Source organism: Danio aesculapii, chromosome 7 (genome assembly GCF_903798145.1).
Source record: "Danio aesculapii chromosome 7, fDanAes4.1, whole genome shotgun sequence".
Lineage (NCBI taxonomy): Eukaryota > Metazoa > Chordata > Actinopteri > Cypriniformes > Danionidae > Danio > Danio aesculapii.
In genome coordinates, this window is record NC_079441.1 from 11,509,651 (window position 1) to 11,581,739 (window position 72,089).

Below are 72,089 nucleotides of genomic sequence, written 5' to 3' on the forward strand. Positions count from 1 at the left end.
CTGGCTTTCCCTGTTGGGAAGAGGTCAAATGTGTCATTTTTACTGTAGATCATCAGTTGCAGTGCAAAAAAAGTCTTAGTTTCTGCCTGCTATATGGAGTATAGTGTGCATGTGTGTGTAAGAGAGACCTTTGCACACTTATCTTGATATGTCTGAGAAAATCAAAAGTAGCTCAGCTGTCAGAAAATAGTAAGGGTATTTATGCACAAACACTATAGTATGCTGTTCTACTCCATAGAACTCCATATAAAAGCCAGAAAACGTTTGTTGCACAGGCTTATCTAAAGGGCTAATTTTGGTAACTGATGATCAACAGTAAAAATGACAAATTGTGCCTCTTCCCAACAGGGAAAACCACCAATCAAGAATGTTAAAAAGGTGGGTTAAAAATAAACTAGCTCTGTAAAGTTATGATATGAGATCATAATACTACTGAATGTTCACCATATTTATATACTAGGGTATGTAGATCAGTGCTGTTCAACGATTAATCTAGGCTTGTTGCATACGAAAAATGTTTGTGTGTAGTTTTGTGTGTACAGTGTATACTGTGTTTTCAATACATGTATAGAACATTTTTAGTTACATTTATATATAAACTGTTTATATACAACACGTAATTTTATGCATGTATGTGTGCACATTTATATATATATATATATATATAGTTAAAGACAGAATTATTATCCCCCTTTTGAATTTTTTTTCTTTTTTTAAATATTTCCCAAATTATGTTTAACAGAGCAAGGAAATTTTCACAGTATGTCTGATAATATTTTTTCTTCTGGAGAAAGTCTTATTTGTTTTATTTCGGCTAGAATAAACTCAGTTTTTAATTTTTAAAACCATTTTAAGGTCAAAATTATTAGCCCCTTTAAACTTTTTTTTTGCGATAGTCTACAGAACAAACCATCATTAATCAAAATCCAACTTGCCTAATTACCTTAACTTGCCTAATTAACCCAGTTAAGCCTTTAAAATGTCACTTTAAGCTGTATAGAAGTGTCTTGAAAAATATCTACTCATATTATTTACTGTCATCATGGCAAAGATAAAATAAATCAGTTATTAGAAATGAGTTATTAAAACTAATGTTCAGAAATGTGTTGAAAAAATCTTTGTTAAACAGAAATTGGGGGAAAAAAAATCAACAGAGGGGCTAATAATTCCGACTTCAACTGTACATAAAAAAAAACATTCATATTACATAAACTTTTATTTTGTATGCAGTAAGTCATGATTAATTGTTAATAATTCAAATGATACTTTAAGTTATTAATGATACTTCTTGTGTATTGGTATTATGGTATAATATATATATATATTTTTTTTTTTTTAAGAAAGGTGGTATTTTATATTTGATTTAAATCAGGCCTTCTGTAGCACATACTTGAATTTGTTTACATGCCATAAACTTTTAACGGTCAGCTCATTTGGTCTTTTTATGTTAACAGTTAGACAAATAATTGATACTGTACAGCTGTAAAACTGATTTATACACAAATACCCTTGTGTATTTGTTTCTCCATAGGGAAAGCAAATCCTAATAAATATTTATGTTAGATATAAAGTTAGATTTGTGGCCGATGCTGAATTATATGCTAAATTAAAGGATGTAATTGTTGTAAATGAGTATTAATGATGTTTACCTGGCTTTTCAGGTTAAACAGCTTTAAGTAAATAATGACACGTTATTTTTCTTTATATTTGTCTCCAAATAGGACAGCATGGTGGTTCAGTGGTTAGCACAGTCACCTCACAGCAAGAAGGTCGCTGATTTGAGTCCCGGCTGGCTCAGTTGGCGTTTTTGTGTGGAATTTGCATGTTCTCCCTGTGTTGGCGTGGGTTTCCTCCGGGTGCTCTGGTTTCCCCCACAGTCCAAACAAGTAAATGAATTGGATGAACTAAATTGCCCGTAGTGTATGAGTGTGTGTGTGAATGTCAGGGTGTATGGGTGTTTCCCAGTACTGGGTTGCGGCTGGAAGAGCATCAACTGCATAAAACATATGCTGGAATAGTTGGTGGTTCATTCCGCTGTGGCGACCTCTAAAATAGAGACTAAGCTGAAGAAAAATGAATGAATGTTTGCAATTGTAGATCATTTGAGAGAAAAAAATAAATAAATAATCACATTCTGGCATTGAAACGAATTTCATTTTATATCAGTGCATGACTCCAAACAAACAACCGCAAAATAACAATCGACAAACGCTCATAAAAACACACCCAATACACAACAGAATAATAACACCAACATACAAAAAGGCAGAAGATTAAGTAGGAGGAGTAAAAAGTGCTGAATTCAACAAAGACGTGCGTTTTTATATTGTGTAATAAGGCAACCGGGTCAAAATATGGCATTTATGAAAACCCTATTATCTATGTAATCAATTTCACTTATTTACAGTCGGTCGTAATACTTATCAAAATATTGTTGCTTGGTTTTTTTTTTCCGTAAAAGTAAAAATAGGCTCTTTCAAAGTCCGTTCACATTTAACAGAGTACATATGGTAGAAAAACAGAATACCAAAACGTGATCTCTGAATGCTGTGTCTGAATCCGATCATTCACAGGATGTGTCTCTACGATTCGTCTTCGCTCTCGCTGTTATTACTCAGATTTGTCCTCTGCACTTCCAGCTCCTCCGCGCTCACCATCTCCGGACTGATAGCTGCGTAACGTGTACCGTGAAACTGACGCAGATGTATCTAGTGAAAACAGAAAACCGTAAATATATTTGAAGGTCAAATCTTCTTCATTTTGCGCAGAAGAAAATCAGACATTTATTTGGAACAATACAAGTAAGTAAATAAATGACAGTATTATAATTTTATTTGGTTGACAGTGTTCGATTTAATGTTGAACTTACTTGTATGTACAGGTTGACTTCTGCGCTTCTGCACAGATACGGGAAGTTTCCGCCAGTTTTGAGGTGAGCTCTTCTAGCATTGGGGTACAGCTTATACATCTCTTCCTTTGCCTCCTGTGACAGGGCACTCTGATCAAACACCTGAGAGAGAAGTGTTTAACAGTTCACTTTATATTGTTTTTGTTACACTTAGGCTGAGTGATGTGTTCTAAATCTAGTTATTTGGTTAAAGTTATGCATGACTATATGTACATTTGAAGTCAGAATTATTAGCCCCCCTGTATATGTTTTCCCCAATTTCTGTTTAATGGAGAGAAGCTTTTTTTCAACACATTTCTAAACATAATAGTTATAATAACTCATTTCTAATAACAAATTTTAATTTATCTTTTAACTGGACTTAACTAGGTTATTTAGGCAAGTCATTGTATAACTGTAGTTCGTTCGTCAGACCAGGGGTTCTCTAACTTTTCAGCCTGCAACCCCTAAAATAACAACACCAGTGACCCGCGACCCCCTCTATGCTCGGAGGTGGTTAGAAGCATACAAATATTGCACAAAACGGTGCACACACACACACCAATAGTAACTATATAAACAAGCTTAATGAAGACACAAAAAAAGTGAAACAGTATATTTTTTATCATCATTATTCTTTTGTTTAATTTAATATTAATCTCACTTAATGAGAATGGTGAGCGCAATGTTTATAGTACAAGACTATTCTTGGTTTAATTTTGGAGACTTGGAGCCACTTGGAGATCGTGCTCCTTGTTCAGTCATGGCCTTTATTTTTAATGTATGTGAGTGCCATAAAGGTGTCAAAGTTTAACATTGTACCATAAAATCAATCTGCTGCAGCTAACGCCATTGCTGTGATGTTAATCTAGCATAATCACACAGCGGTCGCAATCCAATGAAAAAAAAATTTTAAAGGCTGATGACTTTATTATGTAACTATGAAATATTTTATAAGTTAAAAACTATTTTTATATCTGCAGATTATAGATAAAATATGATCATTTTAATAGTTTAATAATGTATATGAGATTTTTGGGAATCACTAAGCGACCCCCCCCCCCCCCCACAGATAGTCTGGAAAAAATTGCTTAAAGGGGCTAATAATTTTGACCTTAATGTTTTTTTTTTTAATTAAAACAGTTTTTATTCTAGCCAAAATAAAACAAATCAGACTTTCTCCAGAAGAAAAAAATATTATAGGAAATACTGTGAAAAATTCCTTGCTCTGTTAAACATAATTTGTGAAATATTTTAGAAATAAATAAAATCACAGGAGGGCGAATTATTTTATTTAGTTTGTTTATTAATATTTATTTTAACATTTATTTAATCTATAAGGGTTTGATAATATTTCTTCCTAATTTCAATTCAAATTATTGTCATTTTGAGTGTAAAACTAATTTTAGTATGATTTATTTATTTAACAATTTATGATGATTTGAAAACTAGTAATTCCACCAAATACTGATTTCTTAACTCTTCTGAGGGTAAAACAGTAGCTATGTTTCCATCCAAAGATACGAATTAAATTCATGCGCAAAATTGTAATATCACATAAAAGACGTGTGAATAAAGCAGCGTTTCCATCCAATGAGTCAAAGAGAATAAAATCGTCACTTCCTGATTTTCAGGAGCCAAATATCAACAGAAAAATTGGAATTTACTGTGGCATGAGAAGCTGAGTCAATCTTTTCTTTATTTAATAAATGACTTGCACCTCAGAACACAATGCCGACATGCAATGAACACATGGTGGCATTTGAAGGCATAAGAGACGGAGCACAGATGCTCTTGACTATTCTGGAGGTCATTAATTATACAATAACACTAATACTGAAACTGTTAAGGCATTTTAGAATGACCAATACAACATTTCAGATGTTTTACAGTGTACTCAGCCTGCTGGTTTATCTATTCAGTCACATTTTTATCATCACATGATCTCTTATAACAAATGCACATGACTTTTTTTTTCATGCACATACTGGAATTTGTTCAGTAAAAGTGTTTCCATTATAGTTTATGCACATCATTTCTTATCGAATAAGAAGTTCATCCTACTCAGTTATGCGCATGTGTTTTTTGAAAAATACATATGTATTCTTTATTTGAAAGAAATGTCATCAATAGTTTACAGAATAAAACCAATCATTTTTTTACTCAAACATAGTAAAAATATTAAAATATTTATTTAATATTTTAATTTTTATTCTTAATAAAGTATAATCGATTAAAATAAGAATAGTTTTAGTAGATTGTTTATTTTAAATATTAATTAAAATGTATTACTAATTAATATAAAATTAATATTAATTTATAATTTAAAATATTATATAAAATATTCATTTACAAATACATCTTTTTCAAACTCTTTTTTTTTTCTTAATTATAAAAAAAAAAAACTAAATTTTGCACACAAAAAAAGACTCTTATTCAACCCCCCCACCAAAAAACTGTAATATTAAAAAAAGTTTAAAAAATACTTTATATCTAACTCTTGTAATAATTTGGCTTAATATTTATTAGTATTTTATTTCCGTGTTGAGATTTGTAAAGAGTATTTGTTTATAAATCACAGTTTTACAGCTATGAAGTAAAAAAAAAAAAGTAATATTGTGAAATACTGTTCAACTATAAAATAACTTCTCTATTTTTAATACATATTTCCAGCAATGACACAGCTGATTTATCAGCATCATAACTCCCATCTTCAGTGTCACATGATCCTTGAGAAATCATTTGACAGTATTGTGCTGATTTGGAAAAAAGATCATGATTTACTTTTATTCAGCACTAATGCGTGTATTAAAAAGAGTAATGCATTCAAAACTTCCCATTTAAAAATAAATACTTCATCAAATTTCACAATATTCCAATCGAACAAATGCAATATTAGTGCGCATAACTGAATTACAAATACAAGACCACCTACATCCATTATGGTGACTGCGATGTCCTTTATCTTGTGTGGTTCCACGTAGGAGTTTTGGCAGTTTAGCGTCAGTCGAGAGGCAAGTTCACTCTGGTTCAAGCTTTCCAGCTAAAACGCAAAGGAACAGAGCGCAGTTTGTTGATAAATGAGGAAAGAGTGAGACCGATTTACTTTCCCACATCAGTATGAAATCTACGTCTAACTATATCAGCTCAGCTCAGGCACAAGCACTACATTCAGCTTGATTTATGTGTGCCCAATAAACTTTAGAGAGTTAGCATGTTTATACATTTTAGCAGATTCTGGGTCATTTTGTCATGCTCTTATAAAGCTCTATTCAGATGGTTACTGTTTCTCAGGTGTGACGTGAGGGATTTGTAATATTTACAGGGGATAGTTGGTGACTTTATAGCCATCAAATCCAAAATAATCAGGTTTTACTCTCAGGACTCACGTGAAAATAAATTACCAAAATATCTAGTCTTGTGTTTTTTTTTTGACAAACATTGAGGTTGTGTGGGGATTTATTGGCGTATTAATCTACATGTCTGAGTTTGTAATTGAGATCAATCCAAAAGTCATTTTGGTAAAGAATATATTTGATATACTTTTAAAGATATTTTAACACATTTATTATATGTAATTTAAATAAAATCTTTTTTTTTATCTTTTTTTTTTCCATAATTAAAAAAAAGATTGTGAGTTTATTATACTAATTTTTCCCCCCACAAATTAAACATTAAAGCAAAAAGTAAAATTGCAAGCAAAAGTGATTTTAGACTTTAGATTCTGTGAATAATTTATTGTATTCAGTTAATTCTATATTTTTTAAAACTTTTATTATGTAGAATTTAAATAAAATCCTTTTTTATTTTAAATATCAAATATTCTTTTTTTTTTTTTTTCTTTTTTTTCAGGCCGTTTCTTATTTTTTTCCTTAATTTAAAAAAAATGTTTGTGAAAGTTTCTTATACTCATTTTTCCCCCACAAAGAAAACATTAAAGAGATCAATCAAAAGTGATTTTGGACTTGAATTCTGTGAAGAATTTCTTGTATTCAGTTCATTCTTTTGAAGATACTTTCAAAACATTTAAACCAAATACAGTTTTAGCAGCCGGTACCCATTGACTTCCATAGTATGTTCATCGTCATCCATACAAGGAGATTAAAAAAATACTATGGAAGTCAATGGTTACCAGTTTCCAACATTCTTCAAAATATCTTCTTTTGTGTTCAACAGAAGAAAGAGACTAATATAGGTTTAGAACAAGTTGCGGGTGAGTAAATCTGAATTTCTTTATCTTTACACTTTGATTTCATTTCTCTGTCAACATTTTTAGACTTTTAAAAATGACATAAGTTAAAGAAGTTAAAAATACTTACTCTGTCAACCATAAAGTCAATTGCGTCTGCCATTTTTGGGTCCACAGGTCCTTTGGCAAAGTTACCAAGCACAATCTTTTTGAGCATAAATGAAGGCATCAACCAGAAGCTAGAAAAGAAGCATCAGAGATGAGTGAAAAATTCAACAAAGATGGAGATGAGCATTCGGTTTGAGTCTCCACCTGTTTGCGGTCCATGTCTGGTTGAAGATGGATGTGTCACTAAATGAATTGCACAGGATCAGAGAGTGAACTCGAGGCGATTTGTACGTGACTTCGGCAAATTTCTGAGCCAGGAATCCACCCAGAGAGGCACCAAACAAATGCACCTGCACAGAAACCAACAGAACGAGAGAGAAACTTCAAAAATAGGTAGTGAGAAGAGACTGATTTGTCAAAGACTCTCAGTTTCTCCATACCTTGTCCAGTTGTAAATGATCTAAAAGCTTTCTAAATCCATCGCAAAATTCCAGCAGGTCCCAATAGACTGGATACTGGAGCTGGAAAACAAGATTGCAAATCATTGGGATAAACCAAAAGTCTCAGAGGAGAAAGCACATAATAGGTAAAGAAACCAAATCAAGCTTTAAATTGTTAAAGAAACACTCCATTATTTTAAAATAGACATATTTACTTACAAGTCCCCTAGAGGTAGATGGTTGAGTTTTACCATTTTTAATCCATTCAGCTGATTTTTCGATTCACTTTTAGCTTAGCTTAGCATAAATCATTGAATCGGATTAGACCATTAGCATCTCAAATACGACGAAGAGTTTTAGTAATTTTTCTATTTGAAGCTTGACTCTTCTGTAGCCACTTTGTGTAATAAGACTGACAGAATGTGAAATGTTGCTATTTTCTAGGTCGATATGGCTAGGAACTATACTCTGGAGTGATATTACTTATTCTGATGGAATAATTAAGGCACTTTGTTGCTGTACTATGGCTAATAATGATGCACAATGCTGTTACTTATCTGGGGACTATTTTCAGGCACTGCATAATATCATGATGTACTGTAACTACAATAGAGTCAAGCATTAAACAGAAAAATTATCAACTCTTATTTTTGAATGAGATGCTAATGGTCTGATCCGATTCAATGATTTATGCTAAGCTAGGTGTTTGTGTAATATTATTAGTCATGGTATCGTAACAGTTCCTTGATCATAACTCCAGAATGAGAGTATAGTTCCTAGTCATATCAACCTAGAAAATAGTCACGTTTCATATTCTGTCGGTCTTATAACACAATGTAACTACAGAAGGGTCAAGCTACAGGAAATTTACTAAAACTCTTTGGTCATATTTGAGATGCTAATGGTCTAATCCCATTCAATGATTTATCCTAAGCTAAGCTAAAAGTGTTCCCACCAGAACAAGAGATCAACTGAATTGATTGAAAAATGATAAAACTCAACTGTTTACCTCTAGGGGAGTTGAAAATTTCATTCATTCATTTTCTTTTCGGCTTAGTCCCTTTATGGATCTGGGGCTTCAACAGTGGAATGAACCGCCAACTTATCCAGCATATGTTTTAAGCAGCAGATGCCCTTCCAGCTGCAACCCATCACTGGGAAACACATACACTCTTATTCATACTCATACACTACAGACAATTTAGCTTACCCAATTCACCTATAGTACATGTCTTTGGACTGTGGGGGAAACCAAAGCACCCGGAGGGAACCCACCCAAACACGGGAAGAACATGCAAACTCCACACAGAAAAGCCAACTGACCCACTAATAAAGGTTCGAACCAGCGACCTTCTTGCTGTGAGGCGACAGCGCTACCCACTGCGCCACTGCACCATTGAAAAATTAGCATTATTAAAGAGGAGTGTTTCTTTACGGAGACACTAATAATGTTATTTAGTATTATTATTATTATTATGGGGTATGTGTGTGCGCTCGGTTATTCACCATTTATTTACACTCAAGTGGTTCGAAACAGTTATGAATTTCTTCTGTTGAACACAAAATAAGATATTTTAAAGTAGGAACAAAAAATGCTGCTTTTGTTTTTTTTTGGAACATTCTTCAAAATATCTTCCTTTATGTTCAACAGAAGAAAGAAGCTCAAATAGCGTTAGAAGAAGTGGAGAATGAGTAAATGGTGGCAGAATGTTAATTTAATTTCTTTAAGAGATATCCATTCCAGCAGGTCTCTGTTTCTAATTGAAATGTAAAAGAAACATACGGAGATGACGCGGTAGCCCCATCCGGACAGAGCCAACACTTGCTGGAAGAAAACCTCTGCAGTGCCGCTCACAGGAGGCAGGAAGATGATGGGACACCTGATACTTTTGGGCCCGGCATCATACAGCGACCAGACTTTACTGTCATCATCATCCACTATTATCTGGAGAATACAAACATAGGCAAGAATTCTCACAAATGTGCTAGATTAAAAAAAATTGTGTATATATATATATATATATATATATATATATATATATATATATATATATATATATATATATATACACACATAGTAATTTACACTTTGAACAGCCTGTTTTCTACCTCAATGGACACTATAACAGTAAGTTTGTAATAAGTGATAGATAGATAGATAGATAGATAGATAGATAGATAGATAGATAGATAGATAGATAGATAGATAGATAGATAGATAGATAGATAGATAGATAGATAGACATTCAATGTACGTGATGGATAGAAAGATAGATATACATATTCAATATATGTGATGGATGGGTGGGTGGCTGGATGGATAGATATTCAATGTACGTGATAGAAAGATAGACAGATATAGATATTTAATATATGCGATGGACGGATAGATAGTTGGATAGCCAATATACTAGATAGATAGATAAACATTCAGTATACATATTATATACTAGATATTCAGTATACAAAATATATACTAGATAGATATACAATATACATAATATATACTATAGATATTCAATATGCATAGGCAATATATAGGCTACTAGATAGATGGATATATTCAATACACATAATATAGATAGATAGACAGAAACAACATACATATATATACTGCTAAACAGACTAATAACTTACTCTTTTCAGAGGTACGGTGCTTCTGAACCAGTTGTAGTCAGGAGACACTCTTATCTCCTCCATTGCTGAAATACAAATGAACTATCAATTAAAATAGGTGCTCGCCTCACAATACGACATAAAAAACTTGGTACTTGCGGTTTAGAGATGAAAATATTTTGGTGAATTTCGTCTGTGTAAAAGCTTGACTGTCAAAATGTGTTGATTTAACACCCCCTTCATGCAAAACATGTGACTGAAGCGCAACATGATTCAGTTAATGAATAACCGAGCGCACACACATATCCCATAATAATAATAATACTAAATAACATTATTAGTGTCTCCGTAAATCATCCAAATACTCTTTTAAACGGGTATAAGCCTGCTCGAGATGCTTAAAAACACAACATCTAATGTTACCGCTAAACTATCGCTTGTTTACGCCACATAGCGACTTAAGTCACGGTATCATTTCGAGCATTACTTGAGTAAATGTTACCCCGCTAATCAATTAAATAAATCACCTTTTAATGACTTTCATCCATAGATTTGAAAAACATCGTATCCTTTCGCTGAATCACATGACAGCGACTTCCGCATCCAACAATCGATTCACTGCACACGATCACAGCAGCCAATCAGCGACCGCTAAATCTTCTCGCCGACGGGCACTTTTAAAGGGACAGTACACCCAAAATCGAATACAACTCTTCTGTGCAACACACAAAAAGAAATGGATCAGTTTCGGTCACCGTAAAGATTCTCTCAGCATTTAAAATTTGTTTAACATTTTATTTAAATCCATAACACAGTAGAGACGAAAAGTGCCTTAAAGTTTTCTTTTGTGAACTTTTTAAAATGTATTTTCAATTGTATTCGTATGATTTAATGTTTTAGTTATGTTATTGTTATTATTTTGCACTTTTTTGTTTACTATATGCTGCCTCAATATAATGTTATATATGTTTAACATTTGAAAATAGACACTTGTTATTTGAAGGTCAAATAAAGAGAGAGTAAATAATAATACTTTTAGACTGGCAATAAATGCAAGTAAGTAAATATTATGCTATACATTGACTTGGCTGAAATTGTATTCGCTGCATAAAACATATGCCAGAGTAACTGGTGGTTCATTCCGCTGTGGAGATCCCTGATTAATCAGGGACTAAGCTGATAGATAGATAGATAGATAGATAGATAGAAAGATAGATAGATAGATAGATAGATAGATAGATAGATAGATAGATAGATAGATAGATAGACTATCTATCTGCTATACATCATTTTACTCATATATATATATATATATATATATATATATATATATATATATATATATATATATATATATATATATATATATGTAATATATGTATATAAATTTGGTTGATTTTATGTGCAGCTAAAATGATATCCGCTGCATAATTATGATTTTATATGCTAATTGTCATGGTGTAATTTTTGGGGGGTTGTTTATTTAGTAACCGCATTATTCTTTAATCAATAAATAAATTATATAGTTCACCCAAAAATGTACTTTATTCTGTTGAACACAAAAGGAATATATACTGAAAAATGTTGGAGAAAAAAGCCATTTACTTCAAAAGTGTCATTGTTCCTACTAGTGCTGCGCGATATTGGAAAATACTGACATTGCGATTTTTTTTTTTATCTGCAATATATATTGCGATCTGAATATGATTTCACAAGATATCTATTTTGAACTCACACTTTTACATTGATTGTGATGATTTGCATGAGAGTGCATCTGCATAAAATATACAAAATTATATCATTTAAGGCAAAGTCTAACAGTATTGAGATATACACTGTAAAACCCAACAGTTAATTAAATACCTCATTACTTCAACTTAAATGGAGTAAGTTCACAGTACTCATATAGATTAGTTTTGATCTGAAATGGTTTGTTGCAATCGGTTTCCTCAAATGGTTTGTGTTACCTTAACATATTGGGTTTTACAGTGTAGGAATTTAATAATCAAATGTAAAATAACAGCATCTTCTTTTTATAAATATATAATTAATACATTTTTGTTCAATGCTATAAAATTATTACACTTTTTCTTTTATTTATAATTATATAAACCCAATCAACTTAATCTAATCGAATAGTTAAAGCAGAAAACGTTATAATGTCATCTGTCCAAAAGGTTTAATTTAACTTGAAATCTTTTGAGATCCTGCGATGTGACTTGCAGATTCACACATTGTGATGCTGAAACGATATATTGTGCAGCCCTAGTTCTTACTATGGATTTCAATGGCTGCTTTTCCAACATTCTTCAAACTATCTTGTTTTGAGTTGAACAGAAGATAGACATTCATAAAAGTTTCAAACCACTTGAGTGTGAGTAAATGATATGGGGCATTTTCAATTTAAGTAAACTAGACCTGTAATAAACAATAGCAAGTGTGCTATAACAGTCAGGCGCACATATTGTACACTGCTTTGTAGAGTTTCAGAACAGTTATTCATTTGTTTTTAGACTTCAATAGCGTATTGATTCATTCGATAAACGATTCTTTTGAATCTTCCCAGAATGATTCACCAATTCAAATGGTTCCGTGTCAGAATGATTCAGTGAGTCAAGAGTGTCATCGGTTGTTTACTTGTATCACAGTGTCTAGTTGAGACAGCAGTGTGTGTGTGACACAGCTGTGCAAAGCAGCTCCCCGAACAACGTGTTTTGTATATTCAGGTGTACGATTGATTTTTGTTTAATTTTAATAGTCGGTTAAAGATTGTTTATTATTGACGGGCCTGTGTTGAATGGCTTTCAGCGGGTTAGCTCTCAGCTAGCGCTAACCTTCTAGCGCTCCTCAAATTCAAACGGTTCAGTTCGTTAAAAAGCACACAACAGCTCTGAAAATGTCGTGTACGTGTGCAATAGCAGCGAGAAAACTCATAAATTCAGCTCATAAAGGTAAGAAGAGATTTATATTTTGAGTAATATTGACGTTGGTTTATTTCTTAGCCTAGTTAGTTTAGCTAGCGCTGCTGCTAGTGCGCTCAACAATCTATAAACAAAACACAAAACATGTATGTACAGTTATTTAAACATTACAAATGAGCTTTTATTATAGACAGTGTGTTTTTTAAGGTAAAGATATACATAACATCGGATGATTGATAAGTAATTTTATCATGTGTGCAAATGTGAGTTGTTTATGTAACCAGACTGTTGGTTAAAATGACAACCTTCGAGGTGTTCACGAGTAACGTTATATTAAACGTATTAAAATGACAACCTACGATATATTAATGAAAATATGAAACGTACTAAGCTTTTTTGGGCTAAGTTGTTATTTTTAAATGTGAAAAACAGCAAAATTTTGTAAGACATGATTATTGATAATTGTATATGCGCACATATGTGAGTTGTTTATATAACCAGACTGTTTATTAAAACGACAACAATATATACATTTAATAATGCATATATCAAACCTATTAAAATGACAACCTACAAAATATGAATGAATATATAAAACATACTAATTATTTTGTGCCAGATTGCTATTTTTAAATCTTAAAAAAAGCTCAAATTTGATGATTTTTTTACTCAAATATTTTATTTATTTTTGGATTGAATTTCTTATTGAGTAAAATGTATTATTTTCATGCCACTGTCATTATTTTAGACAGTGTGTTTTTTTAACAGTAAAAATATACATAACATCGAATGATTGATAAGTAATTGTATCTTGTTGTTTATGTAACCAGACTGTTAAAATGACAACCTTTGAGGTGTTTATGAATACCGTTATATTAAACGTATTAAATTGACAACCTACGATATATTAATGAATATATGAAACATACTAAGCTTTTTTTTGGCTAAATAGTTTTTTTTTACATTTGAAAAAACAGCAAAATTTTGTAAAACATTATTATTGATAATTGTAGATGCGCACAAATGTGAGTTGTTTATGTAACTAGACTGTTTATTAAAATGACCACCTTCGAGGTGTTAATGAATATATTAAACATATTTAAATGACAACCTACAAAATATAAATGAATATATAAAACATATTAACTTTTGTTGGCTAGATTTCTATTTTTAAATCTTAAAAAAAGCTATAATTTCGTAAGACATGATTCTTGTACTTTCAAATATTTTAGTTTATTCTTGCTGTGTTGTATTTCTTGTTGAGTAAAATGTATTTTTTTTTCATGCCAATATCCTTCACATGCTCTCCAAACAATGATGCATTCATGTGATCAGGTTATTGTAATTTTTGAGGGAATTTCCTCTTGAAGCTTTAATATTTTTTGTGTTTGTGCCTCAGGAATATCCGGCTCCAGGGTTCAGTTACTGTCACTGAGCCGTCCAGGGACCCGTGAGGTTCGTCTGGCACGCCGCGTCCCTGTGAGATCCTTCTCAGAGACGGCTGTGTATTATGCTTCGAAAGATGGGGTAAAAGACGGAGATGGTGGGAAGGTGAGATGAGATCTAGATCTAGAATTATGCAGTTGAAGGCACAACTTTTAGCTCTCCAATCAAAATGATCATTACTATTATTTATTTTATTTCGCTAATATTTCCCATATGATGTTTAATGAAGCATGTACAGGGTATCCGCGGAGTCTTAAATCTCAAAAACTAAATTTTAGGCCTTAAACTCTGCGTACCCGGTACAAGGTTTGTAATGTCATTTACTTTACATTCTTTTAAGTTTTAAAGGTCATTTCTGGCCCAAAAGTGGTTTCATTCTCTCATCAGTTGGAATAGAATAACTTTTGCATAGATTATGAGGGACATTTTTCTTTTTTCCTGTGATTACTGACATGTGCAGGAACTAATAAAATTAATTACAGCAACCTAGACCACACAGAACCTAAAAGGTACACTTTCAAATTTAGTTTACAAAAAAGTGCCTCTTTTTTTGGAGGAGTTTATTACAACAGACAACATATAGAATTATTTTAATCACTTTCAACAGTGTTTTATGACAATCATAGGCTTTTCTTTAAAACGATACCAAACTTTGCATTTACACCTCTGCATGTGGATTTGGGGAGTTTTTGAAATTGGGTAGGCACAATCCAGGCGGAAACCCTAAAATAGCACTTGACCTTGAGGTTAAAAAGTCTTAAATTGACTGAAATATTGTCTTGTAGGTCTAAAATTATTTTAAGTGGGTCTAAATTTTCATTTATTTAAAGTTACCCAATCAATCTAACACATTCAATCACCAACAAGTAAAATAAACTGAATAAACAGTCTGTTGTGCATACATTTAGTTTATTTTTTTATGTTGTTTATTATGTTTAATAGTTCTGTTGCAAAAAATATATGTATGTAACTTGGGTCTGCTTGTTTTGACACTTTATTCAAAATATGTGGCTAAGAAATAACTAATTAGAATTACAGACAAATCATATTAGATAGGGCAAGTACATTTTTTTTCTTATAGACCATTGAAAGATCTTAAGCGTTTAGCCCTATATAAGTCTGAAATTTCATTCTTCGTGGTCTTAAAAAGTCTAAAAAAAAAAATCCTGACGTACAATTTTCCTAATATTTTCCTATTATATTTTTTTCATCTGGAGAAAGTTTTAGTCATTTTAGTTTGACTGGAATAAAACAAATATTTTTTTAAGGTAGAAATTATTAGACCTTTATAAGAAGTTGTTTTTTTTTAGATTGGCTACAGCAGGACAAACCACTGTTGTCCAGTGACATAACCTAATTTGTCTACTTAACCTAATTAACCTAGTTAAGTCTTTAAAGTGGACTTGGAGCTGAATTCTAGTATCATTCTAGTATGAATTCTATTGTCTATTATGCAAAAATAAATGAAAATAAAACAATATATACTGTCATCAGAGCAAAGACAAAATAAATTAGTCATTAGAAATTAGCTAAAACATTTAAAAATTAATAATTAGTTTAAAAATGCGTTAAAAGCTCCATTAAACAGCACTTGGGAAATATTTGAAAATTAAATTTAATAAATATTACATTTCTATAATTAAAATTAAATACATTTTGCCTTCAACTGTAATACAGCTTTACTTCTTATACAACAGTACGTTTCCTCCCAGACCTCAAGGGCCTGAGGAGGAAATAAAAATGTCATCCTCTTTCTGGAAATTCTTCCTCTTCCTTTTTAATCTGGGTCATTCTTTTTAAGAAATCTGTTGGTGAAGGAAGTGGAAAGAGAACCAGCTCTGGTAACTCTGGCAAAGGAGGAAGTCAGCTGAGGTGCCCCAAATGTGGAGATCCCTGCACACATGTAGAAACATTTGTTTGTAAGTGCTTGATTTACTCGTAGTTAACCGTTTCATCTGTCTAATCAGTTGAAGTCAAAATGATTAGCCCGCCTGTAAATTTTGTTTTCTTTTTCAAATATTTTTTAAATGATGTTTAACAGAGGCAGGAATTTTTCACAGTATTTCCTATAATATTTTTTCTTCTGGAGAAATTCTTGTTTGTTTTATTTCTGCTTAAATAAAAGCAGTTTTTAGTTTTTTGCAACCATTTTAAGGTCAATATTATTAGCCCCCTTAAGCAATATTTTATTTCAATTGTCTACAGGACAAACCATTGTTATACAATGACTTGCCTAATTAACCCAATTAGCCTAGTTAAGCCTTTTAAATGTCACTTTAATCTGAGTAATAGTATCTTGAAAAATATCTAGTAAAATATTATGTACTGTCATCATGGCAAAGATAAAATAAATCAGTTATTAGAAATGAGTTATTAAAACTATTATGTTTAGAAATGTGATAGAAAAAAAATCTTCTTTGCGATAAACAGAAACTGAGAAAAAAATGACAGGAGAGCTCAAAATTCAGGAGGGCTTGTAATTCTGAAGTCAATTTGTCTGCTGTATGTGTACTGTGGATTACTCAAGGTAATCAGTTTGTTTTATTACTGACCTTGTTTCAAAAGACTTCTGATTGCTTTCGGCCTTGTGCACATTCAAGTAGGCCAGAGTGTTTACTGAACTAACTGTTCAATGCTAAAAATAAATCTCACAACAAGTTGCTTTTTCATCTGCTGGCGCTTTAATTAGTAACGTGTTTTAAAAGTTGCTTGCTTTAAAGTAAAACATTAATATTGTGGTTTTTGATTTTTTTTTTCTTTTTCCTTTCCTTGCATTCTTACTGTTTTTAAAGCTTTGGATTTACTGTGTTTGTATGTAGGGATGCATTGTTTTTTTCATTTTAATTATTAAGCATTAATGTTGTGTTAAAAATATTTATGAAATTGAAAAAAAAACTAAAAATAAGAATATCTGACAATACAATAATTTGATCTATAAATCTATTTTTAATAAAAATATTGAAGAAAGTTGTGAAATATTTATGAAATTTTAATATCATTAAGAATTTTGGGGAATACAACAATTGTATCTATAAATCTATTTTAAATAAAAATAAATCTATTTTAAGTAGCATTAAAATAAAAATATTTGAGGATACAATATGGATTATTAATAATAACATAAAAATAAGAATATTTGAAAAGACAATATTTTACGAATACCTTTATTTTGAATAAGAATAAATCTGTTTTAAATATAAATATTGAACAAAGTCAGAAGTGTAATAACATAATAAAATATTTGAGAAGACTTTTTTTATCTCTAAATCTATTTTAAATAAAAGTAAATCAATTTTTAATAAAAATATTGAACAAATTCAGAAGCTGTTGTGAAATATTTATAATATATATAAAAACATATAAAAATATATTTTGAGAAGACAATAATTTTATCTATAAATCTGTTTGAAATAAAAGTAAATCTAATAAATATATTAAACAAAATCATAAGTGTGACTGTTGTGAAATATTTTTAATGACATAAGAATATTTGAGAAGACAATATTTTTATCTATTTTAAATAAAATACTGAACAAATTCAGAAGCTGTTGTGAAATATTTATGATAACATCAAAAAAGAATATTTAGAGAGGACAATTTGATCTATAAATCTATTTCAAATAAAAGTATTGAACAAAGTCAGAAGCATTACTGTTGTACATAACGTAAAAATAAGAATATTTGAGGATAATTAAGCATAATGAGGATAATTAATTACAAATAAGAATAACTCCGTTTTAAACAAAAATATTGAACAAAGTCAGCAGCATAACTGTTGTGAAATATTGATCATATTTATAATAACATGAAATATATATATATATATATATATATATATATATATATATATATATATATATATATATATATATATATATATATATATATATATACATATATATATATATATATATATATAAAAAAATATTTGAGAAGACAATCATTTTATCTATAAATCTATTTTAAATAAAATGAATTATTTAAAATAAAAATATTTAACAACTTCAGAAGCTGTTTGAAATATTTTGTTATTATAAATATTTCACAAAAGCTTTTGATGTTGTTATACTTTTATTTAAAATTAGATTTATAGATAAAAAATATTGTATTCTCAAATATTCTTATTTTAATTTTATTATAAATGTTATAAATAATAATATTTGAGAAGACAATCATTTTGTCTTAAATCTATTTTAAATAAAATATTGAACGAATTCAGAAGCTGTTGTGAAATATTTTTATTTTTAATAACATAAAAATTAGAATATTTAAGAAGACAATAATTGTATCCATTAATCTATTTTAAATCAAAATAAATCTATTTAAAAATATTGAACAAATAGGTGGCACGGTGGCGCAGTGGGTAGCACTGTCGCCTCACAGCAAGGAGGTCGCTGGTTCAAGCCTCTGCTGAGTCAGTTGGCATTACTGTATGGAGTTTGCATGTTCTCCCCGTGTTGGCATGGGTTTCCTCCGGGTGCTCCGGTTTTCCCCACAAGTCCAAAGACATGCGGTACAGGTGAATTGGGTAAGCTAAATTATCCGTAGTGTATGAGTGCATTTGAGAATGTATCCCAGTGAACTGTTTCCCAGTGATGGGTTGCAGATGGAAGGGCTGGATAAGTTGGTGGTTCATTCGCTGTGGCGACACCTGATTAATAAAGGGACCAAGCCAAAAAGAAAATTAATTAATGAATATTAAACAAATTAATTTGTTGTGAAATATTTATAATCATATCAAAATAGATGTTAAAATAATAATATTTGAGAAGCAATCTATAAATCTATTTTAAATAATAATATTGAACAGATTCAGATGTGGGACTCTTGTGAAATATTTATGAAATTTCAAATAACTTAAAAATAAAAATATTAGAGAAGACAATAATTTTATGTATAAATCTATTTTAAATAAAAATAAATCTATTTTAAAAAAAATATATATTTAACCATGTCAGAAGCGTTTTAATGTTTAATAACATAAAAATAAGAGTATTTTAAAAAGACAATATTTTTATCTTTAATTCTATTTTAAATAAAACTATTTAATGTCCGAAGCTGTTGTGAAATATTTATAATATTTATAATAACATCAAAATAAGAAATATTTGAAAAGACAATTTGATCTGTAAATCTATTTTAAATAACAAAACTGAACAAATTCAGCAGCCTTGCTATTGTGAAATATTTGTAATGACATAAAAATAAGAATATTGGAGAAGACAGTTTTATCTGTAAATCTATTTCACAATTTTATTACAAGAGTTTGTGCATGTGTGGGTTTAAAAATGAATAATATAACTATAAACTAGAACTTTGCTGTACTTCACTCATAAACACAGCAAATATTTGGTTAAATCGCAAATACTAAAGTACATAAAAAGTGTTATAAGCAAACTAGGTTATGCCCTTCAAAGCATAAAACAGTCATAATTAAAATGTTACTTCTTTTTGCAGCATCAACACGGTTTGTGAAATGTGAGAAATGCCACCACTTCTTTGTGGTGCTTTCAGAGACGGACACTAAAAAGAGTCTGAGTAAAGACCCGGAGTCTGCGGCAGAAGCTGTCAAGTTGGCTTTCCAACAGAAACCTCCTCCACCACCCAAAAAGGTGTCTATTCATTTAATAACATTGATAGTAGAAGTCATCTTTTAGTAAATGACTGAATGTAAAAAGTATTGTATGTTGTAATGTCTCCGCTTTTGTTTGCTCACAGATCTTTGCTTATCTTGATAAGTATGTTGTGGGTCAGGACCATGCTAAGAAGGTATTGTCAGTGGCAGTGTACAATCATTATAAGCGCATCTACAACAACATGCCGGCGGGCTCCAGGCAGCAGCAGGTGGAGGTGGAGAAACAGGCCTCGCTCACCCCTCGAGGTTGGTCCTGCAGTGTGTGTGTGTGTGTGTGTGTGTATAGACAGCATAGACCGTAGTATCAGGTGGTTTTCACTAAACAGGTCTTATGTAAGAGACTCATAGCCATTTGGAATTTAATCTGTTAGTTACATGATACAAATTTAATTGAGTGCTCTTGGAAAGCCTGGTTTCGCTCTATCAACTGAAAGCAAAATGAAGAAGTGACTTGTTGGCAAAATACAAAAGCATTATGCATCAAATGTCACACACGGTAAAGTATCAGGAGTAACAGATGCATTTTGATTCAGTAGTGAATCCTCTAAATGATCATTTTGTGCATGTACACAACAGCTTACTCTTCAAATTGGCATGCTTAAAGGGATAGTTCACCCAAAAAAATGAACACTGCCTCATTATTAATTCTCCCTCATGTGATTTTTAAACCTTTATAAGTTTCTTTCTTCTGTTGAACACAAAAAAAAGCAATCATCTTCAATAGTAGGGGAAAAAATTAGCATTAAAGTCGATGGGTGCCAGCTAAAAGCGTCTTTCAATGTATCATATTTTATGTTACTGAAATTGGTACTGGAATTTTAAAAACATCTCTTTCCCGCTAACATTTGAGCACTGTTGAGTGCGTTCTTAAACAGCGCTTATTTGCCATTGTGTTTACGAGCTCAACAGAATTGACTGTGATTGGCTGTAAAGGTCATCAGTTCACCAAACTCACTGCTGTTTACTGAGTGTAACTACAGATACATGGATACTGGAGCGTTTTAAAGCTGTGAAGATCAGTCGATTCATCAGCTGATCGCTCGTATGTCAGCTCATAGACAGATCAGCTGATCTTCGCGGCTTTAAAACGCTCCTGTATCTGTGGTTTTACACTCAGTAAAGAGAAGTGAGTTCAGTGAACTGATGACCTTCATGGCCAATCACAGTCATTTCTGTTGAGCACTTGAACACAATGGCAAGTCAGCGCTGTTTAAGAACTCGCTCAAAAGTGTTCAAATGTTAGCAGGAAATTTACGTTAAATTTTCAGTGCCGATTGGTATCTAATTCTAGTATCTTGATACTAGATCTGTCACTCTTTTTTTTTTTTCGTCTTAATTTTTGAAGCTTAATGCTTAAACCATGGGAGAGGATAAAATGCATGGAGAATTCTGCTTCATGATTAAACAATGCATGAAATTAAAATAAAAATACATTTAAGATGAAAGATGACACATTAAGTATGTGAGTACTGTAAATGACAGTAATTGAAGGTTAGGCTTGGGACAAACATACCATCAAAAATGTTTCTTTTAGCATTCTATAGTATAATATAGAATCTGATACAATGTGATGAAGAATGTATAAGTAAATACAGCGGGTTAAATAAGTATTGAACATATCATGGTTTTTCCTGGGAATAATATTTCTAAATGAGCTGTTGACATGGAATTTAACCCGATTTTGGTAAAAAAAATAAATAAAAAAAATCTGAAAATTTTGTTATGTTTAATAACAATGAAATGACACAAAAAGAAAGAACCGAGCCACTGAAACGTGTTTAATACTTTATATAAAAGGCTTTTTTTTTTGGTGATGGCAACCTAAAGGCATCTTTCATATGGAGAATGAAGTCACATAAATTGCTCAGGTCTTCAGGACTTCAACAGAGTGTAAAAATCCTGATGCTTCTGCTGCTTTCGTCTATCAAATCTGATCTTTATTTTGTATTTTCTATTGGATTCAAGTCAGGTGATTGGCTGGGCCATTCTATAGCTTGATTTTCTTTCTCTGAAAGCGTTTGAGAGTTTCCTCAGCTGTGTTTTGGATCATTGTCTTGCTGAAATGTCCACCCTGGTTTCATCTTCACCCTGCTAATGTAGATGTTGGACTGAAGCAGCTGATATTCATTTACAATGATGTAGGGCACAGGGTTACTGAAGAACTACTGAGAGATTTCAGCTGCTGTCTGGGCTTTCACTGCTTTTCTACACCTCCCTTGCGTCATGTGTTCAATAATTTTCCCTGCGTCATTTAGTTTTATTACACGTAACTTAATTTGAAATCTAATTAGATTTGTTTTCTTTGCATATGTGTATTTCTTTGGTTGTTACCAACATCTGGTGAAAATTGTAAGTCAACAGCACCTTTAGAAATATGTTTTCTTAGAAAAATTATGATGTGTTCAATACTTATTTCCCCCGCTGTATGTAATTTGTTACAATTATAAAGTGCTGGAGGAGTTTAAAAATGAATCTCGAAAGTGCTTAAATTTGACTTTGTATCAGCTTCCTTGGCTAGTATTCAATGTTAAAACACCAAACATCCAATAACCAACCTTTACATATTAACATTTGACTGGATTATACAGTATAAACATCCTTCCCTGATAATTTTCCATTGTGTTGCCTTCGTTAAATCTTCTAATCTCTTTCAGAAGTAAAATAACCTTCACTGTAATGTGAATCTAATCCAACAGCAGCGTTTGGTGTCATCTTTTGTCATTTGGCATTTGTACAATTCTTCATGCCACAAGGTTTACTGTGAGAACTGCTAGAGATCTGGTCATAACTGTCCTCCTTTTTCTGTAGAGCTAGAGCTAAGACGGCGAGAGGACGAATACAGGTTTACAAGTAAGTGGATGTCAGCACCCACAACCCTTATTAATGTTCATGTGTCACTCACTGAAGCCATTTCTCTGTTTTTCAGTTTGCTTTGATTTACGTTGGGTGTTGTACAAATGCCAAAACAAATCATGTAGTCACTTTTCTTCATTTCCTTTAACCTATTTATTGTTGAAGTGTTATGTATTAATTACGTAAGTGACACAATGCATGCGTCAGAAAGAAAGAATGCGGTCATGTTTTCCTACTTTAGCAGAGAAAGGAGAGCGACCTGATTTGGATTCTAGTTCATGCGCTGCTTTTGTCATACGCAGCTTTCAGAGGTTCATGTCACAGGAAATCCCTTCAGATTCTGTGAATAGAGCAGCTGTGCACACTAAGCAATTTGACCTTAGCAGTTAACAGTGCACTGAGCAGCTAGTCTATATTAAAGGTGGGAACATTTCAGTGCTGTTTTAGTATTTGTTTGGTGTTTCGTTTATGTGCTTATTTGCAATACATTAATATTTACAAATGTAACCTGACTACTGAACTTTATTATTTATTTATTTTGTTTTAGTTTGTTTAAATTTAACTTTTGAGATTTTTTATTTTATTTTATTTTTAGTCCTCTATTTTATGATTTAACTCACCGGCCACTTTAATAGGTACATTTTACTAGTATTAGGTTGGACCCCCTTTTGCCTTAATCCTTCATGGCATCGATTCAACATGGTACTGAAAATATTCCTCAGAGATTTTGCTACATATTGACATGATAGCATCACGCAGTTGCTGCAGATTTGTCTGCTGCACATCCATGATGCGAATTTACCGTTAACAAGCAGTTGGGCAGGTGTACCTAATAAAGTGGCCGGCGAGTGTAAATTCTGTCAGTTGTGTCATGTTAAATTTTTTTTTTCGTGAGCATCAAGACATGAAGAGTTCAAATGCAAAAATGCCATCTGAAATTTTCCTCTAAAAGTAGCATTTTACCCAGGCTTCTATGTGCATGTTCAGTAATTTCACTTGTATGGAAAAGAATAGGTTATTTTCCTGGCCTTCATTGTGAAATAACTGAACATAAACACAGGAGGCTTCCAAAAATTGCTCATTTTAGAAGAAAATTTCAGATAGCCCTTAGGTTTTTGCATCTGAACTCTTTACATATGTTTTTTACTATGAATTACAGAAGACACACAAAAAATGTCATTCATTGTCATTTGTTTACCTAATAATGTTGTCAGAAATATTAAAAACATACGCGCAAATGGCGTAGTGGCCAGAACATCAACACATGGAGCTCCAGTGCTCACAGCAACCCGAGATCAATTTCTACCTCGAGGTTCTTTGCCGATTCTCATTCTGTTCCCCACACTTTCCTGTCTATACTCTCCTACTGTCCTATCAATTTAAAAAAAAGTGAAAAAAAGTGAACCCCAAAAACAATAATTATTAAAAAAAAAGGAAATATTAGAAACAATAATTGCTTAATGATCTGTTAAAATAAAAGTAATCAATGTGCCAGTTTATTTTAAATACTTAAGAATATCTTGCCCCAGAGACTGTCATTGTAAGTGCATTTCTGTAAATGTAATTTATGAGGCAAGTGAAAAAAAAACCACACTTGACGAAATTAGGTTATGTATAAATAACCTAATGTCGGTAAAAGAAAATCTTCCAACCGGTTGTTCCAGATAGTTTCCCTGTTATAGAATCACTCCAGGAACACACAAGTTTTTTAATTCTTAGAGAACATCCTCCCATATGTTCTATTTATAAACACACTTTAGCTGTGAAGCATATTCTATTGGATTATGTTGATTTTAATTCTGTGAGGAATTTATTGTATGCAGTTCATTCTTATTTTTTAACAATGTTAATCCTAATACTGTGTTAAGCCCTGCTCACACTGTGAGATTTCAGCCACAATTTTGTCATCTGAGACAAATTTGGGAAATCCTAAATGATTCCTGAAATCCTAGGCTAAAATCTGTGATCTTTGATCGTTGGCCTGATGTATAATAGTATCTGTTATGTTTCTGCTGTTCAGACAAAGTTTACAGACAGCTGCTTTATTGCCCGTTGTGGCCAGATTTTTCCTCCGATGAAGTTCTTGAAGTGTCCGAAGATTTCAGACACTTTCCTGCGGTGTGACAACCGCTGCGATGAGCATCAGTAGGAGCTCCGAATTTGATGACACAATCCATGCAGCAATTGAAATGATCGCGAGGAAATGCCAAAATAGTTTTTTTCCTCCTGGTTGTAATATTGAGACATTCCTCGTGCAAAATTGCCGCTACAGATTGTTTACGTTTGCTGTGAGGAATCATTTCAGAACACATGATAGTGAAAGTGTCACGGGTGAATGACGTCAAATTCCGGGGGCGATTTCTTTTGTGTTTGGCGCGTCTTCATTGTTGTTCAGTCTGACTTTATGACAGCTGAGATCTTACAGTGTGACATGGGAGTCAAGTTTGAGCAGTCTGACATGCTACAATCGTTCAGGATTCTAAAAAAAATCGCACAGTGTTAGCCAGGCTTTAGAGTTTTGAGCAAAAATCTTGTATATTATATACCTTACCGGGTTCCCACACTTCTTGAAAGTACCCTACTTGAATTTCAGACATATAAATCCAAGGCCTTGAAAGTACTCAAAAACAACCATAGGTCCTTGAAAGTGCTTGAATTTAAAATTGATGGCGTTATTTCAACAATTGTACTGTGCTGCTTTCAAAAACTGAACTAAACAAAGAAATTCTTAATTTAAAAGTGTTAAATTTAAATCTTCTACAAGAACTATGACAAATAATGCATTGTATTATTATTTCAGAAACCATAGTTGAATACTGCCAGTATAGAATTCAGCTAATTCTATTAAAGCTATTTGCTAGCTTTTTGAAATTGACACAAACAAAACATCATAACCGAGATTTTAGTTCAAATATTAATTTATTAATTAGAAATGTTAAGTACAGGAAGGACTTTCATGGCCTTATCCTGGGGGTGTGAATTAAGGGGCTCGATTTAAAATGACCAGTGATTTAAAAAGTCCTTGAATTTGATGTCCATGAAAGAGTGGGAACCTTGACCTTTATATAATCTATATCTCCAGTATACTTTTTTCTCACCATGAAATTGACCTAAGAAAGTTAGCTTGATGGTAAACACAAACAACAAAGATTCTGTGGTAATCGACACTAAAGGGCTGGGCGATTAATTGAAAAGTAATAGAAATCGACATTCAGAACCTATAATCAATCTAATTTTTCCAGGACTATTTTTTTTTTCAATTACTTACCCTACCGCGTGTGGAGTCACGTGACCACGCTCTGTTGAGGCTGATTTATACTTTTGCAGCCGCATCTGCTCTCTGGTCAAGTAGGAAGATGGAACCATTCTTGAGCCGTACAATACATTGACAATGATTGTAAGCTGCGCCAGAGATGCCTTGAGATGGCACATTTTCCATTACAATAATATTATTATTTACATTTAAATATTTGTTCACAGAAGATTCAGGAAATGAACTGTTTAAAATATTATTTACAGGATATACAAGAGTTATTTTATTTAGAAGAGATGCTGCTTATTTTCTGCTTTTATTATGAAAAAAAAACATTGAAAATAATTGATTTAGTTTCCAAAAGTGCAGGTTATTTATTTTTCACTTTTGTAAGAAATAAGGGACTGATCATTTTAGGCAATGTGTGTTTTAAATCCAGATGTTCAACGTTGATGTTCAATAAATAATCATAGTAGATAGTGTTTGTTTCCTTTTATTCCTATTTATTATATTCCTAATATTTTAAAATCAAGTAATGCACCCTTTATTCAGAAATCTCTCACTTGTGATGTGCACATATTTACTGTAGTCAGTGAACTATGAGGGCAAAAAATAAAATCAATCAATAAATAAATAAATAAATAATTGTTCATTAATCGTAATTGAGTTAAAATGTTCAATTAAATGAGATTTACATTTTTTGACAAATAGCCCAGCCCTACGACACTATGCTGTTACTAACCAATAAAAAATATATTTTTTAAATAACCCCTAACATTGCATTAAAATGACTACATTTGCACTAAACACTCATCATAAATGCATGAAGGATTTTTTGAATGTGAGTATTTGGGTAATCATTTGTGCAGGGCTCAAGCTTCAAATCAATTTCATTGTTATAAATGGTTGAAGTCAGAATTATTAGCCCTCCTTGTATATTTTTCCATCCAATTTCTGTTGGAGAGAGAAGATTTTACTAGATATTTTCCAAGATGCTAGTATTCAGCTTAAAGTGACATTTAAAGGCTTAACTAGGTTAATTAGGCGAGTTAGGATAATCAGGCAAGTCATTGTAAAACAGTGCTTTGTTCTGTAGACAATCGAAAATAAATATAGCTTAAGGCAGGGGTGGGCAAACTCTGTCCTGGAGGGCCGGTGTCCTGCACAGTTTAGCTCAAACTCTAATCAAACACACCTGCTTATAGATTTTTAGTAATCTTGAAGACACTAATTAGCATGTTCAGGTGTGTTTGATTAGTGTTGGAGCTAAATTGTGCAGGACACTGGCCCACCAGGACTGAGTTTGCCCACCCCTGGCTTAAGGGCACTAATAATATTGACCTTAAAATGGATTTAAAACATTTAAAACTGCTTTTATTCTACCCAAAAAATATAAGACTATCTCCAGAAGACAAAATATTATTGGAAATACTGTGAAAAATTCCTTGCTCTGTTAAACATCATTTGGGAAATATTAGAAAAAGAAAAAGGAAGGCTGATTATTCTGACTTCATCTGTATATTTTTGTTTTGTTTTTGTGTTTGCTGCTGTTGTGTGATTTGTCCAGAGCTGCTTCAGATCGCAGGGATCAGTCCCCATGGAAATGCTCTGGGCGCCTCCATGCAGCAGCAGCTGAACCAGCAGACTCCTCAAGAGAAGAGAGGAGGAGAAGTGCTGGACTCGACACACACCGACATAAAGCTGGAGAAGAGCAACATCGTACTGCTCGGACCCACTGGCTCCGGTGAGAGCAAAACGCACTGAATTCACTGTACAGTCCATATATACATAAATGACTACACATCTTTTTGAAAATGAGTATTTTTTATCCATTTCTCAGTTAATATAGACAATCATTTTTGATGCATTTGAACAAAACGGTTATATTATTTAAAGAGCCCATATTGTACATGAAATAGGGTCATATTTAGGTTGTAAGGGTCTCCAACAACAGTCTAATATGCATGCAAGGTCAAAAAACACTTTGATGGTCTTATAATCTGCATTTATTTTTACCTAATTATCCCAGCGACTCCCATATGAATCGTTCAGCAATTCATTTGTTCCCAAACCCCTCCTCAGCGCGAAACTAATCTGCGCTGATTACTAATGACAGCCTGCTGCGATTGGTCGACACGGACAAGGCTTCAGCGCGAGACAGAGTGAAATGCTCAGCTGCTAATCTACAATATAAAAGTAGTCACAGTGCATACACGCTTCATAGTGGATTTTGGCTGCCAGTGGGTGAATGTAAATACAGACGATGGACTAGAAAATACTGACGACTAACTATTTTATTGAGCAAAAAGTCCAAGAACTGGCGAGGAGATCTCCTAGCCTCCTAGTCACAGTCTTCTTGCTCTTTTCACACACACACAGGGCCTGCGCGTCCATAGAGAAGCGGCTGAATAGAGAGGGCGCGGCGCTCAGTTATATCCGCGAATACCCGTGCGTTACACACACGAGGAGACACACACACACACAGGGCCGGCGCGTCCATAGAGGAGCGGCTGAATTGAGAGGGCGCGGCGCGGTTATATCCGCGAATACCCGTGCGTTACACACACGAGGAGACACAGACACACACACACACACACAGGGCCGGCGCCTCCATAGAGGAGCGGCTGAATTGAGAGGGCGCGGCTCGGCGCTCAGTTGTATCCGCGAATACCCGTGCGTTACACACACACACAGACACATTACTCCTACCCGAGGACACGACACACACGCCTAGAGCGCTAGTTCAGATTGCTGGGTGCAATTTAGACACCTCACCTCGAACCTGAGCTGAAATATTTTGAAACTTGACCGTTGCATGTGTGTAAACAGCTGACAATCTGTAAACAAAGCGGCACGCGTCGCGTTTTCAACGTGGCTTTACACGCGATATGAGAATATAAAGAGTTAACCTGATACAGTACATGCAGTTACAAGTAACAAAACACAACTAAATACATAATTTGCAAACTAGAGTAAACGAGGCAATAATTTTAATCGCACGTACTTACACTTGTGAAATGGGGGTAGAAACTGATTCATGATCCACTGATCATGTTCAGACAGTCTTCACTGATCCTTCCTTTAACAAACTGAAGAAGTCTTCTTTGAAAGCATATAGTTTTCAGAAGCACTCAGAACTGCTCAAGGCTGGGCTATATTGCTGATGTTTCATCTTTGATTAGACTGTCCATAATATCCATCTGCACAGCGTGACTTCATTCGACCGGTGTCTGTCTGTGTGTGTGTGTGTGAGACTTTTTTTTATGTTAGTGGGCGGGGCCGCAGGTTTCAAATCTCCCGGGTTTGCGCGCCCAACTACTTGTGTTTCGTAGCTGCGTCATCACGAAACACCTAATGACTCGTTATCAAGACGACTCGTTTGAAGCACTATGAGTCGACTCTTTTATAGATGAATCAATAGTTTTAAACACTGTACACTTACAGATTTAAGCCTTAGCTGGATATTTCACTTCACTTAGAGCTGTGTGACACACTACATGGAAGGGCATTTTCAAAAACCCATAATATGGGCTCTTTAAAATAAGAGTTTGGTTGCCGAACATAATTAGGAATAAAAAGATAATTCAATTAAATTCAAATGAAGAATTGCAACAACAAATTAAAAAATTACTTGTTTCTATCTTTTTTATGAATATTAAATAATTTTTTTAGTTAAAATAAGTTTGGTCACAGAACATAATTAGCAATAAAAAGATAATACACTTGGAACTTCAACAAAAACATAAAAATTTTAAAACTTTGTAAAATTTTTGTTGATTTAAGAGTTTGGTTGCTAAACATTATTAGGAATAAAAAGAAAATCAATTTAAGTTCAAATGAGGAAATAAAAAAAAAAACAATTACTAAATTTTATATTCTTGTATGTTAATTAAACTGGTATATTAATCTAAATAAGAGTTTGGTCGTTAAACATAATTAGGAATAAAAAGAAAATCATTTTAAGTTCAACTAAATTTTATATTCTTGTATGTTAATTAAACTGTTATATTAATCTAAATAAGAGTTTGGTCGTTAAACATAATTAGGAATAAAAAGATCATACACTTAAATTCTGATCGATTGCAAAAAAATATTTTACTAAATTTTATATTGTTTTATAATTCTCTTGATTTTTTTCCTCTTTATTACAATTTTATTTAATATTTTCTCCTAACATATTAATTTGGGTGTTTGCTAAATTAGTTAAATTGGGGTCCAAATTTAAAGAGTCTAAAATATTGGCTTTGTTACTGAGTAATCTATGCACAAATATATTATTGTAAAGCATCTTATAGAAAATGTCCATTTAAAATCGAGATCTGTGAGGGGTGTACTGATTTATGCTGAGCACCGAATGACGAATTAATTTCAAACAGCGTTTGGACAAAATTCAGCATGTTAGAACTATTTCTTAAGGATGATGTGACATCAAAGAGGGATGCAATGATGCTAAAAATCAAGCAGAGTTGTATGTATTTGAACTCAACTTTCACTGTAAAAAGCAATTACTTAAATTAGTTTAGTTAGTTTACTTTAAAAAAAAAAAGTAACTTGAAAATGAACATGTTTTTATAATTATATGCATTGTTTGTTTACTTAATAATTTTAAGGCAATAGTTTTACTCGCTTTAAAGTCAACTAACTGCTTTTTACTGTGTTGTCCTTTTTCCAAGTTATCTAATTGATTTGTTTTGCCATTGTATTTATGATAGTGTGTTGTTAAATTTTCCACTTGTATCTGCCATATAGTAGCTAGGGAGGCTGATTTGACACTGCAATTTAGAAAAACAACAAGAGTTAATGAGGGGGAAAAGTGTTCCAGAGAGCAATGTGATGGGTTTTAGGTAATCTTAAGTAACTACATTTTTATTTTTTATTTTATAAACAGGTAAAACACTTCTGGCCCAAACGCTTGCCAAATGCCTGGATGTCCCCTTTGCAATCTGTGACTGCACCACGCTGACCCAGGCAGGGTATGTGGGAGAAGACATCGAGTCAGTCATCGCAAAACTACTGCAGGACGCCAACTATGTGATCGAGAAAGCTCAGCAAGGTAACAGTTCTAACAGACTACATTTACAATTTAGTTACATGAATTAAACATCCCAGACCACATTTTCTAGACATTTCCTGTATTTACACCACTATAAAAATCAACATTTATTTTACCTGCACAGATTATATACAGTTGAAATCAGAATCATTAGCCCTTCTGAATGATTAGCCCCCCTGTATAAAGAAGATTTTGTCAAAGCATTTCTAAACATAATAGTTTTAATAACTCATTTATAATCACTGATTTATTTTATCTTTGCCATGATGACATTGTGTAATATTTTACAAGATATTTTTCAAGATACTAGTGTTAGATCACAGTCTCCACGCCAGATAAATAAGATCCAGCCCCGAACGCCAGCTCTTGTCAGGAAACGTCTCCCATACCTGTTCTCCAGGTATTTGGACAACAAATCAGCATAGTTTCCAATGCCCAAACTTGTTAACCAGTATTCAACTGAATTAGCAGTCTACTGTCAATATGGGAGCCGACTGTGGAAGGAACCCAGAGAAGTGAAGAAGCAGGAGACTGATAATAAAAGAGCAGGGTTTATTGAATAATCTTAGTTGCATGAGTTTCGGTGCGCTATCATACATTGAACAGCACAAACATAACATGTTATTATACATCAGGCCACAAGACCTTGAATTAGAGACATACCCTCATATCGCATATCAGTGGACAGGAACTGAACATTTCATGAAACACCATCAAAATAAGACTAAACAATGGAAAAAGCACTAAAAGCAGAACAAGTAATAAGCAATATATAAAATAATCAAATCAAAAAATGATTAATATAATAAATGATAAACAAAAATTAAGTTTAAAATATTAATCAGATAGTTCAATTCAATTCACCTTTATTTGTATAGCGCTTTTACAATGTAGATTGTGTCAAAGCAGCTTCACATGAAAGATCATAGTAAATTGAATCTGTGTCAGTTCAGTTTGTAGTGTTTAAGTTCAGTTCAGTTTAGCTCAGTTCAGTGTGGTTTAATAATCACTACTGAGAGTCCAAACACTGAAGAGCAAATACAACGATGCGCAGCTCTACAGATCCCGAACCATGCAAGCCAGTGGCGAGGGAAAAACTTTACCAATTGGCGAAAGTGAAGAATTAAAAAACCTTGAGAGAAACCAGGCTCAGTTGGGCATGACCATTTCTCCGCTGGCCAAACGTCTTGTGCAGAGCTGCAGTCAAGGCGCCGGAGGCTGGAAGCTTGACCTCAGCGAAGACTTGTCTGTCCCTGGAGCATCACAGGAATCAGTCTCATGCTCTCCACTCCTCCATGACCACCACAGTAGCCACTCAGGATACGGCCTGGTCCAGCATATGGAAACCTTGGGATCATCTCGTCACTGGTCTTGGATCGAATCAGCGGCGCTGCATAAGATATATGGATGACTAAATGAATAACTAAGATTTATAAATGATTATATATCCATAACTGAAATTATCAATGCAAAACAAATAATAGAAAAAACAAAACATAATAGAATGTGGAAATGATTTCATTTAAAGCAAACACTGGTTATTTCAGATTCTTCACTAGTATTCAGCTTAAAGTGACATTTAAAGACGTAACTAGGTTAACTTGGCAAGTTAGGGTAATTAGGTCATTGTGTAACAGTGGTTTGTTCTGTAGACAATCAAAAAAATATTGCTTAAGGGGGCTAATAATATTGACCTTAAAAATATATATTTTTTAAATAAAAAACTTTTAGCCTTTTTTTCTAGCCGAAAAAAAACAAATAAGACTTTCTCCAGAAGAAAAAATATTATAGGAAATACTGTGAAAAATTCCTTGCTCTGTTAAGCATCACTTGGGAAATGTTTAAAAAAAAATAAATAAATTCACAGGAGGCCGAATAATTTCGACTTCAACTGTATACATTATTCTCCCCTTGTCATCTTTATTCAAAATAACCTCTTCTACAATAGCTCATTTCTTCAAATTGTTTTAATTTAGTGATAATATAGTTTTACATTTACATTTAGTCATTTAGCAGACGCTTTTATCCAAAGCGACTTACAAATGAGGACAAGGAAGCAATTTACACAACTATAAGAGCAGCAGTGAACAAGTGCTATAGACAAGTTTCAGGTGTGTAAAGTCTAAGAAGCAAAGCATTAGAAATTTTTTATTTTTTTTATTTATTTTTATTTTTTTAATAGTACAGTTAGTGGTATAGCCAGCGAGGCAGTTACAGATTAGGAGGGAAAGTGGAGACTTTTGGTTTTATGACTGCAAAAATTTTTTACTGGTACAATAACAAAAGAACTCTACTTTTTGGTATATCTTTATTTTATAATTGATCCCTCCAGGGTTTAGCAGTTACATTTTATATATGTATTATATATTTATTTTTTATATACATCTTCAGCCTGAAATAATGCATTTTGTGTTGGCCTTTCTCAAATTATGGCATCATTTGTTTCAATTCCTGTGATTTGCTGTGAAAATACACAAATATTTTTATTTACAAAATTTACAAAATCCAGGAGAGACTGATAAATGTTTAGGGAATACAAATGTTTCAAATGAGTAAAATTGCTAAAGGATTTTTGAAATATAACAGCCAAAACTTTACATTAAGGTCTTATTAATCAATTTTAAATAATCCGTTAACATCAAGAGTGAAAATGGCTACATTTCTTATAGACTTTGTGTTATATATTCAGTTTTTAAAAAGGAACTAAACTTTATCCGTTATTACTATGTTTGGTGCTTTGCTGAACACCACTGCAAATACAACAATCTCAATCTTTTTAAAAGGCATTCTTAAAGTTTAAATGGCAAATATTTATTTGCAGTGTTTTGAAATGCCTACAGCAGTGGTGTCCAAACTCTGTTTTGGAGGGTCGGTGTCCTGCAGATTTTAGCTCTAACTTGCTTCAACACACCTGTATGGATGTTTCTAGAAAGCCTAGTAAGAGCTTGATTAGCTAGCCCAGGTGTGTCTGATTGGGGTTGGAACTAAACTTTGCAGGACACCAGCCCTGGCCCTGGCCTACAGTAACAACATCAGGCATGTTCATTATCTGTATATTGTATTATTGAATATTCTACATGAGATGTCTAAAGGAGAGTTACCAATAGCTAATAGGGAACTTGAGTCCTGCCCTACATTTCTTTTTTCATTCATCATAAGCATAGTTCACCAAAAAATGAAATTTCTGTCATCATTTACTCATCTTCCACTTGAGTTTCTTTCTTCTGTTGAACACAAAAGAAGATATTTTGAGTAATATTTGAAACCGTATTTAGTTAAAAGTATTTATTTCCTACATTGGAAAAAATTATATGAAAGTGTTTTTATGATTTACTTTATTTCAACAGGTTCAAGTCAGGTTTAATGTAATAGTTTTTGTCACTTTGACTAAAGTAAGTTGAGATCTCAAGTTCATTTGATTCAACTAAAACAATTTGGACAGCAATTTGTCAGTGACTACCGGTTAACTTTCTTTAAAATAAATAAATTATTTTATCTTCAACAGAAAAAAAAACAAACTCATAAAGGTGGAAGAGTAAATAGTGAGTAAATTTGTATTGTTGCGTGAACTATCCCTTTAAGCCATTTTACTTCAGTATCGAGATCGTCTTCAACTATGCTTCCATTTTATGAAGACTTTAAAGCTCAATTGACATGTGGAAATTGTTTCAGGTATTGTGTTCCTGGACGAAGTGGACAAGATCGGCAGTGTTCCCGGAATCCATCAGTTAAGGGACGTGGGAGGAGAGGGAGTGCAGCAGGTCAGTCACTGAAAATGATTACAGACTTCACCGCTATTCAGCTGAACTTTGACCTAAACCACAAGCACACTCGCAAGGCTGTTAAAGATTTACAGACACTGTCATTCTTGAAATCTCACTTCTCCATTTCTGATGTACTTCTTTAATGACTGACAATAAATGTGATGCACTTATTTATGCAATATGTGGCTTCTACGCATTAAGTATACAAACAATACTGAGTCTACAAATCTGATGTGTTATTGGCAGTATCATGATAGTGATAATATGACACCTGTTGCATTGTTGTTGTTGTTTTTAACCAGGGTTTACTGAAGCTTCTTGAAGGCACTATTGTTAATGTTCCAGAGAAGAACACCAGGAAGCTGAGAGGAGAAACGGTGCAGGTCGACACCACCAACATCCTGTTTGTAGCATCTGGAGCTTTTAATGGACTTGACCGCATCATCAGCAGGAGAAAGAACGAGAAGGTGACTTTTAAATGAGTTATTTTCCATGCATGTGTGCGTGCGTGCTAGAGCTGCACGATTAATTGAAAAAAAAGGTCGCAATCTCAATTCGACCCCCTAGACGATCTTCATCCAGCATTTCTACGAGTCTACCAATCGTATTTTCAAGTTCAGGAGAGAAGCAAAGGCGGCCGCACAAGTTTTCACATTGTTTTACATACATTGCTCAGCGACATGGACACCTCCAAATGATGTTGAAAGAGTCACATACTGTATTTATAAGGTATAATTCAACCAAAAATGTCATTTCTGTCTTCATGTAATGACGTATTCGCGACTGCGAAATCACACGTGACATGAGCTGCTGACTGTGAGCTGTTACCACAGTGAGGGCGGGCGCGCACCCTACTTAATGTAAGACGTGCGCCCTACTTAATGATAGATGTCTACTTTAGTGAACAGAACCTGCATAGGCAGTGAATATCAGGTAATAAAGTTCAGTTTGTGGCACAGAGCGATCGTTTGGGAGCCGCGCGGGAAGTATGAACCGCACTTAGCAGTTAAAATGAACCGAAAGCGCGCACATCATTTAAATAATCATATCGCATTTTAGAGTTATGATTGCAACAAGAATTGAATGTTTTTCTTTCATAGCGAACACGGAGAGTGCATAAAATTAAATGTTTAACAGTGTCAGTATAACTACTCTAGCCTATATAATGTTAAATATAATGCAAGAGGGAATCTGATAGTGACAAATGTCTGATTTTACCAGTGAAAAAATGATCTAATAATGTTGTCAATGACAGATTGCAAGCAAACATGTCTCATGTCTCAAACATAATAATTCAACATCAGAATTATGAATAGTTGTATTCTGATGCCATCACTTTACTGTGCATTAATGACCAGGAAATATTTAAAGTCTGTTCAAGTCCACCATTTAAAGTCTATTTAAAATATAGCATGTTAACCAACAGTAGACCTGCACATAATAGTATTGTTGTTTTACCATATATCTGAGAAATAATATTAATAATAGCCGACTCACATTAACCTTTATTTTACATCTACAGAATCGTGAGAAAATTGTGATCTTTATTTTAAGCAAAAAATCGTGATTCTCATTTTAGCCAGAATCGTGCAGCTCTAGTGCATGTGTGCGTGTTCTGTTTTAAACAATAGATCCGTTTCACATTTCTGTGTTTCTCGGCAGCAAAAGTCATTGTCATAATTGGGTAAATGTAAGGCTGATTTATACTTTCGCCTGACTCTGCATCGCAAATTATTTTTATTATTATTATTTGTAACAACAGGGGGTCCACTCGAAGTAACTGTCACGACAAAAGAGTAGTAAAGAAGAATTTAGTGAGTGGAGTTTCTAAATAAAGGAATTTAACTGTAAATAAAATGAATAAGTTGTGGATAATTTTGGCGGACACTCGTGAAAATGTTTGCTTTTAATACAGTTGTTTAAATAACTGACTTAATCTACGTTTTATATATTCAAGCTGACTGCGTACTTAATGCAAAATCTTTTATACATTCATTCATTTTCCTCCGGCGTAGTCCTTTATTTATCAGGGGTCAACACAGGGGAATAAACCACCAACTATTTCAGCATATGTTTATGCAGTGGATGCCCTTACAGCCGCAACTCACTACTGGGAAACACCCATACACTCTCTCATTTACACACACTCATACACTAAGGCCAATTTAGTTCATTCAATTCACCTATAGCGCATGTCTTTGGACTGTGGGTGAAACTGGAGGACCTGGAGGAAACCCATGCGGACACAGGGAGAACATTATTTCGGCCAGCGGAACACATGATTTTTTTTTGAGACTCGCAACTGATTTGAGTTGAGTATGAAACACTTTGAAGAGATTTTGTCTGAAACAGTACGCCTGTACAGACATCTTTATGAACCGTGATTATAGGTAAACATCTGTATTTTTTAGTAAGTGTACTTTTTGCTTTTATTTTTGCCACAATAAAGAATATATTTGTAGAGCAGCCCATGTTCTGTTGTCATTAATATTTTCATAAATTATATTAGGTAGAACTGTCAGAGATATGAACAAAAGCAAGTGATGCATCAAAGTTTGATTTAAAACAATCTTGAATGGTAATAAAAACACTTATAATCAAGAAAATAATTTATAAAAACAATAAAAATAATTAGTTTAGAAATATTGAGTGATATTAATGATATGATGTAGTTCCGGAAACTTCCTACTTCCTTGTTTATCCGTCTGATTTTACAGTCCGTTTTGTTTGACCGCCCCCCTGTTGTTTTGAAGAATATCACAACGGCTAAAGCGGCAAGTATAAAAGCCTCGTCCATTTGGCGAGGTGCACGTGCAGTCAGCGGAGGTGCGCAATGTGGCGCCAGGCGAAAGTATAAATCCAGCTTTAGGGCATACTCACACTATGTACAGTTGCCTTGAACCATGCTGAAGCACGCTTGTGCCCCCTCCCCTCTCCCCCGACGGCCAGCACTCACACTGTATCGAACCGGAGCACGCTTACATCATCGATGATGCACTGTTTAGTTTAACAGAAGAGAAGAGCTCTCGCTCAGCACAGTGGAGATATCTTTAGTTATATCATTTTAGTTGTTTTATATGTAGTGACACGCAGTCAAATATTTCGCCGAACAGATCCACCACTTTTATTGCTCATAAATAGTCATAAAGCCCTCCTGCTGCAGGTATTAGGAGGTTTGCTGAAGGTGCAGCTGTCGTGCAGTGAGGGGTTTGCGTCTTTAATAATCTACAGCTGTTTGCGTTCATTGAACAGAAAGAATGATTAATAAATCTATATGAAACAGTTCCTTAAAAGTGACGTTGCATCTTCAGTTTCGGGCTCAGGCATGCATTGCATTCACACTATAAGCGTACCGCGCCAAAGCCCAAGTGAACCACGCTCTGGCACACCTCTTCCAACCGGGCCTGGGCCCGCCAACTGAACCGCGCCTGAGCCTGTTTCAGAGCACTCACTCTTCTCAAACGGACTGGGAAACGGGCCTGGGTACGGTTCGGATAGCATAGTGTGGGTGCACTTTTAGTGTGCCCTGGCCCGTTAGTGAACATAAGAGACAAAAAAAATCCTACTGACCTCAATGTACTGTAAATATAATGTCACCATTGCTTTCCTGCTCACAGTATCTTGGGTTTGGCACACCGTCTAACATGGGGAAAGGCAGAAGAGCGGCGGCAGCAGCTGATCTGGCCAACACCACCGGTGGGGAAGTGGACGCTGTGGCTGAGATCGAGGAGAAGGACCGGCTGCTGAAACACGTGGAGGCCAGAGACCTCATTGAGTTCGGGATGATCCCTGAGTTTGTGGGTCGTCTCCCTGTTGTGGTTCCTCTGCACAGTCTGGATGAGGAGACGCTGGTGCGGATCCTCACAGAGCCACGCAACGCTGTCGTGCCTCAGTATCAGGCTCTCTTCAGCATGGACAAGGTTGGTATTTTTATTTAATTTTTTTATTTTTTTATCAATCCTTTATTATACTAGGATAGTGCCAATTGTTTTTGCTTTGTTCTCATACAGTTGAAGTCAAAATGATTAGCCCTCCTGTCAAGTTTTTTTTTTCTTACTCAAATGTTTCCCAAATGAGGTTCAACAGAGCAAGACATTTTCACAGGATTTCCTATAATATTTTTTCTTCTGGAGAAAGTCTTATTTGTTTTATTTCGGCTAGAATGAAAGCAGTTAAAAAAATTTTTTAAAGCTTTTTAAGGTCAGTATTATTAGTCCCCTTTAGCAACATTTTTTTCAGTTGTCTACAAAACAAACTAACATTGTACAATGTTTTGCCTAATTGCCTAAAAGATTAAAATACCTAGTAAAATATTATGTACTGCCATCATGGCAAAGAAAATAAATCAGTTATTAGAAATTAATTATTAAAACTATTATCTTTAAAAAATCTTAATCTAAAAACTGAAATTCGGGAAGAAAATATACAGGGGCTTAATTCAGGAGTTCTAATAATTCTAATAATATTTACATTTTATTCCTACATACATTGGTTTACATGGGAATTCTAAAAAACTGTATTTACTACATATGTATCTAATATAAAAACAGAGTTTAAAGACAAGTTAACTTTAAAGGTATGTTGTGAAAATTTGTCTTATGAATGGAAACATTGCATTGAAAACAACCATTTATACCATAACAAAAATGAAACTGTTGACTAAAACACTGTAATTTTGCACCTGTCATTTAAAATTTAGTCTAATGAAAGGAATTTCAGTCTAGTGAAATTAAAATAGCAGTTTATCAATTTGTGCCTGTAGATTTCCATTACAGTACATGTTTTTACAGGCTGTTTGTTCAAAACAGCGGAACTTACACACACCAAACTTCACAGTTTTATTCCTATTCTGAAGGTTTATAAATAGGGATTTGTTCATACATTCATACATATGCCAAATTATATTCTGATTATATTTATTGTTGTGGTTTTCCCCCTAGTTGTTGACAGTATTTTCACAGTAAAAGCCAGTAAAAATCTTTGTTTAGATTTTTGTGCTAGAAATGTATGCACATTTTAACATATTTCATTAATAATGCCTTTTTTTAATATATTACAAATGATGAAAACCTGTTATACAAAAGTGTTTACGATTGTTAATGTAATCAGTCATCTGGCGGTCTATGGTGATTAAATATTAGTTGTTTTTTTACCCAATTCACATGCATTGTCTTAAGAATTAATATATTAATATTAACATATTGTAAATATATAATTGACTGTAATTTAATTATGTGTTTTTTTTTTATGAAGTGCCTTTGGAAAATGTTTATTGTGAAGTGCTATACAAGTAAACTTGGGTTGGATTGAATAAATAAAATTATAATATAATGCAATTAATTAAACTTTTTTTTTTGCCATTTTTCTCTCATTTTTTTATTTTTATTTTTTATTATATGAGTCTTTTATTTTTTATATTTCTATTATTATTTGTGTTATGATTACTAGTGCTATTATTAATTTGATATTTCTAATAATATATTTGTCTTTGTGTATTAGTGTGAGCTCAACATGACACCTGATGCTCTGAGAGCGATTGCCAGATTGGCTCTGGAGCGTAAAACTGGAGCTCGTGGACTCCGATCCATAATGGTAAGAAAATTCTTCTTCTTCTTCTTCTTTTTTTTATGTTGTCAGAAGTTTTCGTTTCCTCAAATTAGGCAGGATTGGTGTATATATGACACATGCTCTTGTGATTTCATAAACTGCCCCCTTTTCCCAATAGGAAAAACTGCTGCTAGACCCCATGTTCGAGGTGCCACATTCAGACATTGTGTCTGTGGACGTTAACAAGGACGTTGTGCAAGGAAAAGCACAGCCTCAGTACATAAGGTTAGAGCTCACATGACCTAGTTTGTTGTTTTGTCATCTTATCTGGTGACAAGTTTACAGCCTGTTTTGACACGCGTACAGCTATGGACTGATTGCAGACCTGAAATGATTGCTTTTGTCATATATATATATATATATATATATATATATATATATATATATATATATATATATATATATATATATATATAATTAGCCCCCCTGCTTATTTTTTTTTACATAATTTCTGCTTAACGGAGAGAAGATTTTTTTTCAACACATTTCTAAACATAAAAGTTTTAATAACTCTATTTATCGCTCTATCTATCATTCTATCGTTCCATCTATTGTTCTATCTATCTATTGTTCTGTCTATTTATCTGTCTATCTGTTCTTCTATCATTCTATCTATCTTTCTATCATTCTGTCTGTCTGTCGTTCTGTCATTCTGTCGTTCTATGTGTTGTTCTATCTATCTATCTGTCTGTCTGTCTGTTTGTCTATTTATCTGTCTATCTATTCTTCTGTCATTCTATCATTCTGTCTGTGTCGTTCTATATCATTCTATAGTTCAATATGTTGTTCTATCTTTCGTTCTGTCTTTCTGTCTGTCTGTCTGTCTGTCTGTCTATTTATCTGTCTATCTATTCTTCTGTCATTCTATCATTCTGTGTGTCTGTCGTTCTATATCATTCTATCATTCTATCTGTTGTTCTATCTTTTGTTCTGTTTATCTATCTATCGTTCTATCTATCTGTCTGTCTGCCTGTCTGTCTGTCTGTCTGTCTGTCTGTTTATTTATCTGTCTATTTATTCTTCTGTCATTCTATCATTCTGTCTCATCGTCTGTCGTTTTATATCATTCTATCGTTCTATCTTTCGTTCTGTTTATCTATCTATCGTTCTATCTATCTGTCTGTCTGTCTGTCTGCTTGCCTGCCTGTCTGTCTGTCTGTCATTCTGTCTATTGTTCTATCTATCATTCTATCTATTGTTATATCGTTCTATCTCTCTATCTGGTTTGTTCTGTTGCCAATTGAAAATGAACAGTTTCTTAAAAGAGCTAATAATATTGACATTAGCAGTTTTAAAATTTGCACATTATTACTTTATTCCAGCCAAACCTATAGAAATAAGGCTTTCTGCAGAAGGAAAATATAATAGGAAATACTCCTGAAAAATGTCTAGGAAATATTCGAAAATAATTCAAATTTCACAGGGCTAATAATTTTGTCTTCAGCTGTAGATTATGCACATATATAGTCAGTCTATAAATACAGTTGTACCTAGCTTTCCAGACTCTATATAAACCAGCACACATTGCTTTATCTTTTAATTCATTGCCTCATTTAAACAGCACTTGTGCATTGATTATCATTGTGTGTTTCTCTCCACCCAGAGCTGCAGCTAAAGAGTCCTCTGAGGAAGAGTATGACTCAGGAATCGAAGAGGAAAACTGGACGAGACAAGCCGATGCCGCCAAGAACTAAAAACTACAGACTTCCCCCGAGTAAAATCACCACATTTTTTAGCTGATTTCTCACCTCAGTATCTCCTAAGGGTCCATTTCTCACTGTAAGCTTGACTTGTGACGATTTGTTTGAAAAACTCTCCCTTCACTTTAAGCAAACAAAACTTTAACCAATCGTCCTCCCTAAAGAGATTGCTAACAGTATGTGAAGCGTCAAGATCATTTTATTTTATCGTAAGCGATTTTATTGGACTGTGAAGTGGGAAAGTACACTGTAAAAAGCAATTAGTTGACTTTACTTGAAGTGAGTAAACCTATAGTTTTTTTATAAAGCAATTGGTGGATTTTACTTTAAATCAGTGTTTCTCAACCAAGATCCTGAAGGCCCACCAACACTGCATGTTTTGGATGTCTCCTTTGTCTGTCACACCCATTACAGGTCTTTCGATCTTTGCTAAAGACCTGATAAGCTGAATCAGGTGTGTTTAGTTAAGGAGACATAGAAATGTGCAGTGCTGGTGGTCTTCCAGGAACATGGTTGAGAAACACTTCTTTAAAAATAGAGTTGCCTTCAATTTATTCAAAATTAAGTCAAATCAACAATTCCAAGCTATTTATAGGTAAAGCCAACTTTTTACAGTGTAATATATTTAAATATATGTTTGATTTCCCTTTCCTTTCTCTTTGCCCTGTCTGGAATAAATCTACACATTGATGTCACACTGATTATGAATTTATTATACTCTTAGCAGACACTGATAGGAATCTTTATCAAAATATACTTCCACAAAGTCTCCCAATGTGACCATAGCAAATCAATTATTGTAGCTGTGTGTAGTAATTAGCATCACTCTAAAAATATTAATTTAATGAACGTCTGTTTATGAACTGACTTCCAATTTGGCTTTTTATTATTATTATTATTAAAGTGGGATTTTTATTATTAACATTTAAGCTGCTAATGTATTACTTTGAGGGCTGTTTTAGGACATGGCTTTTTCAATTTGATTGATATGTTATAATATATTTTGGCCCTGCGATGAATGATTTATTTACATCAATTGCTGGTTAAACAACTCGTAAGGTGGCTTTTGGTCTCTTATTTTATTCTATTATTTTCAGAAACTGCAGTAAGTTACACAGTGATCTGAGTTCCCGGTGTTGGTCATTCTCAGTCTCTTAACAAATGGATTTGTTTCTTATTGAAATGCATTGTTTGTTATTGAATATACTCATATTAAGTGCAAAGTGGGAAGGGGTTACTTTGTTGTATAAAAGAGTAGAAACGATCTATGTTTTCTTTTTTTTTTTTTTTTTGATCCTCACACTTAAAGTCAAAGAATAGATGTACAAAACCAATGTATGTAGGAATAAAATGTAAATATTATCACGGAGCAATGCAGATGTGTTGTATTTTACCAATAAACACTGACGTGAGCTTTAGGTAAAGCCAAAGAAACACACTCAAGGAAAAATGCATGCAGATTTGGGGGATTTTGATTTGATTTAAATGTTAATATTGTTAATGTTAATATGTTTATTCTATTAGGGTCTAATAATGTTTTTTGTATACATTTTGGCATTTAGTGATTAAAGCATATACAGTTTAGAGCATATACAGTATAAGTCAGAATTATTAGCCCCCCTTTAAATTTTTTTTCTTGATTTTTTTTTTTTTTTTAAGTATTTCCCAAATGATGTTTAACAGAGCCAGGAATTTTTCACAGTATGTCTGATAATATTATTTCTTCTGGAGAAAGTCTTATTTGTTTTATTTCAGCTAAAATAAAACCAGTTTTTAATTTTTTAAAAAACATTTTAAGGTCAATATTATTAGCCCCTTTAAGCTAGATCTTTTCGATAGTCTACAGAACAAACCATCATTATACAATAACTTGCCTAATTACCCTAACCTGCCTAGTTGCCCTAGTTAAGCCATTAAATGTCACTTTAAGCTGAATACTAGTATCTTGAAAAATATCTAGTCAAATATTATTTACTGTCATCATGGCAAAGATAAAATAAATCAGTTATTAGAAATGAGTTATTAAAACTATTATGTTTAGAAATGGGTTGAAAACCTCTCTCCGTTAAACAGAAATTGGGGAAAAAAATGAACAGGTGGGCTAATAATTCAGACTTCAACTGTATACGCATATTTTGTTTGACACAAACACAACTTTAAATTTGTAAAATATTATTAATTCAAGGTATCTCTTAGATTTTTTCTTTATAGCTGTATAATATTATAAAACATTTTATGAATTATTCCCTAACTACTTTCAAAAATGTAAAGTTACTCATTTACTTTCACCAGCCACTTTATCAGGCACACCTGTCCAACTGCTCGTTAATGCAAATTTCTAATCAGCCAATCACATGGCAGCAACTCAGTGCATTTAGGCATGTTGATATGGTCAAGACGATCTGCTGCAGTTTAAACTGAGCATCAGAATGGGGAAGAAAGGTAATTAAGTGACTTTGAATGTGCCATGGTTGTTGGTGCCAGACAGGCTGGTCTGAGTATTTCAGAAACTGCTAATCTACTGAGATTTTCACGCACAACCATCTGTAAGGTTTACAAAGAATTGTCCGAAAAAGAGAAAATATCCAGTGAGCGGCAGTTCTGTGGGCGCAAATGCCTTGTTGATGCCAGAGGTCAGAGGAGAATGGCCAGACTGGTTCCAGCAGATAGAAAGGCAACAGTAACTCAAATAACCACTAGTTACAACCGAGGTCTGCAGAAGAACATCTCTGAACACACAACACGTCTAACCTTGAGGCGCATGGGTTACAGCAGCAGAAGACCACACCGGGTGACACTCCTGTCAGCTAAGAACTGAAATCTGAGACTACAATTCACACAGGTTCACCAAAATTGGACAATAGAAGATTGAAAAAACATTGCCTGGTCTGATGAGTCTCGATTTCTGCTGCAACATTCGGTTGGTAGGGTCAGAATTTGGTGTCAACAACATGAAAGCATAGATCCATCTTGCCTTGCATCAACGAGTCAGGCTGGTGGTGGTGGTGCAATAGTCTGGTGGATATTTTCTTGGCACACTTTGGGCCCATTAGTACCAATTGAGCATCATGTCAACACCACACACTGTCTGAGTATTGTTGCTGACCATGTCCATCCCTTTATGACCACAGTGTACCCATCTTCTGATGGCTACTTCCAGCAGGATAACGCACCATGTCATAAGTGTGAATCATCTCAGACTGGTTTCTTGAACATGACAATGAGTTCACCAGAACTCAATCCAATAGAGCACTTTTGGGATGTGATGGAATGGGAGAAACTCCTTTAATTTCATTTTTCGACCTACATGGTCTTCTTCCGTAGGTCGAAACGTTGTGAAATTAAAGGACTTCTTGAGATCGAAAGTGGCAGTGTGGCTATTTTCTTTTGATCTTTTGCTACTGTTTATTTTTGATCGAGCACCTGCCTTTTGAGATTTTTAGATGTGTGCACATTTCTGTTTTATCATGTCAATATGGAGCAAAATCTCAGAGGAATATTTCCAGTACCTTGTTGAATCTATGCCATGAAGGATTAAGGCAGTTCTGAAGGTCTAACCCAGGACTAGTAAGGTGTATCTAATAAAGTGGCCGGTGAGTGTTTGGGTAAATGATGCCAATTTTTTTTTTTTCTAAATTATTAGTGTAGATAGAGTGCAAAGAAATGTTGGAATAATAAATTAAATTGGTTGAAACTATTTACTTACTGAATAGGGGGACCAGTGTGTAGTGCAATATAAATGACCAAATAAAATATTTATAAAAACATTTTATTAAGCATTTGTGTAATTTAACAAATGTTTCATTCAGTAGGTTATTAAAATAAATTAGCAAAAAAGATATTCATATATGTGATAGAGGAAAACTGAATAGGATATGGAATATATTTATAATCATTCTAATAATTAAATAAATATGTTCAATTAGAAATATTGTATTTGAGTATGGAATTCTCCCATGTTACAGTCAAGAGGGGAATATTGTTAATCAATGTTACAATTTCAATTAATCAATTAATATTTGATTAAGTTTCAAATGTGAATGCAATGTAAAGCAAATCCTTTAGTGCCACATGATCCTTTAGAAGTCATTGTGATGTGCTGCTAGACCACCATCTCCCCACCAGATAAATACCATCCAGCCCCGGATGCCAGATCTTGTCAGAAAATGTCAGTTTCTCCAGGTATATGGACAACTAGTCAGCAGAGTTTCCAATACCCAAACCTGTTAACCAGTATTTACTGAATTAACAGTCTCCTATCAATATAGGAGTTGACTAAGAAAACTAGAGAGGAGCAGAGGCAGGAGACGAAGTATTGATGATAAAGAAAGAGCAGAGTTTATTGAATAATCTTAGTTGCGTATGATTCAATGCTCAGACTTCATCTGACCAGGATAAATCCAACAAGTGTTATTTTACCACAAGCAACAGCAATGGAGAATTACTGCTTCACAACATTGTCCAGAGACAATACAGACCTTGAAATGGAGACATTCTCTTATCTCTTACTCATGAAAACAAGTGTCACTTGTCCACACTGTCAAATGATTAGAACAACATGGAAAAATGGAAATAGTAATAAAGCAATAATTATGGGAAAATAAAAATTATAAAATATTAAAACATAATAAAATGCAAATAATAATAATCAAATCATTAACTAATAATCAATAAAATGTTATGATAATTATATAAATGACTAATGATCATATTATTAAATAAATGAATATAAACAAATAAAATTAAAACACAACTCAAATGAAGGGTTGCTTTCTTGAAACAACACACACACACACACACACACACACACACACACATACATTTGCTACAAAGATTCTCCGATCCTTAGATTCTTCAATGCTGATCTGTATTTTTTTAATAATCAAAACTGAAAAGCAGTTTTTTTTTTTATTATTTTGTTAATAATTGTGACGTGTCTTATGTTGCACAGTTGTATTTTTGGCAATGGCCAAGCATACATTGTATGGGTCAAAATTATAGCTTTTTTATGCCAAAAATCACTAGAATATTATGTAGAGATCATTTCCTATCAATATTTTTATGTCAGATTCCTACTGTAAATATATCAAAACTCAATTATTGAGTAATGTGCATTGTTAAGCTCATTTAGAGCACTTTAAACCATGATTTTCCTCAGTGTTTAGATTTTCGTGAATTTTTTGAAGCCTCAGATTTCAAGTTGTTTTTATGTCAGATTAGTTATTCAGCTTTCAGGTAATGTATCCATCTCAATAATATTAATAAAAAAAAAGGAAATAGATCCACCCTGACGGTTTTGTGGGTCACAAATAGTTAACATGAATGTCTTTAATTTGGAAAACAAATCTTTTTTTATTAATGCAATAATCTTTACCGTTTCTCTTTTGATCTATTGAACGCATCCTTGATTAAAGTATCTTTTTTACAAATTAAATGGATCCTTCACCCAAAAATTTAAATTGTCATAATTTACTTGCCCTTTACTTGAATTTTTATGAGTTTCATTTATCTGTTAAATACAGAAGAGGTTGATAGTAAAGAAAAGAAGAGATTTCTTTCATCTGTCGAACACAAAGTAAGATATTTTGAAGAAACCTTTAACCTTATTTTGTGTTCGACTCAGTGGTTTACAGCCATTTGAGAGAATAAATAAGCATTTTAAACATCCATTCATTTTGTTTTCGGCTTAACCCCTTTATTAATCCGGGGTCGCCATAGTGGAATGAACCGCCAACTTATCCAGCATATGTTTTACGCAGCGGATATCCTTCCAGCTGCAACCTATCACCGGGAAACACCCATACACACTCATTCACTACAGACAATTTAGCTTATTCAATTCACCTGTAGCGCATGTCTTTGGACTGTGGAGGAAACCAGAGCACCTGGAAAAAACCCAGGGCAACATGGGGAGAACATGCAAACTCCACACAGCAATGCTAAGTGACCCAGCAGGGGCTCGAACCAGTGACCTTCTTGCTATCCACTGCGCCACCATGACGTTAAGGGGCTTTTAATTTAAAACGGCAGGAGCTTTATTTTAACGGAATCTCAAAACTTCCCAACAACTTTCTATTTAAGGATGTTTTCCAAACTAACCTCACCGCAGTGCTCTTTGAAGTTGATTTCAGCTTAAAATAATGGATAATTTTCATCAATTCAGTTATATGAGCACTCCACTTCCTTCATTCACTGAAGGTTTAGATGGCTCTGGCCATCCTGAATATTTTGCCGAAAGCTTTAAAAACTATTTAAGATAAATTGAAGTAAGAAAAAATAAGATATTTTGAAGAATGCTGAAAACCTGTAACTATAGACAGCCATAAAGGAAAAACTAATACTACAGAAGTCAATACTACAGGTTTTTAGCTTTCTTTAAAATATCATATTTTGTGTTCGACAGAAGAAAGTCAACTAAACACATTTTTAAAAATGTTTAAAAGGTGTAAAGAAAATGCTTAATAAATGTTTTGCTGTTTTTTTTTTCTTTTTCCCTGTCCCTTTAAGATCGTTTAGGGGCTTTTACTTTGAAGCGGTGGGGACTTTATTTTGAAGGCGTCCTTCACGACTTCCTGTTTAACGATGTTCACTAAACGAACCTTACAGCAGCGCTCTTGAAGGCTAAATTTAAGTTGATTTCGGCTTAATATAATGGATAATTCTCATCAGTTCGGTTATATGAGGGCTCCGCCACCTTCATTCACTGATCCCGCGGGTTTAGATGGCGCTGTTTATTCAGGACCACCGCCTCATCATCCTCCACCGCAAGCGGGACACTCGTGGGACATTTATCATCACCCTCCACCGGCAACACAGCACAACTGGCCTCCGTTTCCACAATTCGACCCCAGCAGACCACCACCGGGGACGTTTGAACCTCCTCAAAACCATGAAAACCCTCCTCCGTCCTGGACGCAGAACCAATGGAGTAACGTTAATATAAACCCTCCAAATCATCCACAATATCCAAATTCAGCCCCTCCATCATATCAACCTTACAGCAGACCGGATAATTCAGCTTATATACACACTTCAAACCAACAGAATTACACATTTACTAGCAGATATACCAACGAGCCCCAAAACAGCCAAAATAAAAGTCCCTCAGTAACCGTGTCAGATGAAGAAGCAAAGCAAAGACTCCGAGACGAGCAGTGGATTCAGCGTTTCCTACGGACTAGAAACAATTATAATAAATACAATAAAACAAAGCAAATTAAATACAAACCATCCATCTCTGAGTTCAGAGAGAAGCTGTACGGCACTGTTCAGATGCTGGCGGATTTAAATCTGTTCCGTCAGAGGCTGAAGGATAATCTGGAGAACGAAGATGTTTGGACGGAAACGCTCTTAAAAGCGACAGAAATGAAGAATAACATACAGAAGAGACTGAAAGATTTGAAGGAGCCCGACTGTATCAGCAGCGTCCAGAGAAAATTACAACAGGTTAGGTTAATGATGATCAGAACACATTTTATTGTCGCGATTTAGTGCTTGCACTTTTATCGCGGTATACGATGTTATCGCGGTATTGATCAACGTTGCTAAACGTTACTTAACCTTTTAAGGCCCAAGGTGTTTTTTTACATGCATTTTTTATTTCTCTTTGCTTATTGGGCTTATTGGAGCCTAATTAGAATAAAAATCTAAGTATCATCTTTTAATACGGTGTACGTTTTTAGAGAAAAATGATGTCCATATATGTGGACTTGGTCCGAATCTACATAAAACACCTTTTCCTGGATGTTTTTTTAATGCATACATAACATATACATTTTTTGAACTTGCTTTGACTATCAAAGAGTAAAAACAACATTTTTCCCCATTTTGGACAGTTAAAAATAGTGTTTGGGACATTTCATATGCTGCAAAACAGTTGCAGGATGGCACCATATGTCTGTAACAAAATATAAAACATTCAAAGTATTTTAAATAGCCACTTAAGAGCTAAAATGTGCTGTCCATGTATGTGGACACTCAAGTCCTAGGAGGTTAACAGGTATAATAGCGATATTCAACTGCAAAAAATATGAGGAGTATAAGTAACATTTTACAATAGTCTCTTTAATTGTTGTGATTAATTGCTCACGGTATACAGTATTATCGCGGTATTGATACAACGCTACAAAAAGTTACATTAAGAGGTATAGTGACTAAACAAAATACTTTGTGTATTGCTTTATTGTTTATACATGTTTAGAATAAATAAATGCTTTAAACAAATTCAACTGTGAATGTATGAAGTACAATACGTAACGTTTTACAGAAGTCTTATTTCCTTGTTGCGATTTAATTGCTTATACTTTTGTCACGGTATACGGTATTGTCACGGTATTGATCAACACTGCAAAAATGTTACTTTAACAGGTATAATAGCCAAAAGATACTTTTGAGTAGTGCTTTATTGTATACACATTTCGAATAAATAAAGGCTTTGAACAAATTCAGCTGCAAAAGTATAATGAAGTACAATACGTAACATTTTGCAATAGTTAAATTTTAATGTTGCGATTAATTGCTGGTGCTTTTGTCGTGGTACACGGTATTATCACGGTATCAACGCTTCCAAAAAGTTACTTTGACAGGTAGCCAAAAGATACTTTTGAGTAGTGCTTTATTGTATACACATTTAGAATACTTAAATGCTTTAAACAAATTCAGCTGCAAAAGTAGGAAGAGTTTAAGTATCATTTTACAGTAGTCTCGTTTTCTTGTTGCAATTAATTGCTGGTGCTTTTGTCAGGGTACACGGTATTAATCAACGCTTCAAAAAAAGTTACTTTAACAGGTTTCATAGCCAAAAAATTCTTTGTGTATTGCTTTATTGTATATAAATGTTGAGAGTCAATAAAGTATGATGAAGTACAATAAGTGACATTTTGCAATAGTGGCATTAGTATACGCCAGTTAATCAATTGAAATCAACAGTGAGAAATAATCATATGATGTTAGAGTCAATTTAAAGAAATACAACTGAATTTTCTTAGATGTTGTTAACTATTTAATAAACCAATAACAAACGTTTTGGTTTTAATGCATTAATTAGACATTAACTAAAAAAAATTACATTAGATTAATAAATGCTTTTGTAGCTGTCTTTACATTGACTTTAGTTAAATTAAATGATGTTAAGAAATGAAACCTTACTGTATGGAGTTAACGAACAAAATGCATATAAATAAATAAATAAATAAATAAATAAATAAATAGTAACCAAATTTTCAGTGTTGTAGGCCAGATTAACACATAAAAAAGTTTGGTCTTCAAGCATTTGTTGTTGTAATGCCAATAACCAATGCAACATCAGTACCACAATCTGAATAATCTTAAAAAGGCACCCTTAAAAATGTAATAATAAATAATTATTCACAGTATTTTGAAGTGCTCATGATTAGGTGCTGAACTATATATCGTTTTAGCATCGATATTGCAATGTGTGTATTCGCAATATTCACATGCCAGGATTAGATTATTAAAGATTAAATGATAAAGATATTATTATTTTTTAGATATTTATTCAATGATAAACATGCTATTTTATGTTTTATTGTTCAATTTCTACACTTGAATACTGTTAGACTCCCCAGAAAATCATAAAGTAGGGCTGGGCGATTTGGCCTAATATCAAACTCTCAGTTAATTGAACATTTTAACTCGATTATGATTAATAAACTAATATTTTATTTATTTATTCTGTGTATTTGCCTTCATAGTTCACTGACATGTTTGTATAGTAAATATGCTCTCATATTACAGGTGAGAGATTTTTGAATGAAGGGTGCTTACTTGATTTTAAAATAATTGAAGTAAACACACACTACTATCTACTATCTATGATTATTTATTGAACACCAACCACCCACCCCCCATTGTCACCGCTACCAATCCAACCAATCACAAAGCTTGCGCTACGCGTCGTTGTGACGTGTGTAAGTAAATTTTTTGAGAGGTGCGCAGGTATGCGAAATCTGCGCCGGACTGTACATGTGCCTTTGGCAGAAGTATAATATCATATTATAATAAGTATAAATCATAATATAAAAAGTAAAGTTCAGCCTTTACAGATTGAGGTCACGTGACTCAACACATGGTAGGGAAAGTAATTGAAAAAATTGACCTGGAAAAATTAAATCAATTACAGATGGATTTGGATTAATCGCCCAGCCCTACCGTAAAGCACTGTTTATCTAATTTCTAATTTTTGCTTTGTTGTATTTATAATAATTTATTATATTTTATGCAGATGCACTTGATCATCCCAGACTTGATCTTCTCAGTTTATCTGAACTAATGAAATATTTCTTAATGCAGCTATTCAAATCATCTGGTGAAAGGACATTCATGCACAGTTCGTATACAGTTCATATATTCATATACAGTTGAAGTCAAAATTAATAGCCCTTTCAAATATTTCCCAAGTGATGTTTAACAGAGCAAGGAGTTTTTCACAGTACTTCCTATAATTTTTTATATTATAATATTTATCTTATTTGTTTTATTTCGGCTAGAATAAAAGCAGTTTTTTATTTTTTTTAAACCATTTCAAGGTCAATATTATTAGCCCTTTTAAGCTATTTTTTTTTTCAATAGTCTACAGAACAAACCATCGTTATACAATAACTTTCCTAATTACCCTAACCTGCCTAGTTAACCTAATTAACCTAGTTAAGCCTTTAAATGTCACTTTAAGCTGAATACTAGTATCTTGAAAAATGTCTAGTCAAATATTATTTACTGTCATCATGGCAAAGATAAAAGTGATTAGAAATTTATTATTAAAACTATTATGTGTAAAAATGTGTTGGAAAAATCTTCTCTCCACTAAATAATAATTATAATAATTTTATATTATAATATTTATCTTAATTGTTTTATTTTGACTAGAATAAAAGCAGTTTTAACCTGAAATCTCAAACAGAATTTTAAGACATTTTAAGACTAGATTTGATCAAGTTATTTTTGACCAGATGTCGTATTGGGCACACAAGATTAACCCATGTTTTTTTGCTCAAAGGTGAAGACCCCACTCAATGTCTGTGCTGCAAAACTCACCTTACTGTAAACACATTTTACTGGACTGTCCTGCTTTTAATGATTCTAGAAGACTTTTTTTTAGGAAATGAACTCTCTTAAGGACATTTTTAGCAAAGTGACACCAGAAAAATTTCAGAATTCTTATCATACATTAACACTAAACATCTTATTTAACTTGTGTATTCATTTGTTTGTAGTTCTTAATTGTTTCTTTAATATTGAAATGTTCTTGCCATGAAAATAGCCTTGGTTGCTGACATGGCAATAAATAAAAAATACATTACATTACATAAAAGCAGTTTTTAATTTCTTTAAAACCCTTTTAAGGTCAAAATTATTAGCCCCTTTTAGCTATTTTTTTTTTCAATAGTCTACAGAACAAACCATCATTATACAATAACTTTCCTAATTACCCTAACCTGCCTAGTTAACCTAATTAACCTAGTTAAGCCTTTAAATGTCACTTTAAGCTCAATACTAGTATCTTGAAAAATGTCTGGTCAGATATTATTTACTGTCATCATGGCAAAGATAAAAGTGATTAGAAATTAATTATTAGAACTATTATGTGTAAAATGTTAAGAAATCTTCTCTCCATTATATAGTAATATATAATAAAATATTTAGGAGGGCTAATAATTCTGACATCAGCTGTATATCGCAGTAAACAACATACGTCAGATTTTTTTCCGATATCATGCTGCCCTACCTACAATATTAATATTATCAATGTTTATTATCACGATATATATTGAATATCAGCATATCTCCACTGCAGGTCAACAAGAAAAGAGCGAGGATGAGGAGGAGGAAGATGGAGCAGAAGGAGGAGAAGCAGGAGCAGGAGGCCAGACGTGCCGAACGAGAAGCGGAGATCGATAAATGGCAGATGAAACGCTTTCAAGAAGTGGAGGAAAAGAACAGAGTGAGCAAAACTGAAGGCTTATTTCAGTTTCTAACCAGCAGGGGGCACGACATGTTTTGTTTTGCCACCAATGTTTTTTATTGTCATCCATGGACCCTTTTCACATTTCCGGGTTTCTCAGCAGCAGAAGTCGTCATAGTTGGGTAAACTTAGAGCGCAGTGAATAAGAAAGTACAACGAATAATGTTTTTACAGTCCCATTTGCTGAAATAATAAAAGGAAAACTCCACGATGGTGTTTTATTGAAAGAAGCTAATTGGTTTAAGAAGGGAGAATTTGATAATATGTTGAATGATAAAACTATTTTAATATTATGTTGTTAACTAACACTCACAAACCTTTAGAATAGTATTAATATTAATATATTAGTATTATAGTATTTTTATAATAAGTAACCAAAATATAATATTAGCTCTTAGTAAGACAGACAAATACCATAATATTAACTTACCTTATTAGTGATACAGCCATAAAACCCTGTGAAGAAAGAGAAGTGTTATTAGAGAGTGTAAATAAGATTGAGGTCTTTAGATAAGTGAGACAAAAAAACTTAGAACTTGTTTTATTTTTAATTTTTTATTTATTGATCTTATTTTATATTTCTTATTATATATTTCTGTGGAATCTTTTATTATTCTTACCTTACCTCTGTGTCCGAGTCCTTCACTGTTGTCGTATCTTCTCTCTCTTTGGAGGAATTTAGACTTTTGAGCATCTGGTCCATTGATAAACAGCTTACAATACATTTGTGTATCGAGGGTTACACAAGACTTTCAGAAAAAGGAAAAAAATTGTGTGAGACCTAACGGCAGCCAGATGAGAAAACAACGTCAAATTTACTGTCCTGCCCCATAGACACTGCATTAGAAACATCTCACACGAGCGGTAATTGTTTTTTTGTAATTTAATGCAAAGATGATATAATACATACATAAATACACGTAAATGTTCATATGTTTTATTAAAAATCTAAATATTAAAAACTTTCAAGGATTTAAGACGCTGGTGATCATTAAATGTGTCCTAATAGTCTTGTGAAAATGGTCCATTATATTGTCGTATCATCAAAATGTGTTTCTTAGGTCAGCGCAATAGCCTAGTGGTTAGCGCGTCGACATATGGTGCATATACGTCAGGGCGTCGCGAGTTCGAATCCCGGCTCGACGACATTTCCCTACCCTACCCCCCCTCTCTCTCTCTCTCTCCAACTTCGCTTCCTGTCTAAATACTGTCCTATCTAATAAAGGCAAAATAGCCAAAAATAAATCTTTAAAAAAAAAAAAATTTGTTTCTTAGAAAGGACAGTTCATTTAAAAATGATGAAAATCCTGTTAAATATGCCCATCTTCGACTTGTTTCAAACCTTTTTGAGTTTCTTTCTTCTGTTGAACAGCAAATAAGATATTTTAAAGACTGTTGGAAAGCAGCCGCCATTGACTTCCACTGTATTTTTGGTTTCTACTGTTGATGTCAATGTCTGCTTTTTTAAACATAATGCAGAATATCTAGTTTTGTGTTCAACTGAAGAAAGAAATTCAATAAAGTTTATAACCACATAAGTGTGAGTAAATGGTGAGGAATTTTTTTTGGGGGGGATGAACAATCCCTTTCATATGTGCCATTTTATTTTGTGTTAATTATCAAAAAATCATCATAAATTAATGATTTTGTATTATTCTATGTTATTATTTTTTTTTATTATAGTTTAAATTATTAGCCGCTACAGTGGTCCAAAAATTAGTGCACCCAAATTTATATTTTAGGGAAAAATATTCAAGAAAAATTTAAAAAAGAGGAAATAAAATATTTAGTGAGTAAATGTATTTATTTTTGCAATGACCTTAAATGCGTTATCTTTTTATTTCTAAAGATGTTCGGTGACTAACACATTATTCTAATATAATAATATAATATAATAACATAATATCTGTAACAGGGGCGTCGCTAGACCCTATTTACTGGGGCACGTGCCCCAGTAAAAATCTCCAGTGCCCCAGTAAATGCATTGAGTTGTGATTTACTTCATATGCAAGTGTATTTATTAAGAGTGGGAATTTCGAAATAAAGCAAACTGACGCATCTCCGCGTGGCGTGTGCGCAGAGAAATTGCGCCTCTCCGCGTGTGCGCCTCTCTCACGTGCTGCTCTTCTGCTGGTGCAAGTCCCAGTAGTTAACATGCGCGCCAAAAAAGCAGGCTATTTACTTGTCACGCGTCGCTCATGCGTTGTAAAACCGGCGTAACAGCCTTTTTTGTTTAGCTAGTCAACAAAACTAAAGTTTAAACAATATGACGGTGATCTTACTAGCATGGCTCCTGATTTTTTTTGTATGAAGCAAAAAGGAGGGATGAGGAGTCAGAGAGGTAAAGACTTAACGAACCTAATTCTCTGCCATGTGTCAAGTCTAAGACAACTGATAATTCTATAAAACATCTTTTTTATTTTATTGAATTGTCTGTAGAATTTCATTCAAATGAAATTATTATTTATGCAAAAGATTTCTTAAATGATCTTAGCATATCACTCCAGTTTTGTCTAAACATTGTTTTCCAGTTACATTTAAGATTATTTAGAATAATAATTGTATTTTATTTATAATAAATATTTATTTAAAAATAAATAAATGAGTAAATAAATAAATAAATAAATATATATATATATATATATATATATATATATATATATATATATATATATATATATATATATATTATTTTTTATTATTATTTTTTTATTATTATTATTTATTTTATTTTTTTTGGTGCCCCAGTAGAGCTTTATGTCTTGCAACGCCCCTGATCTGTAATAAATCAGTTTTGTTCAAATGCACCAAAATAAATGACCTATATTTACTGAGAAATGGATCCAATAATATTCATTTTCAAAATAGGGTGTACTCATTTATGCTGAGCGCTCTATTGTTTGTCATTCAGGAGAAAGAGTTGAAACTGGCTGCTGATGCAGTTCTCTCTGAGGTCAGAAAAAAGCAATCCGATGCCAAGAGAATGCTGGACATCCTCAAATCTCTGGAAAAACTCAGAAAACTCAGAAAAGAGGCTGCAGCAAGAAAAGGTAAAACATATCACAGATTCTTCTTGTGTTAATCCAGTATATTCCGTAGGAGTTTGTAAATGTTGTTTGTGGATTTTAAAGTCTTAAGGTGAGCAATTAAGCCCTACAAGTTAATTCAATGAAGAAAAAGGCCATTGTTTTCATTCAGACATTCATTTTCCATCAGCTTAGTCTCTTTATTCATCAGTCACCACAGCAGAATGAACCGCCAACTTATCCAGCATATGTTTTACACATCGGATACCTTTCCAGCTGCAACCCAGTACCGGGAAACACCCATACACACTCATTCACACACATACACTACAGACAATTTAGTTCATTCAATTCACCTATAGCGCATGTCTTTGGACTTGTTGGGGAAACCGGAGCACCAGGAGGAAACCCACGCCAACACAGGAAGAACATGCAAACTCCACACAGAAATGCCAACTGACCCAGCCGGGACTCGAACCAGTGACCTTCTTGCTGTGAGGCGATTGTGTTACCGAGCTGCCAATTTCATAGTTTATAAAACATAATTTAGAGGAAGCTGCAAACAGCCAGCAATTACAATAATAATTATAATCATTATTATAATTCACAGTTATTTAGTTAAGTAAATAAAAAATGTGCAAATTATGTATGAACAAATACCTCTTAAAACCTTCTGAATATAGATATGAATAAAACTGTAAAGTTTGGTGTGTGTAAGTGCTGCAGAGGACGAGATTTATGAGACATTTAATGGGAAACCAACATTTAACAACATTTGTATTTTACATATGTATAAGTACATTTTGCATATTGTTTGTATTAGACTTGAGAGGTGCATAAACAAACCGTGTCTTGCCTGCATTCTCACCCTAATGACCACTAATGTTATTTTATTTTATTTATTTGCCAGGCTTGTTTCCGGGGAAAGAGAGTGACGACAAGTTTGAGGGCCACCTGGAGCGTTTGAGGAGCCTGATCCGCAAGCGAACGGCCGTGTACGACACTGAAGAGAAAGCTCTGAGAGTCATGCTGGAGGGAGAGCAGGAGGAGGAGCGCAAACGAGACCGAGACAGACGACTAAAGAGAGAGAGAGACAAACTCCTGCAGAAGAAGAGAGAGCTCTACGCAATGCTGTTCGGAGGTCTTTTTTCTTATACGTTTCAGTTTTTTTAATTGTTGTTGTTATTATTATTATTTTATTTTAAGGTTTTTAAAGTACAACAGAACAAACAAACATCATTCTCACACTACACACATTTTAGAGGTAAATATAATGCCATACATGTGGGTTCAGCTGTTGGAAATACTCACAGTAATGTAGTGCTACAGAGTACACAGTCATCAAAAAGTCCTAAAAGCTAGTCTGCCAGTCAGTTTTCATTAGGGATGCTGGATTTACATTGAGCACGTTTCAGGTCTAAATATTCGAGAAAGTGTTCCCAGGTAGCAAAGAATTTTTTTTTCAGTAGGACTGGACCTCTTAAATCTGAGCCTTTCCATATGTTTTAGTTTTGACAATAAGAAAAGCACTTATGCATGGAATCAAAATCAAAAGTCTCTTATTTCACGTTAAATAAGGTTATGTTTCTAAACAAGACTCTTTTTTTATTAAGGTTTATACATCAAATGAAAGTTTTACTATGCTTTCCATTGATGTATGGTTTATTAGAATAGTCAGTAGAGCAGAGAAGTTTACACACAAACACACAGACACGCATCTTAGGGTGAAGAAACACAGTCCTGACAGCACTGACAACAGACACGTATCGAATATTTGTTTGGTAAATCTGGAATCAAAAGCCTTTTAAAAAATACTGTTTATTGAGAAAATCATCTTTTAAAGTTTAAAAATTAAGCTCTTACCAACACTGAAAAAATATGTTTGCTGCTTATTTAAAATAAGCTGAATAAACACAATTCTTGAGTTTTTTTGGGGACAGCTTAATTGTTTTATGTTCAATCAACTTAAATTTGAAAATTATCTTAAGGCCAGTTCACACTGCGTTTTTTTATTTTGTTTATTTATTATTAATATTATTATAATTTTTTTAATAATCCTGAACAATTGTAGCATGTCAGACTGCACGAACATGGCTCCCATGTCACACTGTAAGATCTCAGCTGTCTGAACGTCAGCTGAACGATAATGAAGACGCGCCAAACACAAAAGAAAATGCCACCGGAGTTTGACGTCATCCACCCGTGACACGTTCACTACCCCACGTTCTGAAATGATTCCTCACAGCAAATGTAGACAATCTGTAGCAGCAATTTTGCACACGACGTGTCTCAATAATAAAACCAGGAAGAAAAAAAACATTTCCAATGATTTGAATTGATTATATATATATATATATATTTAAATATTTATATTTATAAAAGTAAAAATCTTTTCTTGGCTCATCTTGTTCTCATGAACCCAATCTTGTGTCTCATCTCGTGGAGTAAGCATCTCGTCACGACCCTACTATAAAATATATATATATTTCACCACAATGAGCTTTTATTATGTTATCTTATTGATCCCCTAGGGGGTCCCCTTATGGTTAGAAATATGTTATCATGTAGGTTATCTGCCTATTTAATGTATCATTAATTTGTAACATTGAAATATAATCTTTGTTTATTGTCTATAACATTAAAAAGCTAGCAGCATATTTTTTAGAAAGCAAATCTTTTCATCATTTTACGTTTTTTTTTCATAATTTGAATGTAAGATTTTTGCTCTGAAACGGTTATTTGAATGCGGCAACATAATATTGTACTCTACAAAGTTTCCATCTGTAAATCTCTGACAGAATTTTAAAAACATTCAAATATATTACACACTTTACACTGGTAGTGGACATGGGAAAAGGGAAAAGCTCATCCAGATTTACATTTCCAGCTCATTCATTAGGATTATTATCCCAAGAAACCCACAATTTGGCACTACAGCCATTCAAAGGTCTATTTCAAGATGTATGTATACAGTTACTAAATATACTGCAGCACATCCTGGAATAGTACAGAATAAGTCTGCAGTTGATCTTTGTGTGCAATGTTTTTTACATCCCTCCTGTTGCCATCTATTACTATTTATTTTATACAGTTCAATTATTTACTTCATATGTACATGCATGCATGTAAACTTCTCTCTTTCCTTTCTTTTTTTAGCTGAACTGCCGACTGATCATCCTCTTCAACCATTTTTGGATTACTACACACAGGCCGAGAGCTCCCTTCCTGCACTCATTCAGATCAGGTCTATTTTCAGATCTCTAAAAATAAAGTAAATGTCTTAAAGAGACAGTTCACCCAAAAATAAACATTCTGTCATTTACTCATCCTCCACTTGTTCCAAACCTGTTTGAGTTTCTTTCTTGTGTTAAACGCAAAGGAAGATATTCTGAAGAATGCTTGAAAAAAACACCCAATGACATACGTAGTATTTTTTTGTTCTCTGGATATCAACAGCTTTGTTTCCATCCACCAATTTTTATGTGCAATTTTGAATATCGCATTTCATAAAAAGGTTTAGTGGAAACACCAAGATGCACATAAATTTATAAAATGCACATAAAAGAACTCAAATGAGTAGGATAAACGTTTTATTTAATAAGAAAAATGCTCGTAAACTGCAATGAAAACTCATTTACCAATGAAATTCCAGCATGCACATCAAGAAAATCATGTTTGTTTGTTTTTTAAACAAGTTCAATTCAGTCTACTTCATCTTTATTTCTATAGCGCTTTTACAATGTAGATTGTGTCAAAGCAGCTTAACATATAAGTTCCAGTAAGTTTGAACCGTGTCAGTCCAGTCGACCTCCAATTAGATGCATAGAAAGTTAGTATTAGCTCTACTCAGCGTTATATTTGACCGCAACTTAACTTTTGAAAATCATATTTCCTATGTCACAAAAACCTTCTTTCATCTGAGAAATATTGCTAAGTTACGAAGTATGCTATCCATCTCAGATGCAGAAAGCTAGTTCATGTTTTTATGACTTTTAGGCTGGATTACTGTAATGCTCTTTATTTCTATATTTAGAAAATGCACACAAAAAACTCATGAGCAGGATAAACAAATAAGAAAAATGCTCGTTAAATGCAATGGAAACTCATTTACCAAATAAATTCCAGCATGTGCATCAATAAATCATGTGTTTTTGTTTTAACAGATCATTCAATTCAATTCAATTCAATTCACCTTTATTTGTATAGCGCTTATACAATGTAGATTGTGTCAAAGCAGCTTCACATAAAAGGTCATAGTAAATAGTAAATAGGAACAGTGTAATTCAGTTTGTAGTGTTTAAGTTCAGTTCAGTTTAGCTCAGTTCAGTGTGGTTTAATAATCACTACTGAGAGTCCAAATATTGAAGAGCAAATCCAACGATGCGCAGCTCTACAGATCCCGAATCATGCAAGCCAGTGGCGACAGTGGAGAGGGAAAAAAAACTTCACTAATGGCGGAAGTGAAGAAAAAAAACCTTGAGAGAAACCAGGCTCAGTTGGGCGCGACCATTTTAATTTCTCCTCTGGCCAAACGTCTTGTGCAGAGCTGCAGTCTCAGTGACGGAGGCTGGAAGCTGGCCTCAGCGAAGACTCGTCTGTCTCTGGAGCGTCACAGGAATCAGTCTCATGTTCTCCACTCTTCCATGACCATCACAGTAGCTGCTCAGGATACGGCCTGGTCCAGGATATGGAAACCTTGGGATCATCTCATCGTTGGTCTTGGATCGAATCAGTGACTCTGCATAGTCTGAGGGCCTCGGGAAGAGTATCCCCAGGTGGAAATAGAGAATAAAGAAGATAATTAGCGTAGCTGCTGTTCATAGTGTATATAAACAAGATGCAGAACCTGTGTGGAAGCCCCCTAAGTGGTGCACTTTATCATCATGTGATGATAAAAAGAGATGCAGTGGGATGGCATTATAGACAAACCAGTGGAGCGAGCACATTGTAAAACATCGGAAATGTTGTTTTGGTCATTCTGGTATCCCTCAGCCAAAGTCTGTCATCAAAGTGGTTCAGTTATATTACTTGCCGAACTGTCGAGTGCCTGCACTCTCAAAGAGCATCTCACACCTCCAAAAGCCACCACATGTTCATTGTGTTTCATCTTCTGCTATCAGAAAAGGTCTTTTGCAGCACTCAAAAAAATGATCACTGCTGCTTGTTCAAACTACCTGTTTAAAATGAGCTGAAACAACACACTTTATGTAATTTCTTTGGACAGTTTATTTGTTTCATGTTCACTCCACTTAAATTGGTAAACCATTAAGTTAACTTAAGCTTTTTGTGTTGGGACAACATGAAGGAATTGTGTTGGTCCTACCTGGTTAGGGCAGTTTTAATTCTTAGCATGATTTGCTGAAAGACTTGTTAAGAGTTTATTCTTCACTTTAGTTTGCAGATTTAGAAGAGTTTCATGGAATGCTTTGAGTTTTGAGACTACCCCCTTTAGAAGCGCCCATGCTTTGGCTGTTGGCAGCTTAATTAGTAAAAATGCAGTTTGTTGCTTTGATTAGTGAGCAGTAACTGTCCTAAAATAGTTTTGAGATCAGTCTCAATCAATGGTATATGTACCTCATGAAATATGCTTAAATGGCTCTTAAATAAAGCTTTAAATAAAAATAAGAGACTTTGAAATGTACCACACATAATAGACATAATATTCTCAGACCTTTGCGTTTAAATTAAATCAAAGTACAAATGTATTTAAACTTTATTTATTTTATTTTAAACTTTTATTTGATAAAATCTTGTTGAACCAAATCAATTGCATTTAATAGTGTTAATAGTTTTTTTTTGTTGTTAATTGGTGCTAAACAAATTTATTGGATGAAAATCCTGCCCTCACCATATTGCCTGCGCCCACTGGCCTAGATATAAATGTGCAACATTGTTGACCCATGTATAATATTGGAGGAACTGGTGTAATAATGGTTTAAAATCTTTTTTTTCTGTCTTTTTTTTTTTTTTTTTTTTTTTCTCCCCCGTTGCTTATGTTTTGTCTTTATAATCGTTATTGTTTTCTGTATCGCTCTGTGTTGTTATAAGAAAATAAAAATATAATATTCAAAAAAAGAAAATCCTGCCCTCAATGAAATTGAGTTCATCCAATGAGTTATTTTTTTGAGTGTGTTTGCTTAAACTACGCCTTTAAAATGAGTCGAAACACAACAAAAGCTTTTTGAGGACAACTTAATTGTTTTATGTTCAATCCACCTAAACGACTAAGTAAAACTAATAAATTCGTGTTGGACTAACACAAAAGAATTGTGCGGAACTCAGCAGTTTTTTACAGTGTGGGGGGCGAAAGTAAATTATTATATAAGAAAAGGCCTATGTTGGCTTCTTTTACTGCAGCATATTCCATTTTTCTTTGATACTTGGCACAAATTTATCAGAAAGTGCTGATTTTATTCTCTTTGACTCATTGGATAATAATGGTGCTTTAATTTTGCAAATGTTTTATGCGATATTCTAGTTTTGCACATAAATCGAATTCGCGTCTTTGGATGGAAACATAACTAGTGGCTGCTTTTTTCCAACGTTCTTCAGAGTATTTTGTTTTGTGTTTATTTGAGAAAAAAAAAGTCATTTTATCCGTTGAACTCAAAGGCTGTTTTTATCACATTTCCCCTCACAGGCGAGAGTGGGATCAGTTCCTGGTCTCGGTCGATCATCCGGATGGGACGTCAGTTCCTAATGGCTGGATTATACCTGAACCTCCATCCGATGAAATATGGGCGACAGCGCTGGAGAAATGACACCTTTAAAAGCACAGACTGTTCATCTGTTCATCCGTCTGAGGAGAAACCTGTAGTTGTGACTGGATCACATGAAGTTTGGGTGAATCTCTCACAAACGTTTTGAGCCAAAAGCAAAGGAAGTAGGCTTTACATAATGGAAATGTAATATTGAGGGTAATTTCTTTACTAGAGGACATTATTTTCATGACAGTTATGTGATTTGTTTTCGCAAATACAGATTTTTATTTCTTTTAGTTTTTTTTCTGTAAATCCCATTTGTTTAAATGGTGATTATCATTATTAAAATACAGTATTTAATATAAAATATGGTAAGGTTTTTGGTTTATTTCCTCACCTTAAAGCAATACTTTACCCCAAAATGAAAATTGACTCACAATTTACCCTCCTTTAGTGGTTTTTCAAACCCTTGGGATTAGAAGGGGCACTACGGAAGATATTTTGAAGAATGGTAAAAATCTTTAACCATTGACTTCCATAGTAGGCAAATAAATGTAGCCCAAGTCAATGATTACCGGTTTACAGCATTTTTGGTCACACTTTATTTTGATGGTCCATTTGTTGAATTGAAGTTTTACATTGCATCTACATGCCAACTAATTCTCATTAGATTATAAGTAGACTGTTAGGTTGGGGTTAGGGTTAGTGTAAGTTGACATGCACTTGCAAAGTTTCTTATAGTCAGTTAAATGTCTGTTGAAGGAGCAGTATCAGCAGATATTAAGCAGACCGTCTACTAATACTCAGACCATCAAAATAAAGTGTGACCGCATTTTCCAATTCATTTTCTTTTGTGTACTACAGAAGAAAACCTCTGATTATGAAAGAACAGATTTATGGCACATAACGGGTGAGTAAATGACCCAATTTTCCATTTTGAGTTAACTATTCCTTTAAAAGTGCAGAATAACACTACTTTTATTTATAAACACCTTTATTGCATGTCCAGCTATGTAAAGAATCAAAGAACCACTTGAAAATTCTCGGTTTCTCTGGATTTGGTTAGTTATGTGTTTTGAGTAAAATTTATCATTGCCGTTTATCAAATTTCACCAAATAATTTCTCAAAATGGGCTTTTATAACTAGTTATGTTTAAGCTAGCTTACACATTGTACGTGTTAATCTTAAGGTTAATAATACTCAAAAACCATATTTACAGTGCATCCGGAAAGTTATTGATAGCGCTTCCACTTTTTCCACATTTTTATGTTACAGCCTTATTGCAAAATGGATTAAATTCATTATTTCCTCAAAATTCTCCACACAAATACCCCATATGACAATGTGAAGAAAAGAGTTTTTTGAAATTGTTGCAAATTTATTAAAAATAAAAAACCTGAAAAATCACATGTACTCAGTATTCACCAGCCTTTGCTGGGAAGTTCTAAATTGAAGCTCGGGTCATTTCTGTTTCCACTGATCATTCTTGAGACGTTTCAGCAGCTTAATTGGAGTTCACCTGTGGTACATTCAGCTGATTGACATGATTTGATGAGGAATACACCTGTCTATACAAGGTCCCAGGGTTGACAGTGCATGTCAAAGCACAAACAAGCGTGAAGACAAAGGAATTGTCTGTAGACCTCCGAGACAGGATTATCTCGAGGCACAAGGCTGGGGAAGGTTACCAAAAAATTTCTGCTGCTCTGAAAGTTCCAATGAGCACAGTGGTCTCCATCATCCGTAAGTGGAAGATGTTTGAAACCACCAGGACTCTTCCTAGAGCTGGCCGGCCATCTAAGCTGAGTGATCGGGGGAGAAATGGGCCTTAGTCAGGGAGGTGATCATAACCCTGATGGTCACTCTGTCTATGCTCCAGAGTTCTTCTGTGGAGAGAGGAGAAAACTTACAGAAGGACAACCATCTGTGCAGCAATCCACCAATCAGGCCTGTATGGTAGAGTGGCCAGACGGAAGCTACTCCCCACCTGGAATTTTCCAAAAGGCATCTGAAGGACTCTCAGACCATCAGAAACAAAATTCTCTGGTCTGATGAGACTAAAATTGAAATCTTGGAGTGAATGCCAGGCGTTACGTTTGGAGAAACCAGACACCGCTCATCACCAGGCTTAAAACCATCCCTACAGTGAAGCATAGTGGTGGCAGCATCATGCTGTGGGGATGTTTTTAAGCAGCAGGAACTAGAAGACTAGTCAGGATAGAGGGAAAGATGAATGCAGCAATGGACAGAGACATCCTGAATGAAAACCTGCTTCAGAGTGCTCTTGTCCTCAGACTGGGGCGAAGGTTCATCTTCTAGCAGGACAATGACCCAAAGCACACTGCCAAATTATCAATAGAGAGGCTTCACAACAACTCTGTGAGTGGCCCCCAGGGCCCAGACCTAAATCCTATTGAACAACTCTGGAGAATCTGAAAATGGCTGTACAACCATCGCTTCCCATCCAACCTGATAGAGGTACTGCAAAGAGGAATGGGCAAAAATTCCCAAAGCCAGTGTGCCAAGCTTGTGGCATCATATTCTCGGGCTGTAATCACTGCCAAAGGTGCATCAACAAAGTATGAGCAAGGCTGTGAATACTGATGTACATGTGATTTTTTCAGGTTTTTTATTTTTAATAAATTTGCAACAATTTAAAAAACTCTTTCACGTGGCTATTATGGGGTATTGTGTGGAGAATTTTGAGGAATTAAATGAATTGAATCCATTTTGGAATAAGGCTGTAACATTAAAAAATGTGGAAAAAGTGAAGCGCTATCAATACTTTCCAGATGCACTGTGAATCATAAATTTAGAAAAGCTGTGAAGTCTATTAAATTTCCTCCATAGCTGTATATGCATAAGTCTTTATTATTGGAAAAGTATCATCACAACGGTTTTATTGGCATTCACCCATTTATTTGCAGGATGATCTAGTATTATCAGTAGTCCTACAAAACTCGTCCCAATGTTGACTAGTGTGAAAAAGACTCATTACTCACACTGTATTCCCTCTAATCTGCTTAACGCAGCTTGTGTTGTGTCAAATAAACCACATCTTGGGTACGTTACTCGTCCAAATAATGCGTATCACTCCTCAATAAGCAAACAAAGTGAGTGTTTTGTAAGTTGTGTGTGCGTCATGTTGAGCAGGTGTGAGCGGCTCAGGTGAGCAGCCAATGTCTGAGTGGTGTCAGTGGATTAGTGGAGCAGAGGAGTTAACACACAGACAAGCGCACGTGTCTCAGAGTGAAGAAACACACAGACACACGCTGGGCACAAACCACAGGTCAGTAGTAGATATTTACTCTACCTTATTTTCACTCATTACTGTAAGGGTGTAGGGTGAGTTTGGGTGTTTTAAAGCATTTTAAACCTGTTGACGTGTGTGTGTGTACAGCTATGAACAATTAAGAGACCACTAATACGTATATTTTTCAGTTTTTGTTGATGCATAGGATCTTATTAGGACTATTTGTCTGTATTCTGCTAAAGGTCTGCTAATGTTTCTTTTCATTTCAAAGCAAAATATTGTCACGCACAGCATTTTTTATTTGGGCAATTACAGTCGGTTAGATGTTTTTGTTTGCTTTGATTTGAAAATCAGGTTTATTTTCATTTACTTTTACTTTAATTCTTGTGTAAAATCAAATATAATGTAAAGTCAATATAATGTAAAGGGATAGTTCACTCAAAAATGAACATTCTGATATCATTTATTCATCTTGCAATTGTTCCAAACATATTTTGAATTTTTTTCTTTTGTTGAACACAAAAGAAGATATTTTGTAGAATGTTGTAAACTGTAACCATTGACTTCCAGAGTATTTGTTTTTTTCCTACTATGTAAGTCAATGTTCACAGGTTTTTTGGGTTTCTTCAAAATATCTTTTTTTCCCTTTGTGAACACAAAAGAAGATATTTGTAGAATGTTGTAAACCTGTAACCATTGACTGCCAGAGTATTTGTTTTTTTCCTACTATGTAAGTCAATGTTTACAGGTTTTTGGATATATCAAAATATCTTCTTTCCTTGGTTGAACACAAAAGAAGATATTTTGTAGAATGTTGTAACACCTGTAACCACTTCCATAGTATTTGTTTCCTAATTTGCAAGTCAGTGGTTACAGGTTTCAGGTTTCTTCAAAATATCTTCTTCTTTTATTGAACACAAAAGAAGATATTTTGTAGAATGTTGTAAACCTGTAACACTGGGCCTCCATAGTATTTGTTTTCACTACTATGCAAGTAAGTGGTTACATACAGGTTTTCAGGTTTCTTTAAAATATCTTCTTTTGTTGAACACAAAAGAAGCCGTTTTGTAGCCTTCACCACTGGTTTCTTCAAAATAACTTCTTTCTTTTGTTGAACACAAAAGAAGATATTTTGAAAAATGTTTGGAAACATTCAACCATTGACTTCCGTAGTTGTTTTTCCTACTATGTAAGTCAATGGTTTAAATGTTTTCAGGTTTCTTCAAAATGTCTTCTTTCTTTTGTTGAACACAAAAGAAGATATTTTGTAGAATGTTTGTAAACCTGTAATCATTGATCTACACAGTATTTGTTTTTACTACTATGCAAGTCAATGGTTACAGGTTTTCAGGTTTCTTCAAAATATATTTTTCTTTTGTTGAACACAAAAGAGATATTTTGTAGAATGTTTTAAACATGTACCACTTCAATAGCATTGTTTGTAATACTATGTAAGTCAATGGTTACAGGTTTTTGGGTTTCTTCAAAATATCTTCTTTCCTTTGTTGAACACAAAAGAAGATATTTGTAGAATGTTGTAAACCTGTAACCACTTCCATATATTTGTTTTTCTCTATTGCAAGTGGTTACAGGTTTTCAGGTTTCTCAAAATATCTTCTTTTGTTGAACCAAAAGAAGCCGTTTTGTAGCTTCACCACTGGTTTCTCAAATAACTTCTTTCTTTTGTTGAACACAAAAGAAGATATTTTGAAAAATGTTGAAAACCTGTAACCACTGACTTCCGTAGTTTTGTTTTTCTTACTATGCCAAGTCAATAGTTCCATGTTTCAGGTTTCTTCAAATACTTATTTTGTTGAACACAAGAAGAGATATTTCGTAAATGTTGTAAACCTGTAATCATTGATCTACATAGTATTTGTTTTTACTACTATGCAAGTCAATGGTTACAGGTTTTCAGGTTTCTTCAAAATATCTTCTTTCTTTTGTTGAACACAAAAGAAGATATTTTGTAGAATGTTTTAAACATGTAACCACAAATGAATTAAAATGCTCTATTTACAACATTTCATTTGAACAGAGATGAAGCTCCAGCAGAAAAGTTGCACAATAAACATAGATTTTGCTCAAAAAATGTAAAATGTACACTGTAAAATATCTGTTAATCAACAGTTTCCATATTTTGTAATTCACAAGTGTTTATTTACGGTTGTGAATTGCATTATGGGAGCTTGATCTCTGCTCGGTTGACCTTTGATGTGAAAATTCACTCTACAGTTTAACAAAGTGACTTTTGCTGACATTTTAAGTAGCCTGTAATATAGGATGTATAAGCAATAATATATAGAGAAGTCTGTAAAATAACAGAAAATGTACTGTTATACAATATACATCCACAGCCAGACAATATATCACTTCAAACTATTACGAATGATAATAACATTGAGTGTCCATGAACTCAATTATAAATTCATTAACAGAGTTTATCTTACACCCTTAATCTGAAAAAGGTACAGAAGCTCCTCTGATCTTTGTTTTAACTGTTAAAAATGCAAAGGATCATTCCTTCACTGGTTCTGGTATGACAAAATCATCTCTGCTTGGAAGATAATACATATTATCTACAAGCACTCTTTAAGATAGCATTTTGTTTTTCTCTTGAATTTTATTTGTTATATGGTGAATTCGAGAATGTGTTAGACTCCCACATCAAGCATTTGTTTTTAATCTTGGTTTATACTGGCAAAGAATCTATACTTTTATTGTGGTCGTCGTCTCAGTATACCCCTCCTTTAAAATGTGGTTGTCAAGTATGTACGCTATTTCCACTCGAGAAACTTACTAAGGCATACATCGGACGTCCGATGATTTTTCTATGGACACCTTTTTGGCTCTCATTCATTCATTTTATTTTCAGCTTAGTCCCTTTATTAATCAGGGGTAGCCACAGTGGAATGAATCGCCAACTTATCCAGCATATGTTTCTATGCAGCGGATGCCCTTCCAGCTGCAACCCAACACTGGGAAACACCCATACACACTCTTTCACACACCTACGCTATGGACAATTTAGCTTATTCAATTCACCTATAGCGCATGACTTTGGACAGAGGGGGAAACCGGAGCAGAAATGCCTACTGACCCCAGCCGGGCTCGAACCAGCAACCTTCTTGCTGTGAGGCGACAGTGCTAACCACTGTGGCGCCACCTTTTTGGTATACCATTAATAATTTCTCCTGATTTTTGTGGTGCATATTATCTTGTTATCCTGTTTAATTGTATTTTTCCCATTATTTCCTACTGTATAGCTCAGACTGTATTTAACTGCGGAAGTATTAAAATAACCAACGATTAATAAAAATGATTAAATGAATGCATTCCGCTAATAATAATAATAAAAAATTAAAAAACTGTAAAAATAAATCAATAAAAATAATTGAAGTCACTCTTTCAAACTTTTCAAGGTTAAAATTTGTTGGAAAAAATATCAAGGTCCCATAATGCAATTCAAAAGCATAAATAAATGGAAAAATAAAATCATGAATCACAAAATACCTAAAACTGCTAATGTATGGATGTTTTTACAGTGTGTATTTACATGTATTTATGCATCATAGAGGCATTATTCTGTTGTCTAAGGTGATTAGAAAAGAAATATAAACTGAAAAGGGTTTAAAATTGAGAATTAATTTGAATAATTAAGATTTTCTTACGTTTTTGAAACTAATTATCATATTTAACAATGACAGAATTCTCACTCTAGAAGTTTACTCCTTTTCCAAACCTGTATGAGCTTGAACACATAAAGAAGATATTCTATTGGTATCGAAACAGTTCATGGCCACCATTGACTTCCATAGTAGGGAAAATTACCATGGAAGTCAATGGTGGCCATAAACTAGAAGTGGAAACCAGTCATGACCAATCATTCTGGAAGAGAACTATATCCAAACATCAACAGAAATTAGTCCAAGGCACTCGGAAATGTGGAAAAATTTAAAAAGGCTTTATTCACATGACTTATTCTTAAAAAAATCTACGCGTTTTCAGCAACAATCTGGCTTTATCAGGGTAACAGTGATCAGGTGCGTTTAGAGTCTCTTTTGAGTACTATGGTCACATGACTCATTCAAACATCTCAACAACACTCAAATAATTATGTATCTTATGTCAAAGAACTATATCAAAGTTTGGCCTTTTCTAGAGTCATTCATTCATTTCCCTGCGGCTTAGTCCCTTGTTTATCAGGGGTCACCACAGTGGAATGAACCGCCAACTATTCCAGGATATGTTTCACATAACGTATTCCCTACCAGCCGCAACCCAGTACTGGGAAACACCCATACACTCTCACATTCACACACACACACACTCATAGACTACGGCCAATTTAGTTTATCCAGTTCACTTAAAGCGCATGTTTTTGGACTGAAACCCATGCCTACACAGGGAGAACATGCAAACTCCTCACAGAAATGTCAACTGGCCCAGCCAGGACTCGAACCAGCAACCTTCTTGCTGTAAGGCTATAGTGCTAACCACTCAGCCTCTGTGCGGCCCCCCTTTTCTAGTATCAGCATGGCAATACAAGGCCAGATTTTTCATCTTGAATTGACTTAAGACCTCTCACAGCATCATTACTGTTAGTGTAGTCACTCAGCCTCGATATCTTCATCTCGTGATTTAGGCAGAACTTAC

At 33.7% G+C, this 72,089-nt stretch overlaps 3 protein-coding genes across 4 annotated transcripts; 2 read left to right on the forward strand and 1 right to left on the reverse strand.

Moving 5' to 3' along the window:
- Window positions 1-2,132: 2,132 nt before the first annotated feature.
- On the reverse strand, window positions 2,133-10,858 carry spg21 (SPG21 abhydrolase domain containing, maspardin). The gene is made up of 9 exons (XM_056462702.1): window positions 10,768-10,858; window positions 10,262-10,326; window positions 9,408-9,569; window positions 7,625-7,705; window positions 7,389-7,534; window positions 7,207-7,315; window positions 5,823-5,930; window positions 2,870-3,010; window positions 2,133-2,708 (listed from the first exon to the last, which is right to left on the reverse strand). Exons 2-9 carry the CDS (start codon window positions 10,322-10,324, stop codon window positions 2,583-2,585), a joined length of 936 nt encoding a protein of 311 aa, XP_056318677.1. The 5' UTR covers window positions 10,325-10,326; window positions 10,768-10,858; the 3' UTR covers window positions 2,133-2,582.
- A 1,986-nt stretch (window positions 10,859-12,844) lies between these two features.
- On the forward strand, window positions 12,845-43,841 carry clpxa (caseinolytic mitochondrial matrix peptidase chaperone subunit Xa). Of its 2 annotated transcripts, XM_056461041.1 has the most exons (14): window positions 12,845-13,191; window positions 14,561-14,712; window positions 16,409-16,526; window positions 20,065-20,219; window positions 20,326-20,488; window positions 23,051-23,092; window positions 27,916-28,092; window positions 31,237-31,401; window positions 35,074-35,162; window positions 35,468-35,632; window positions 38,783-39,085; window positions 40,665-40,757; window positions 40,891-40,997; window positions 42,376-43,841. In XM_056461041.1, exons 1-14 carry the CDS (start codon window positions 13,137-13,139, stop codon window positions 42,464-42,466), a joined length of 1,875 nt encoding a protein of 624 aa, XP_056317016.1. In that variant the 5' UTR covers window positions 12,845-13,136; the 3' UTR covers window positions 42,467-43,841. The 2 variants fall into 2 exon arrangements, with proteins under 2 accessions (XP_056317016.1, XP_056317017.1); XM_056461042.1 differs by lacking the exon at window positions 23,051-23,092.
- A 5,200-nt stretch (window positions 43,842-49,041) lies between these two features.
- Window positions 49,042-64,479, forward strand: pdcd7 (programmed cell death 7). Its single transcript, XM_056462703.1, has 6 exons — window positions 49,042-49,918; window positions 54,285-54,431; window positions 57,364-57,502; window positions 58,389-58,619; window positions 60,635-60,722; window positions 64,119-64,479. Exons 1-6 carry the CDS (start codon window positions 49,124-49,126, stop codon window positions 64,237-64,239), a joined length of 1,521 nt encoding a protein of 506 aa, XP_056318678.1. The 5' UTR covers window positions 49,042-49,123; the 3' UTR covers window positions 64,240-64,479.
- The last annotated feature ends 7,610 nt before the right edge of the window (window positions 64,480-72,089 follow it).

Bases quoted from the DNA above. Each gene is read 5' to 3' on its own strand.
- clpxa (XM_056461041.1), top strand. From the start codon at position 13,137: ATGTCGTGTACGTGTGCAATAGCAGCGAGAAAACTCATAAATTCAGCT. The intron at 28,093-31,236 runs GTGAGAGCAAAA...TTTTATAAACAG, and splicing joins GCTCGGACCCACTGGCTCCG to GTAAAACACTTCTGGCCCAA. The intron at 31,402-35,073 runs GTAACAGTTCTA...AAATTGTTTCAG, and splicing joins GATCGAGAAAGCTCAGCAAG to GTATTGTGTTCCTGGACGAA.
- spg21 (XM_056462702.1), bottom strand. From the start codon at position 10,324: ATGGAGGAGATAAGAGTGTCTCCTGACTACAACTGGTTCAGAAGCACC. The intron at 9,570-10,261 runs GTAAGTTATTAG...TGTATTCTCCAG, and splicing joins GCACCGTACCTCTGAAAAGA to ATAATAGTGGATGATGATGA. The intron at 7,535-7,624 runs GTATGGAGAAAC...GTTTCTGTGCAG, and splicing joins ATCATTTACAACTGGACAAG to GTGCATTTGTTTGGTGCCTC.
- pdcd7 (XM_056462703.1), top strand. From the start codon at position 49,124: ATGGATAATTCTCATCAGTTCGGTTATATGAGGGCTCCGCCACCTTCA. The intron at 57,503-58,388 runs GTAAAACATATC...TTTATTTGCCAG, and splicing joins AGAGGCTGCAGCAAGAAAAG to GCTTGTTTCCGGGGAAAGAG. The intron at 60,723-64,118 runs GTCTATTTTCAG...TTCCCCTCACAG, and splicing joins CCTGCACTCATTCAGATCAG to GCGAGAGTGGGATCAGTTCC.